Source organism: Liolophura sinensis, unplaced genomic scaffold, assembly GCF_032854445.1.
Source record: "Liolophura sinensis isolate JHLJ2023 unplaced genomic scaffold, CUHK_Ljap_v2 scaffold_32, whole genome shotgun sequence".
Taxonomy (NCBI): Eukaryota; Metazoa; Mollusca; class Polyplacophora; order Chitonida; family Chitonidae; genus Liolophura; species Liolophura sinensis.
In genome coordinates this window covers 210-72,298 of record NW_027017971.1, presented here as the reverse complement: position 1 = coordinate 72,298, position 72,089 = coordinate 210, and the positions used below count along the sequence as shown (strand labels likewise).

Genomic DNA, 72,089 nt, shown 5'->3' with positions numbered 1-72,089 from the left:
GCCGTACTCAAGAATATTTCACTTCTACGACTACAGCCAAGACAGCCACTCAGACAAACGGACATCTCTAATACCCTTTTATTTTTGGAATTCAGTCTCATACACCATGTGAGTGCCTTTGTGATTCACTGAATAGAACGATCTACGGTAAACCGCAACCCAGTCTGAGTATATGAAATGTTGTAATGCATAGTCCACATAAATCATGGTATTTAAGCTGTAGTATGCCACAGGCGTGTCCTAAGAGCTCTTCAGTTGAGAGTGCACCTTAGCCATACCTAAGCTACCCGGAGATCTAATCACCGTAGCGTGGACTTTGTTTCATTTACCTCGTTCTAGGTCAGGACAGGTTGTGGAAATACCTGTTCTTTGGTTTGAGGTAATATTAAAGCTTAGGCGCGAGCTTACGAAAGACGGCCTATTGATCGACCATACTAAACGGTTCTGTGCTAAAACCCACGTCGTCTGAAAAGACCTCTGGAGTCGAATTGACAGTTACCATGACTACACCTACTTTAAACGACAGCCTAGTTCTAGTCACGACGTACGGACAGGGTTAGTCACGGATTTGGACATACTTTACAGTATATGAAAACAAGCTTTTCTAGTATAAATAACAGAAAAATGCATGCACTGGCACGTTTCAGAAGAACGACACGTTTCAAAAGAGGCCGGAACAAAACAGGTCGGGCTGAGCTATATGCTAATGCAGGCATAGACAGAAATAGCTTGAATTCGCAGAACTCCTTTATTGCTTTCTATGATAAGTTTAAATAGAGATGTGCGATGTGACCCAGTTGACGCAGGTGTTCGTTCATGCATATTACCTGTATGTAGTCGCACGGTTTGAAACATATACTATCCCTGTGTCTCCCTGTTTCTATGGTAACCCTGGAGCTCACTAGGAACTAGTATCTGGCGAAACAAGAATATATGGGCACGAACAAAATGTTAAAAATTGATAAAATGAGCACTTCTTTTATATGATTTATTATATACAAATCCAAGGCAAACACAGAACTCTCACAAAATGGTTACTAAGGGCTAAATTGTTCATAATTTATACACCGAAAACTAATGATAACACATGACCAACGATAAGAGTTAAACTTGAACACATACATATAGTTGCTGCAATATGCGTGTCATATTATGTTCTACAGAAATGTTGGATATGTAAAACCGTGCCAAAGCGTTGAATATAAATACATGCATGAATGTCTGTTGCCATGATATATTTGAACTGCACAGAAAAATCACTCAGACAAAAGAGAAAATTTGTAATGTTAATAGTACTCTAAAAATCCAAACAAACACCAAAATATGTATCTCCTGTTTCATTTTATTATTTCAGTGAACTATAGATTTAAAGAAGAGAGCTATGTCAATAATAAGCTGAATGGATTTACTGATTATGGATGAATATATATTCCTCACAATTTTCACCAAAACTTCTGATACGAGCTTCCCAAAAATTTCTTATTTTCATGATCGTGGATAATATAAAGCCTACTGCAAATACCGAATATGGACAAGAAATAATGTGGACAATATCTATGCAGGCATGAGACTGTCTACTCTGTGTACGAGAATGACGTGTGTGATTACAGAGAGAATTTCACTTACTATTCAGTGGATATGACCAGGATCATTTTGTTTAAATTGCAGGCAAGCTCTGGAGAGCTCACATCATTGTGGGGTAAACATCACCGCTCTACGTATTACCTAACTTACACAGCACCTGGACATTCCTGAATGTCTTGTCTTGTGTTTTTTTCTCAAACCTAAAGATGTTAATCTTAAATGCATTACATCCCGCTCAGGTCTGCTCTATTATTATCTGTATTCTACAAAGCCAGTTGTAAAGATTATCACAGATAAAGATTGGGGCAGATGTATTCCCTGATGCCAAAGGCTGCGGCACAAAAAGGCACGGATCACATTGTGTAAGCCAGGACGCCAAAACACAACAAAAATACCTCACGGTGCATTCAAAATTCACTTCCTAGCAATAAATTGCTAAAATTCCTTCTTCATAGTTTTTCGCATAGGTTTTTAGCACTGCAGGTATACGGACTCAAGAATTGGCGGCAGAATGATATTATCTTAAAATTTGGTTAGAAACAAACGACCATTGGCCAAAACTCTCAATGGAACAGGCTTTTTTTATCTTACTATATTATTCGCTGTCAAAGACAACTCCTTAGGATATATCCAACATTCGCCGATCAAACGTTTTGGTTGACGTTTTTTTCTTCTTTTGATCATAGCTTTGTACAACATTTAAAGATCTGCGCTTTTACGTCCACTCAGCTCCCATGCCCTCTAATATTCCAGGTTTATTCTAGCTCGGTCCGGGTGCTCCGTTCGTTCGCTTCATGTGGACATCATTTCCTGGTTTTTCTGTGTTTTCACCCTCCTGGAAAAATAAATAATAAGGAAATCAATTTAGTGAATACATGTATAAATGATGGAAAAAACTGAAGTCGTCAGATGACGGGCAACATAAATAAAGACTGACCACTGGAAAATCCAAGTATAGCACATACATTTGTAAAATGAACGTCAATCAGTTGATGCCGGGTAATTCTTTTGGTTGACATCATTAAAATGTGACCAGTGTATATATCCTAGCTGTAAACAATTGTACATGTAAATACACTGACTACTCCTGCGTAACATCATCATCCTATTTAATGTATTCAAAAACTGATTTTCCAAAGATGTGTGACACAAAGCTAGGTGCGAAATCCCCAAGATTCATTTTATTGCGCATATGTTTATTTACCTACCTTGTAATAAATAACCAATGCAACAATAAACGCAACTCCCACTAGTGCAAACAAGACGCTGCCGGAAATCCCCAGTTCTGAAATGCCTGTAGCTGACTCTAACTCTGTAATAACATAGGAGAATACTTAGAGATCCCAACAAGCGATTCGCTGAAATGGTTCGTCTTACTGACTTCATATGTTATTCAGCTAAATTAAAATGTACATTGTATGCTTAATATTGCTTAATATAATAATATTACGTAGTAAAGCACTCAAACCTCTTGGTGTAATAAGAATTAGGTAAAAAGTTGTAACTGCAATTTGTCAGAAGTCACTGCTCTAGAATTGATTAAAATGTGGTTGTGTCATTGCATTCGATAAACTATAACATTATAACATTGCAAAGGGACAAGGCCTCCAAGATGAAAAATTTTGGTTAGAATTTGTATGTAACATATAACATAAAAATAACCATTGACCTGGACATTTATTTCTATCATTTTTTTCAAATCCTTTTATACCTTTAATGCATATTATTTGTGAATTTCTTTGAAGAAATAGGGTTTCAAAACAAATGCCTCGCAGGTCCAATACCACCAGGATGACAGCGACCACGGCGACGAGAAATGTAGCACCAAATACCGCTATTACTCCCTTCCTACATGAACCTTAAAGGAATATGGAAAATTTCAATCAGCAAAATGGACACAGTAATCTTATATTTCATATTTATTTGTCCAAACACTTGGAAACATTATGTTACCTGTAAGGCAGCCTGAAGGTAACAGTTCCTATCTGTGAATGGATACATCGAGCATGCACCACACTGCTAAATCAAGAGACCGTGTACAACAATGTACAGTTATATTTGGATTATACATTTAAACCTGTTCATGCAGTTTTACTAAATGACTAATATATTGATAATAAATTCACTAATGTCGCATATGGTGTCAAGGAGTGGGGCAGAACAGTTATAGTATATAACTAATATAGTAAGTTTGTAAAGAAAACTGAGACCATCATTTGCACCATGTATATGTACCTGTAATTGCTCGCTTTATCAGAATTCCCAGAAATGTTGCACAGCCCAACGACAGGAGGCCGGCTAGCACCAAGACAGCAATCAGTCCACAGCCTGGCTCATAAAACAATAAAGAAGGAGATTAAAATTGTGTTAGCGAGCGGTTTTTACATAAAATCAGTTGAGAGCAACGAATACGGTAACATTTCTCTCCAATGCATTCAAAAGTATTTGTGCCACTACATGTTCAGTTTGCTGAAATCACTTCATAAATTTGCCTTAGAAATGTTCTTTTATTTGCATAGAAGCCCAAAAAGTATATGAAAAAGCAGGCAAACCACAACCATCAATCTACGTTATAGAAAGTCTACTGCGTTAGGCAAGATAAATCAACCTGTATGCCTATATCCCGAGATGACCGTAGAGATAACAGCACAACTACATGTACTTGTAGTTTATATTTGTTATATCTCACGTCAGTTATATGCCTATTCTGAACCAAAGGGCACGTTTATTTAAGTTTATACGTATATTTTTTGAATAATCAATTTTTTTGTTAAAATAATTGGTGTAACATAATGGAAAAAAGAGCAATATTTGTACATGTATATATGTAACAAGTGTACGAATTGGATAAAATGGTAACAGACATACCTGGTGCTGGAGGGCCTGGAATTTAAAATGAAATCGCAATTAGAAGGGAAGTCACACATTTGATAAAATTACACTTTTCAGACAACGAAATACTGTCTACTCAGGCACGGACTAAGTAAATCATATTGGTGGTATGCAAGTTTTTTCCCTAAATATTACATTGGAATAAACTGTAATCGGTAAGAACAGCCGTATAAAGCACTGTGTCAATAAAATTACAAAAATGTATTGAACACAAAATGTTCTGCCAATGTACAGAGGCTTCTAGCTGACATGCAGGTTACCTTTAAATATAAGAAATGAACATGCATTCGTAAAGTAAAATACTTATTGGTAGATATATACAATAAGAAACACCTTTTCCTAGAAAATACAGCACTGAGATTAAATACATACTCTATAAACCGTAGAAGACATGTCAGTTTCCGGTGATGTTTCTTGAAAATACAATTATAATTATGTGAATGAATAACGAATAAGTAGAGATTGTTCACGCTGTGTCATTATAATTGTCAAAGACATCAATAGCATGCACGCCGGCGTGTTACATGAGATGTATGTTAATCTGGATTGGATGCATTCCTACATGTCGCATTTAACCTCGCCAGTCAGATGACTGATTAATGGAAAAGACAACTCAAAATTAAAGTAAGCAACGCTAGAGAGATAAAGACAACTACATATATCAGAGCACTTTGGTCCATATTTTTATACTTTTTAGAATAGACTTAAATGCCTGAATTCTAAGGTAAGCTCTTTGTATTATGTTGCCATTAGGAGGGTAGTCGGACGTAACGTCATATTTATTTATTTATTTGATTAATGTTTCACGCTGTACTCAAAAATATTTCACGTATTCGACGGCGGCCAGCATTATGGTGGGTGGAAACCGGGCAGAACCGGGGGAAAACCACGACCATCCGCACGTTGCTGACACACCTTCCCACTCACGGCCGGAGAGGAAGCCAGCATGAGCTGGACTTGAACTCACAGGGACTGCATTGGTGAGAGGCTTCTGGGTCATTACGCTGCACTAACGTCACATTTATGTGTGCGGTGTTTATGTGTAGTGTTTATGAATATAATTTTCACATTTATTATTTATGTGTTTTACGTTTGTACATGTATGCAAATAGACCAATTCAAAATGCGTAAATACTGACTTTACATGTATTTAAAGAAAACATAAATTAAAACATATTTAAGAATAGTTTTCAGTTGTTCGCCTGCTGAGATCTGACATCTTTTCAACTGTTTTAAATAATATTCCTTACCTTTGAAAAAACAGTGTATAATTCGCCAAAAAATTAAATAATTATCACAAGCGACTGTGTATAAATCTACACTTCCACAATGGCAAGTGTATCAATTGTATACCCCGATACACATAACAATGTGAACAAACCCTTGGAAAATAATTGCTATATCATACAGAACACAAAAGAGAATTATTTGTACGTGTATATATGTAACATGTGTATGAAATAGAGAAAATGGTAACACACATACCTGGAGTGCCTGGAATTTAAAATGAGATTCCAATTAATCAGGAAACCATACATTTAATGGAATTAGACTTTTCAAACAACCAAATATTATCTACTCAGATACGGACAAAGTACATCATATTATTGGCATTCAAGCTTTTCTTCCCAGAGAAGAAATTGTACTGTTCCTATTGTACTGGAATTAAATATAATCAGTAAGAACAGACGTACAAAGCACTATATCAGTAAAATTGCACCAATGTATAGGACACACATGCTCTCCCAAAGTACAGAGGCTATTACCTGACAGGCAGGGTACCGTTAAATATCAGAAATGACCAGGCATTTGTAAAGCAAAATACTTATAGCGATATACTCTTAGCTCTAAGTATAAAAGTGGTTGGGTACAAATGTGCACATCGACAATGACATGTGAATTAATCGTATACCCGATACACATATCATTGTGAATGTCTTACACAGTTTGGGTGCAACTGGTACACACAATTATGTAGACATATTATTACCACAATGCTGGTTACCAGTCATACACAGTGGGTTTTTATAGAGTAACGACAGACACTACCATAAGTTGACGCAACGTCATATGTAAAAATTGCATATATAGCATTTTTGGCCGCATCTATTTTCTACGCCTGAATCTATTATATCTAGAGTTAACTGTTATCACATCAAGAATATTGGCGTTTTGACTGACCCAAAAGCGTGATACACTTATATAATATGTCGTAGTTAAAGGTACATATGTTATTATCACGACACTGTCATACTTACAAGGCGTTGTCGGTTCTGAAAAGGAAATGTCATCGGTTAGGCAATGCTAGACACCATATAGTCAATTTCATAATATTTAGAGTAAAATACATGTGCATATACCTAGGGATAAAATTTGCATTGTGCATCGTTTTGTGTGACTTGTATTAGGAAGTAAAAAAAGGAAGACGATGAGAAATCAAAGGTGGCTAATGTAAAATGACATCAGAATAAAGAATAAAAACAGGGTTGAGAAATGTAATTTATGCAATTTGAAATTATAACTACTATTTATTTGATCATGGTTTAGCACCATTCTTAAGAAAATACTTAGTGGCGAACTTTTTACAACGAACTGAGAAGTATATAATGTATGTGCCGGGATGTTCCATATTAGTGGAGGAAAGCTTAGATTGCATAAACCGGCACACGAGCACAGTCGAACATTTATTGTCATCAAGGCCTCACGCACAGTGACAGAGAGGGGATCTACAAACCTAAATGTATCGTAGTTTGGCTAGTAATTTAGCACCACCATTCCATGCGACACGTATTATTTACTTATGGCATCCATATAGAAAAACCCATACAAGTTAACCGTCTGTTTTCTGAAAATTATGTTCCACTGTAGATCCAAACATACATATACCTATAAGTATACGCCTACATGTAATTGTAAATATAGGTTACAGAAAATATGTGAACTTTATTCTTGTGTATGTCAAAAAGAAGTGGTTAAGACTATACATGTACTCCATTCAGCACACGTATCCACTGGCAGCACATGACAGAACTCATGTCATTGTAATGAGGCCTTGTAAAAAAGCAATACCTCAAAATGAGATGCAGTGGCTGTGCCGGCTCACATATAACATGTATGTGATGATATCTGATGTACCACAATTGCCTTAAAGACTGTGTTCAGAGATAACAGTATCAATGGTAAGCAGGAGTCCGGGTAAGACATATAAGTAACCGGTCAAAATATCATGGTAACATAATTCCTCACGTGATTTACTCACGAATTAAAATTGATGACGTTTTGCCTATGAAGAACATAGAGCAGGTTTCATAAACTGGAAACAAGAATAAAAACGCCCCAGGTACATATATGCGACCGACAAACTTTTAGGACATGGATGTGGAAGTAATGCAACAGTCAAGAGGTTACTTCCTGTCTACTAGTTATTGTCCTCTGGCAAAATGACTTTAATTAATATAAATGAAGAGTTGTATATTATCGTTATTATCGTTAATGTTAATGGCAATGTTGCTAGTTTGATCATTGTTTTTCCATAGATATTTCCGTTCTATTAGGCGAGGGTCGATTGAAAGTTATATGTGCTCGACAGGACCAAGCGTTTTTTAGCAGGGCTATTGTAAACAAAAATGCACACAAAAACAGGTGTTTGTTATCGGGAAAAAAAACACAACGGTACACCAAAAGTACGAGAACTTCAAGCCACTTGTCGATGACACATTGCACATAACTCCACGTGTAAAGAGAAGTAAACATTCAAAATATTATACATGACTGAAATCTCTAAAATAGCAGTTGTATGCAACAACGGAGATATTTAATAGTATGTTACAATTTACCACGTCAAACCCATTCTTATTACTCTATTGTAGATTTTGTTAAGAAGTTGGAAAGCATTATTTTGGGGAGGGGATCTCTCCGTTTAGCACATACGGCTATGATATAGCCTGCAATGACACTTTAATATTGTACTCTGATGACATTATGAAGGTTAAACGGCATAACGTACACTGTAGTACGGCTGTGGACAAAATGACACCAGTCTGGGAAATAGGTGGGCCATGAAGCATTTGCAGGATAAGGCATAACATTTTCGGGAAATAACGAAGTGTGATCTCGCGCATATCTATAGGTGTGTTAGCGCCAGGCTCAGGGACGAAAGAATGACCTTACCGGATGGTTGAGAAGTCATATTACTTGTGTTTGGAGCTGTGGGTGAAAATAGGTCTGTAATAAGGTGTATAACATAAAAAGTACTTTTCACAGTTCTCCGTTTCTTCATTTGCGCTCTGAGAAATGCCATCTGTGATATTTCAGTAGTCTAAGTAGAAATAAGGAAACGATTTCCATTTACTGAAGCTTAAAACTTACGAAAATAATTCGTACATGAAGTTCCTCTACGTTACCTATCGGGAAATATGACTATGTAAAAATTCATCCATTTTATCATTTACCGTTTTTCTGCTATTTTTATTGAAAAATATCCAGTAAAGGAGACAAGGTGACACTGAAGAGAGATCATCTTTCTTGGCGAAACTGATTATAACGTCTTATATTTACCGTCTCTCATACTTATCTTGACTCTACAGTTACAAACATAGACTTTAAACATATATTTCACACTACGTCTATGTACTCTTCACAGTGCGACCAAGAGCCAACATCAAGGACACGTAGTTAATGAGAGACTGAAATTGTAACACAAAAGCCAGATTTTGTTTCAAATCAAGCAACATCAAACTTACCATGGCTTGTGGATGAAAGTTGGCTTGTAATAGCCGATGAGTAGGTAGGCGTTTCTGGAATTTGTTTTAGAACAGCCTTGTTCAGAATTCAAACATATTACATTGTTAGAGTATTGTAACTGATAGTCATTTGTACTGCCTGTATGTTAGCCGGACATCTAGATTAAAATGTAAAGATTTAACACCAGAATAGAAGGCTGTTATCATAATTGTAAGGAGCAATGGGATGAAAAACTTTGTGCAGAGATTCTGTTAAATAAATTCTAAGTATGCGTGCACAGTTCATAACAAAACATAGTTTATTTAGCTTCTCAGTGATATGCAACTAGATCGCCATTAGAACACTCGTAGCAAGCTTCCATAAACCCATTGCAACTCATCCTGGCGAATATTAAATTATTGTGCCTATGGATAAGGTGACCATGCATCTGGAACATTCTTTAACTGATCCATTATCAACCCTCAGGATGACGACAAACAAGTCACTGGCAGACCAGAGGATCGCTACTGGCCGGGTTACATGTACAGAACTTTACCCACCAGTGTGGTATAGTTAACGCTACACAAGAAAAGAACAAGAAGATCGCGTGAGTAAAAAGTTCAGTAAAAGTGTGAGTATATCCTTTATATCTGCAAACAACCTAAAACGACCTAACTTTACATATAACCAAGGGTGGGTTGGCGGGGCCATACTGCTTACTATCGTTTTACACAGAATAATGTGTATAAATTCCTCAATTCTTTTCGCTCAAACCAGCGCGATCGGCATCGGGACATTAAGCCAACTGTGACCAATTTTTCTTGTTTTATACACACTGAACCATCTCGGAAGGAACATGATGAAGACAGAAAATAAAAATAGCCCACCACCTTCATTGAACAAAATCTTGCCACAAGATATTGGTGCAAGAGAGCTAATGACAGCGTTTGGTATATTTCCTGGAAAAGAGCCCATGTATCGTTAAATAAACTAACGAAAGAAAACAAAAATATTAGGGACTGTTGACCCATAAAACGTACAACTTATATACGTTTGAGTAGTCCTAATCTTATATATTGGGAGGACATAAAACAATGGGCCGTGCTTTGATGCTGGATTGCTCCATTATCCTTAGTTCAAACCCTTTCAAACTTTAAACATTCAAATGGCATGATTTTGTTAATATACTGACCAGTTTTCAAGGTCATACCTCGAGTTGCTTGTACACAGGGTTAAAATGAAAACATAGCCTCCAAAACGCACGTTCTGGTGTCCCACATTGCATCACCTGTCAGGTGTCATGAGTAGAAGCGCGCGCTGCACCAGTGAGACACGCGTCAATCAAGTCTTGTCTGGAAAATTGTCTGGCTGTAGTGTCAGAGAAACCCTTGTGCCAGATAGGCACAAGTTTTGCTGAATCAAGATGGTTTTCTCTGCGGCGGACAAGGAATTGATCACCTTTTCAAGTAAAACAAGGTAGAACATCATTTTCAAATGTCAAGATCATGCGTTTTTGACTCTATTTTGATTTTGGTCCCATGAACAGAAATCTCAAAGAATGAAATTGAAATCTGGTCTGTATACTTAGGTCATAATGGCTTTTGAGTGTGTAAGTATGAAAGAAGTATGATGTACCGACTGTCAAAAGGTGGAGCCTTTTCTCTGTTGGGACACTTTGCATTATTCCCTTTTGTTATTCATGTCATTAACTTTTCATTATATGCAGAAGCTGTCTAAGCACAGTGAATTCGACGGATACTGTACTTGGATATATGAAGCGAGGATCTCAGCATCTAACACTGAAAAGTAAGGTGAATCATGCTCCTTTTCTGACTGGTTGTAAAAGATATGTTGAACTTCACGGGGTAGAAAGAAGAACAGATGTCAAATGCTAATTAGGACAACCTTTTATGAGTGCAAATTCAGATATATGGCAATACCCACAATTGTCACTACTTCACAAGCACAGATAAAGAACTCTGAAGTAATTCAGGGATAGGAAGATAAGACTTCTAGCCTTTTGAAGTGTGACAAGACTGAATAAATAACAATAGCAATGTTAAGATTCATCGTGTCATATCAATCATATCAATCTCTAAAATACTGAAGCAAACCTTAAACAATAATTCTCGTCGAAAGCTAACAGATGTTTGTACAAAGAAGTAAAGAAGTAATGGCAAACAAAAATGTTGAAAAGTAAAAAAGTAAATAGCATGAAACGAATGCGGCACCAAAAGCAGATTACCACTACTCAACAGCTGTCACATTAAAATCTCCACATGTTGCAGACGACACCATTCATGCTTACCACCACTAACGACATTTTCAGAAACAGGAGTGTCAGAGGTTAAACTAGCAGTGCTCTTGAATGAATCAGTAGTCAAGCTGGTTAGCGTTGTTAGCTGTAAACTCGGTGTGGATGCCGTGGGCGGCTCTGTAAGGTTTGTCAATCGTGTTATATAGAGCAGAATTTGAAGTAATGGCATAGGCAGGCGTCAGTAGACAGAGATATAACGTAGCTTTCATATGGGTTTTACTTTTGAAAAAAAAAAGACAAAAACCGAGAAGCTGTAACTTGCTTGTGATTCTGTCAAAAAGCACATTTTATTACATAAAAAATTCAGCCGCGCTACATCATATGTACTATTCAAAACGTAGGGGAGTGTATAAATCAGCCAAATCTGTTTATATTCAATATCTTTAATGAGAGAAGTAGGCTGAGCAAAACTTTCGAAATGAATCCAGATTCAAATGCATGATATATGCCAAATGAAAGGCACACTACTGATGTGTTTTGGCGATTATCATTACACGTTGTGAAAGCCTAGCAGTATTCCCTATTTCATTCACATTTATGCAGTCGTGCTGTTTAGAAATACATGCATCAACACGAAATGGACTATCGCCCAATTGTTTTTTCAGTATATATATTTTGTAGTATATATTTTAATGAGGGCATTTTAAGAAATAAATTAATGTAAGCAATTATATTTATTTACTTCCTCAAAACAACCATTTACTTACGAAAATTCACTGTTTTGCATTTGTCAATAGGCTGTGGTTCGGTACATTCTCCATCTATTAACACATAACACAGTGTGTAGTTTCCCGGCTGCTGCACTTGGTTGTAGTCTAAAGAGATGGTAGAGATGCGATTATTACCGCCACTGCCACAGAGGACCGACGTACTGCGGTTCTCGAAGTTGATATCCGTCCCATTCTCGTCCTTAAACAAAAATGTAGTTACTGAAACAAGTTGGTATCCGTTCCTCACAAACAGGTGAAATACTGATCACTTAACACATAGCTTTCTCTACCTAAAGCTCCAAGTGTGGTGTTCAGGACACCATTGCTATCATATGAAGCTGGATAGGCATACACAATACTGCCATGATATGTTGTTGTTATATACATGCACTAATTTTGATGTATGAAGTGCTTGCCCTGTAACACGCCACCAACTATATGTCTAGTTAGTACTATAGCTGCTTTGCAAAGTGAGCATATTTTTTTGTATTAAAATTTTGGATATTGGATTACTTCTTTTTACATAACAATGTTCGATAGAAATCGTCAAGTACATTTAGCCCCTAAGGGGTGATATCTCTGAATATTTGTGACGTCTTCCACTGTGTTGCATTCATGTCGTATACCATGATGATGATCGACTTCTTGTTTTTCTTTCTTCATTTTTACCATAATTGCATACCACATTGTTCGAGGGCATCAACGACAAATTACAGACGTCTCATCCTTTGACCCACCAGTATATTATACTGAGTTCTTGTTTTTTGTTGTTGTTTTTTTTTCCCCATAATTGCATCCCCTACTTTTCGAGGGCATTAACGACAAATTACAGATATCCCGTCCCATCCTTTCACCCACTTTTTCGCCGGGCTCTGCCCGGTTTCCTCCCACCATAACGCTGGCCGCCGTCGTATAAGTGAAATATTCTTGAGTACGGTGTAAAAACACCAATCAAATAAATAAATAAATCCTATCATCCTCCCGCATATATTTGTGCATCGATACATTTATAAAACGGATAGCTAGTCTTAATCCTGGCAACATCTTTCTGCATTACACGAGTATTTGTATATGACTTTTTGGCCTGGTTAACAACGGTGAACTTACCGTTAAACTGAAGGTTAGAGTCGAGGCCCCATCTATACATTTAGTTGCACAGGTCACATTTTGTATTAAGCTACTGTTCACGATGATTGTCTCACCAGGTGGCCAGTCACAAGACACATCAACAGTTGAAAGATTTACTAATAAACACAATGAATGTGTGAGATGTGATAAGAAGGGATATAAGATTAATTAAAGCTACTTCATATTTAGCAATTGTTAGTTGATGGTGGACTCAATATTTAATATTTTGTGCAGAATATATAAATGATCGGGTTGACAGTGAAGGCAACTCACAAAATATACAACAATATATACATCACGTTCTTAAGACTCAAATAAGCGTGACGTGTTGCCATGCATGGTATTGATGCAAATATGCATATTCGGATTTTCACTTGTATAAAGGAACTAAACTAGTCGCGATATCACGCTACATGTACTGAACGTGAATTATAGGATACTGCTCAGAATGGAGTTTTAAGCTGAACAGTACTATGAAGCAACTGCTTAATTTTTTTTTTCGTGCAATTTTATGTCAGTATGGTACTGTTAATGACCTAAGGCCGTAGTGCAGTTATAAATCTTGCGGCGCTGTACTGCAACTGCACGGTGAATTTTTGACAGTCATACAGTACTGTTCTCTGCGGCTATGGGACACATTCTGCACAGAATTGCGCGGTTACCAAGAGGTACCGCTCACAGCTGATGTGCAGTAAGACAAGGTAGCATATAATGTGTGGAGGCATTTCTGTTCAGCACCAGCCGGAGATGGTTGTTTCTCTGTATAATTTGCACAGTATGTACAGTGGCAATTTAACATCATAATCTGGTTTCTGAATAATTAAGACGTCACCCGATTCAGTGAATTCCTGGCGAAGGATTATGGAGTTCAACATTATAAATTAGAAGAAGTATTCAAACTTTATTTTCTTTGCAAGAATATGAACTTTCAACGTATCGATGTGCAGAGTTTGAGATGTTACGTGTCCCCAACTAAAGGCCGATTGATTTTACAGACAGCTGAATATAGGTGACTGTCTAAACGAAATACACTATAATTCTCAGTGTTCATGCACAGTCAATATAAAAACATTTTAGCTACACAGTTGCCTCTTTATTGTACGTTTGTTTTCATGGTAACTCCGAAAATGCACAAATGCTAGTCGTGACACATCGTCGTCTTTTTATCCACAAAAATAAAATCCGTACATATGAAGCAGGTACATATATAGGACATAATATGATGGCCGTGGAATGGAGAAATTCGAGTTACGACACGTCACATCTGACCTATGTATCCACAAATATGCCCGGACAATTGACACGGACTGACAGGCGGGTAGAATCGCTATACTACAACATGTCCCGCCTATTGACGGCGGATGTGTATAAAAACATCTGTGGCTCTTTCAGCTGCGACTTAGAATGTATGTAGGTCGGCCTGCCACATTTTGTCTGTTCATTTGCTATCTCCCATTTTATACATAGGTCATTCATTTAAAAGGGGCGCCTGAGTGCAAATCGACATAAAACCATACGAGGGAATAATTGTCGCTAACACGTACAGTCATGGATCCCAAATCCAGGACCCGTTTTTACCAAGCGATTTCGGGCTTTAGTCTAAAATTGTAAATTGAATTAAACCCTCAAGTCTATGCTTCAAATCGTTGTAATTTTAACCGCTGATTCTGTGCTGTTCATGATCTCGGACAACTTAGTGAGACAACTACATGTACAACTGCTACTGACCTGACATTAATTCCCTGTCCACCTGTAGCAACTACATATACAACTGCTACTGACCTGACCATCGCCACATATGACAAATGCAGTATTGGGTTCCGTGACTTCAAAGGAAGATACTAAAACTTGAAATTCTAAAACTGAAATCTGATCCTAGACTTTTTGATTCATGTTATGAGGAGTAGATATTAGTAGATGATCATGACAAGAGCATTGACTGATTGCTAATTGTAGCTTAATACAATACTGAAGAACTGTTTACTGATGCATTGGCCGTCAGTTTTATGGAGGAGGAAATCGGAAAGGGTTAGTAAACCACTAATCTTTGGCAATGCTATTATTTTTTTTTATTTCTCAATCAATGTGAGACAGGATTTACTAATACAACATCGATAATATACTATTACTTTTTGGATACTGCTGGCTCAGTTATTCATTTCCATGCAAAATATGATAAAAATAAATAATATATAGACATGTGGTAGATCAGAAAGCTTTACCCGTTATAAGTAAATGTTTGCTATACAAAAAAAGTCAAAAACGTACGTCAGGTTCAGCTTGATTCGCCTTTTTATAACATTACACACATGCATAGTAATAGTAAGCCTAGGCGGACATACATTATAAGTGAAATGTCTCGGAGCAGGATATAATCTAAAAGATCAAAGTAAATTACATAATGGCGTAATGGATGTAAATCAGGTATGACATGGCCATCCGGTATTGTGTACCACTTTATTGTTGGGTAATTCCTACACGACTATTAGTTACCATGCGATTTGGTTGACTAGGAGGTGATCATATTTCTTTGAAATTACAGCATACAGTACACAGTATACACCCCGTGAGGACGTACTTGTAAGTACATGTAAATGTACGATATGAGGGACGCATATATAATTTTGGCAAATAGATACAACTCAGCTCCGCCTTATCGCCAAATGTGTGTGCTGAAAGTCGTATGTTGTTGTTGTACTGCCTACATTCACCACATGTGTCATTTCCGTTTTAGGAACACTTTTTCAGATGCATAACTGTGTTGTCGGAATAATGGCTTCTGCTGTAACGATGACAGTGAGGTGAATATGGGGCCTGGTGTGCCTGGGATGTTGTGTGTGCGGGCGAGCTAAGAGCCAAGAGCCAAAGGTGACACCAGTTTTGGACCACAGCTATTGTTTATGAAGGACTTATCGGAGATGGCGTGAATTGGCGTGTGGTTTATGGCCCGGCCATAGTTTAGATCCCCACCATATGCCTGCTCATCCTCTGTCTTTGTGTGGCTCCCTCAGCCGCTTTGCAATATTTTGCAGAGCAGCAAACATGTACCCACAATTAAGCACGCCTGCTGTGGATTCATGCGAATCTATTTGAAATAATGAAAAACGATTTTTTTGTATATATAAATGAAATATTGCATTTATTTATTTATTTGCGGAACTAACACTATACCTACATGTATATACCATAATGTTCTTCTCTAGAACTGTGTTTATCAACTCTTATACAGGTATTATTATATCAATTTGTAATGTTACATCATCTATACTCTGTCTTCATGTTTGTATTTATGCTAGCCTTTTCAATAATAGTTTAGTGAACTGCTGTACCTCAGTGTTCAAAACGTCATTAATCGTCTTTTCCATCGTCAAATATGGTGTCATCAGAAATGGCCACAGTGTATATCCACTGTTCCCAAGTAACTGGCCATCACTCAGGTTGTGCCAGCCACTTGTAACATCAATATGTTATTTACAATTTACAGTGAACTTATCCGGCTTGATTGAGACTTACTTTTTGCACCACAAACAGCTATACATTGGTGGAATGGTACTGCTTCCCCGCTGACGAAGACGCTTAATGGGGCTTGTATCCGTATGTGTGTGCCGTCATGGCACCCTACAACGCATTGAAACCTGCGATGTCAAAATAAATTTTCGTCCTTTTCTCTTTGCCTCTTGTGTTGTCGGTTAGCCTAGAAAACTCTGCCTGTCGCCTAACAGGAGCCTTACTAACTGCCGTGACGACTCGCAACACAGCCGACTTATCCAAGCCAATAGAGTCTGCAATTAACTGTAGGAAAGGCTCCAGTGCATAAAATCGTAATGGAACAAGAACCAGCAACGTCCTTGACAGTGCACGGTTACTACGTGTATGTCGGTGAATATCCGCCTGATTCGCCATGCAGTCGAAATTCTCTAATTTTTCGGGCTCCTTGGGTGGTCAAAAACGGATAAATCGCGCGCTAAACGACTGCATACATGTATTCAATTTAATACCTGATTAGGCGCCATTTAATTGTCATAGGAGCAACAGATGATAACTTTTAATCGGGGCCATGGGAATTTAATCCTAGATTAGAACTAATAAAGGTTTAATCGACCACGAACATCCGGCCCCGTGCAGATACGCGACAATCCTCCTGGCTGAGATCGGCAGCCAAACCGTCAAGAGGTGGATTCGAGGGCGCACCTTCTTTGGTCTCGATTGGCTGGACTTTTTTTTAGACAGAAATAGGTCTCTCTGTCTCTAGCTCGGTTCTTGGGTTGGTAAAAATGTTTCATATTCTATACGTAAGTATATGAATTCAATTAACGAGTGGTGTCAGACGAAAGAAAAATCTTTTACTTAACTGTTGGCCGTTAACTTTTACCAAGATCCCCAGATAATTTTGCCAATTTGCTTTTGCTATACTTTCGATCAGAATTTGTGATTTTAACTGAATGTGGTATTTTTTCGATTCAACTTTTTGTCTGGAATAGACATATTTTGTACTCTCTGTACTCCTCTTTCAAACTTCACCCGTGTTATATGGACTATGCGTTTATGTGTACTTACTTGGATTCTGTGCTCTGGTCTTGTGCAGCACAAGCATACATATGCATACAAACTGCTGCAGCCAATATGTCTTTGTCATGATTTTAAGTCATCCACTCAGCAGCTGCAAAAACAAAACAAAAACGAATAATAAACATGTAGAAAACTAATGAAAATCAAACTATGTATTTGTGCAAAAATATATTAAATGTTAATACACTCAGTACTCTTTGATATTAGCAGGGTTTTATGTGGCTTACGGATTGCCAGTGGTTACTGCTACGAGAACTGGTGAATGATCACGCACTAAACAAAAGCAAAGTATACTTTTTATGCAGTGCGCGTTTTGGGTGTCCGCTGCACTATTGAATAAGGTATACCGTCTTCATAAGGTTACCGTCTTCCTTCTATATAATGGCTGATAGTATGCCACAGTATGCCTTCCAGTAATAACAAGGGCGATTAAGGAAAGGGGCGATTTTGCGATGTGAAAATGCGAACTCGCGATGCGAGGGGCGAAGTGTCGATGCCAGTGGGTGATGATGCGATGAAAGGATGAACGAAAGAGGTAAACTACTCTTGCGCATGTCTTCATTTGAGCGGGGGGTGGGGTGGGGGGCTTCATGCCTCAGTTGGTTAGTGCGCTAGCGCAGGGTAATGACCCAGGAGGCTCTCACCAATGCGGTCGCTGTGACTTAAAGTCCAGCTCATGCTGGCTTCCTCTCCGGCAGTACGTGGGAAGGTTTGTCAGCAACCGGCGGATGGTCGTGGGTTTCCCCCGGGCTCTACCCGGTTTCCCCCCCACCATGATGCTGGCCGCCGTCGTATAAGTGAAATATTCTTGAGTACGGCGTAAAACACCAATCAAACAAACAAATAAATAAATCATTTGAGAGGACGAATTGGATTAAGGTTAGCAGATGATACGTGAAATAACTTTATCAGCCATTGGCGGTTAGTTGGCAATTCAAAAGAGACCAGTCCTTGCTTGTAATACAAATTAAATATAGTTCTAGTATATCTCCATTGTTACTGGACCTGCAGATATCACATTTGGCACACAGGGCGGGTTATCATCTCATGCCCATAGGCCTCGGTTCTAACACAAGAGGACACCTCTGTAAATAGTATTCTAAGCAGCTCTCTGGCATGGGTCTCCATTAATACTGCACCTACATATTATTGGCACTTATGGCTATCACGTGACCGCCATAGATGTCGATTACAACAGCAGAGGGTGCTTCTTTGAATAGCGGAGTGAATATCTATCAGATCCACTACTCCACAAATACTGCCCTACACACTTGTTTTAACAAACAGATTTATTGATATTTTACACAAAGTCAAAAGCCTTAGGTGTAGTAAACAACTATGCGGACGTATGTATAAAAGGAAAAAAAAAAATGAAAAAGCACTGACTTATATTTACATGTATTGAAATAATTTTTTTTAATTGATGGAATAATCCTTAAATAAAGAATATATAATTATAGTTATGGTAATTATAATTATTTATTATTGTTGGCCGGGTTTTATAACATGTGGACAAGATAGGCGACAGATAATTAGACTTATGATACAATGTGTTCTACATTTGAATCTTTGTGTTCTTGAGGAACTTTCGCTTATATACACATCTAATGTGACAAGGCCGGGAGGAACTGATGCAAAATGCTTTTATTAAAATATCCCCAATATTATCCCCCAATATCCTTTTCTTAACCACTTTTTAAGTTCAGGTACATGTATATTTCCTTCGTCATGGAAATTAGTATCAGGAAAAGTCGAAACATCTCCGAAATAACAAACTATAGAAGGATTTCGAAAGCCTTTCACTGTGTTTGGCACAAAACCATTCTGGCTAAGCTATCACCTGTTGGAATAAATGGTGAACTGCATACTTCGTTTGCATGTTACCTTGACCAACGCAACGTACTGAACAGATCCCAGCCAGATTTAAAGCAACTTTTTGCTGGAGTTCCAAAGGGATCTGTCCAAGGTCTTATGTCATTTGTGATAACTATCGATGATCATTCTAAAGAATATAAATCTTTTTGCAGACGACACCTGTCTCTATGTCCTCGATAAAGACCTATCGCCCATAGTTATAAAGACGCCTGTCGGTAATGGCCCTAACACAATCGAATATTGAACAAAAACCTGACTTGTCGACATCAATTCAAGAAAAAAAGATCAATTTCATTTTTCAAGACGTGGACGTCTCAAGTCACGTTTTCTTTTAAAGGAGGAAAAATACAACCGACTAACACTTAGGTGAAATTTTCACCGTCCACATAGAAAATCTTATCGAAAAAGCTATAAAGAAATTTTCCATATTTAGGGCTCTTTAAATACCGGCTTAGCAGGAAATGCTTGAAAATAATGTATAAACGCCTCATGCAGTATCAATCTTTCTCGAGATGAGCGATAGGCATTATATGTACTGTCTGGTTACTTCAAAAAGAGTAGAATGGTTGGATATATTACAGCCCTCAGCACATCCAGCGGCATCTCTAAAAACTTACAAGTAGAACATTATCTAAATGTTTTGACAGCTAAACTCTCCGTGATTGGAACGCCCCAACAAACCCTATCAGAAGTAAAGATGATAATAATCAAAATTGTAGTATTTAAGATGCTTCTTTTTTAAGAAGGAAAAAAACAACTTTGGTTTAATTTGTTACGGTATTGAAAACGGCAACAGAAAACAGACTCAGTGACTCAATATTACAATGTAAACAATGCTTTATATATAAAATGAGACGTACAGTGTTACAGACAGTTCAACAACAACAACAACAACATACACATCAGTATTACCGGTCTTTACAAGTTTCCAGTTCACCTTTGCATCCCAAGGAATGTATTCCAGGAAATCCAACGTAAAGACCATGGGATAAACACACAATTCACAAAAGTCACAAATTGTCCTAGACAGGTACTTCGCCAGGTTAGCGAACACGAACACAGTACACAGGTTACACAGAACTGGAACAGTCAAGCCTTTGAATGACGTCACACCCGCAGAGCACAACACAGGGTAAATACAGGCATGGAGGTATAATCCACTTCAAATCAGTCACAGCTCCCGCAGAAGCTCACAAACGAGCCGTTCAGAGACGTAGAGTAATGTCACCTTGTGGCAGAACGAACGTCCTTTGCAAAACTGAAAACTTCAGTTTTAGAGTCCTTGACGACCTTGTCGGTCAGGTGAGGTCAGCGTGTTAACAAATTACACAGTCCACACTGTATAATCATAATCAAGATCCGAACACCAATAAACGTGACTTCCGCAGAAATTCACATAAACCAGACATCAGTACTACTGTGGTACACAAACGGTGCCGGCATAAAAATCTGTCCTCCCAAATGAAAACTGGCATCACCAGCTCATATCAAAATAATGGACTCGATACGAGAGCAGAGCGTCTCACACTCTCCTGGCTCCCAGTGGATGCAGCAAAAATACCTCCACTCTGCACAGAAAACACGGCTTATATACGGTCCAGGTGGATTCAACTATTCTTAGACACAGAATTAACAGCCAATGAACAGCCAGTTAAATAAACAGATCATTGAACAAGGTGCTTTCAGCCAGGTCCGCGCTGTACATATATAACAGGGCCTGTTATGCTTATAACATATAACACAAAGGTCCGCAGACTAACAGTACATGAAAACGTTAAATAGTCATACATAACACCCTCACCCTTCAGGGAAAGAAAGTTTTGCATAAAACTTTCTTTAACATATTCATAATTATGAATAACAATAACGTTTACCATAGTCTTTAAAAACAAAGCTGCAGAAAACCAACTAGACACGTGACAAACAATCAGCAATCACATTATCTTTCCCTTTTATGTGTCTAATTTCTAGATTAAATTCTTGCAAAAGCAAACTCCACCGTAACAATCTTCGGATTTTACCTTTTAGTTTGTGCAAGAAGGTTAAGGGATTGTGATCTGTATGGGGTAACTTGACGAAGTCACATATACTTCAAAATGCTGTAATGCTAGAATCAAGGACAGACACTCCTTTTCTATTGTCGAATAATTTCTCTGGCACTTGTCAAATTTGCGAGAGAAAAAACATACAGGGTGATCAACGTGATCTGTTTCATTTTCTTGTAACAAAACTGCCCCAGCAGATATATCACTAGCATCAACAGCTAGCTTAAATGGTAAATTAAAATCAGGTGCTACAAGTATGGGGCCGCTGCTTAGCATGGCCTTTAATCTATCAAAAGATCTCTGACACTCAATGGACCACAAGAATTTAGCACCTTTCTTTAACAGCTGAGTTAATGGCTCACTAACAAATGAAAAGTTCCTACAGAACTTACGATAATAACCTGCCATGCCCAAAAAACGCTTTAATTCTCTCTTACAACTTGGCACTGGAAAACAAGAGATAACAACTCCACTAGGATGTACAACATTGAGATCAGTGCTATCTCTGTCTACAAAAGTTGTCTAGACTTGCGCCGATCAGGAGTGAAAATAATATAATTAAGATCACTTAGCCTCTTGTCTACTACATAAGGTCCAAAATAACGAGCTTCAAGTGGCTTACCACTAACTGGAAGTAAGGCCAATACCTTCTGACCAACTTCAAATCTGCGTCTTACTGTCTCTTTGTCATACTTAGTTTTCATACTCTTCTGAGAAGCTGTAAGATTCTCTCTGGCTAACTCACATACTCTGTTGAGCTTAGTACGAAATCTTGACACATACTGTATAGGTTAACATTGTCACTATCACCAGACACAAACTTTCCTTGAACAACTGTAGTGGACCACGCACAGTATGGCCAAACACTAGCTCAAATGGACTAAATCTAAGTGACTCTTGTACAGACTCTCTTACAGCAAACATTAACAAAGGTACACCCTCGTCCCAATCTTTCCCTGTCTCAAAGCAGTAAGTTCTTATCATACTTTTTAGTGTCTGATGGAATCTCTCTAGTGCTCCTTGACTTTGTGGGTGATAAGCTGAGGATTTATACTGGCTAATACCTAGCTCATGCATAACTTGTTGGAACACACCAGACATGAAATTTGAACCCTGGTCTGACTGTACTGACTTAGGCAGACCAAACATGGTGAAGAACTTAACTAAAGCCTTAATTACAGTCTTGGCAGTAATATTCCTTAATGGAATTGCCTCAGGGAAACGAGTTGAAGTACACATTATGGTTAACATATACTTGATTTCCAGACTTTGTCTTAGGTAGCGGACCAACACAATCTATTAAGATTCTACTGAATGGCTCAGCAATTGCAGGAATAGGCCTCAAGGCTGCCTTGGGGATTGTCTGGTTAGGTTTCCCCACTAACTGACATGCATGACAAGACCTGCAAAATTCAGTAACATCTTTCCTTATTCCTGGCCAATAAAAATGACTGAGAATCTTATGATAGGTCTTATTAACACCTAAATGACCTGCTAACGGCGTTTCATGCGCTATGGTCAGTATGTCTTTACGATAAGACTTGGGCACAACTACCTGATGCTTAATTGCCCATTCATCCTCCAACGAAACATCGGAGGCCTCCACTGCCGCATCAATATGCCAGACTTGACATAGTAGTAGCATGGTCAGGTAAAGATTCACCATCTTTAGCTGCATCATTAAACAAGCAAGAAATACTTGGATCACTGTGTTGTTCAGCAATCAACTCAGTCCTACAAAATGACTGATCACCACTAACAGAATTAGTATCTACTTCCTGCTGGCTGTCTAATTTGGAAGAATCTCCATCCAGCATGTTCTTGAGAAAAGTCTCGCTCAAGTCAACAGTACTACCCTGGTCTGTACTGACTTTTCTAGACATAGCTCTTGTAACAACACAGGACGGATATAAACCCGCTATCTCGCTTTCAACTGGCTCTGTGACTGAATTCAGAGAAGGCTTATCAACCATTAAGGATCAACAGTACTTTATCATGTGCTAAGTCATTTCCCAACAACAAATGAATACCCTCAAAAGGTAAAGAAGGCTTAATGCCTACCCTGACAGGTCCAGATATCAAATCTGATGACAAATAAATATCATGAAGGGGAACACTGACAAAGTCACTAGACTCTACACCTCTAATAAGGGCACGAACCCCAGAGTATGACTCTTCAGAAAAGGGCAGAGTATTCATCAACAACAGAGACTGAGATGCCCCAGTATCCCTTAATATCTTTATAGGGGTAGCACAAGACATGTCGCTTGTAAGCGACACTGAACCAGAATTGATAAACGGAGCGAAGCTATCCATAGAGCATCTGGAATCTTATCCAATCCCGTATCAGCTAACTCAGATCTGCTTTTAACTGCTGATGTAACTTCCGGCAATGTTTGTGCATTGCAACACAAAGACCTGTGGCTTAGACTCATTCTGAGCTTCCCGTCTCCTTTTCAACGTGTAACATTCACTTCATCACGTGACCTACCCGCTTGCAAAAATTACAAGTGACCCTATTTCGAGGACTACCATTCCAATCTGAACTACGTGAACCATGAGCTGTAGAACCATTGGAGCCTGGTGTAGAACTCTTCTGTGTAGAGCTACCTCTACCTGTTGCATGTGACTGGGTATTTCTACGTGTAAATGAATCAAATGGCTTACCCGTGTATGTAACCTTATGTGTCAAGGAATAATCATCAGCTAAACTGGCTGCCTCTTCAAGTGTACTCGCCTTCTGCACATGAACGAACACCTTTACATCATTATGAATACAACGCTTGAACTCTTCTACCAGCACAAGCTGACGCAAACTTTCAAAATCCTTGCCTATTTTCTTGCTATACACCAGGCAATCAAACAACTGCTCCTTAGCTCGACCAAACTCAACGTAATGTCTGATCTCTACCTTTTTCACAGTTACGAAATTTCTGGCGGTAAGCTTCAGGCACCAATTCATAACCCTTCAAAATTACCTCTTTCACATAGTCATAATTGGAAGCATTCTCTACACTTAACTGAGTGTAAATTTCCCTGGCCTTTCCAATTAGCACACTCTGTAATAACATAGTCCAGAACTCTTTAGGCCACTTCAAACTATTTGCAATTTTCTCAAAATGCAGAAAATATTTATCCACCTCTTTTTCCTGAAAGGATGGAACTAACCGAATGTATTTGGTCACATCAAATCCTGAATCCTGTCTCTCATCTCTCTCAACCTCTAACTTTTTCATTTGGAACTCCAATTCTCTTTCCCTCTCTCTTTCTTGCATTTCTCTCTCCTCTCTCTCTCTTTGCATTTTCAACTTTTCTAACTGTATCTCATGTTCCCTCTCTTTCTCTTTTTCCTCCAATCTCAACTTTCTTAACTCTAACTGCTTAAACTTAAGCTCGGCATCAGACTGACCCTCGAACTCATAATCAGATAATGCAGAACTATCAAACTTTCCTATCTCCACTAAATGTTTCAACAAAGTATACTTGCATATCTCTTTTCCTCCATGAAGACTTTACGGACAAAACCTAAAAATGTCCCTAACTTAACCAAGTCTTCCTTCTTCAAACTCTCAAAAACATCCTGATCGGGCGCATTAACAAACTGTTTAGGATCAAAATCTCCATTGTAAATATTTAGCCACTGAATCATTCACCGTTAAAATTAAGCAATCGCTTCTCACATGTGTTTTAACTTCAAATATCCGGTGCAAAACAAAAGGGAAACAATCAGTTCCCGGACAAGCCCCCAATTTCTGTTACGGTATTGAAAACGGCAACAGAAAACAGACTCAGTGACTCAATATTACAATGTAAACAATGCTTTATATATAAAATGAGACGTACAGTTTTACAGACAGTTCAACAACAACAACAACAACATAACACATCAGTATTACCGGTCTTTACAAGTTTCCAGTTCACCTTTGCATCCCAAGGCATGTATTCCAGGAAATCCAACGTAAAGACCATGGATAAACACACAATTCACAAAAGTCACAAATTGTCCTAGACAGGTACTTCGCCAGGTTAGCGAACACGAACACAGTACACAGGTTACACAGAACTGGAACAGTCAAGCCTTTGAATGACGTCACACCCGCAGAGCACAACACAGGGTAAATACAGGCATGGAGGTACAATCCACTTCAAATCAGTCACAGCTCCCGCAGAAGCTCACAAACGAGCCGTTCAGAGACGTAGAGTAATGTCACCTTGTGGCAGAACGAACGTCCTTTGCAAAACTGAAAACTTCAGTTTAGAGTCCTTGACGACCTTGTCGGTCAGGTGAGGTCAGCGTGTTAAACAAATTACACAGTCCACACTGTATAATCATAATCAAGATCCGAACACCAATAAACGTGACTTCCGCAGAAATTCACATAAACCAGACATCAGTACTACTGTGGTACACAAACGGTGCCGGCATAAAAATCTGTCCTCCAAATGAAACTGGCATCACCAGCTCATATCAAAATAATGGACCCGATACGAGAGCGTCTCACACTCTCCTGGCTCCCAGTGGATGCAGCAAAAATACCTCCACTCTGCACAGAAAACACGGCTTATATACGGTCCAGGTGGATTCAACTATTCTTAGACACAGATATTAACAGCCAATGAACAGCCAGTTAAATAAACAGATCATTGAACAAGGTGCTTTCAGCCAGGTCCGCGCTGTACATATATAACAGGGCCTGTTATGCTTATAACATATAACACAAAGGTCCGCAGACTAACAGTACATGAAAACGTTAAATAGTCATACATACAAATTTAATTTAATATTTTATGCCGATTAAACAATGGTGTCAGCTTTCTAAGAGGGGACCTTTACAACAACTTTATCTCTGATTCTACAACATGCAAATGTGGCAATTATTATGAAAACAGCTGTTCGTTTTCTCTTAGAATGTTTTAGATACACCGTACCGAGACACGCCATGTTAATAGGTATCAGAACACTAACTTGGATGATATATCGACCAAACATACATGGCCTCACAGATTTAAGTACCACGGTTAGCAAGCTAGTTTCTCCAAAAGTTTGTAAGTACATTGTGAAACTAAAGAGATTTTACAAAAGCAATTGACTTAGTAGACCACTCTCTTCATATTTGAAATAATAATACATTGCTTACATTCATACGTGTCAGACAAGCAGCAAATGGTTGTTATGTACGGAATGTTTTCTGAATGATGTAACGGTCCATATGGCGTGCCCCAGGGCCGGATATTGTAACCACCACCCTTGCTATTGTTTATAATTGATTTTCCATCAGTTCTTTTAAGTTCAAAATGTTTACTTTTTGTTGGCTATAGTAACAGTTTCAAACCTCTTATCACTGTAAGCGGACACTTGTGTTTGTAGCTAAATGTCCAATACAAAAAAATAAACAAAACTCTTCAATGCCGTATCGTTGCAACCTCCAGTTCTCGTGAAGTGATCTTCGTGCTTTCGCCTTTCTACTACTTTTTTCCCACCGTACGAGACCATCCCACAATGTATAGAAGTATGACGGCGTATAAGTCTGACGGCTGATAAGTATGGATACAATAATAAAACTTGGTTCTGAAGTCCGTTTTCCATAATAGTCAAGGTCAAGTATACCCATCTTACGATTATGTAAATTGCTGTGCTATGTTGTCATATGTGCTTAGTCAATATGATTACTTGGTGTAATCATGTGGTTTACTAGGTAAGCTTCCGCGTTTCTCAAAGTGACGAAGCTTTGAACACGATTACACGAGGAATTGGTACCCCAAAGGAAGCTAGCACAACAAACACCTTATTGACTCTCAAAGGCTTTTCATGGTCTTGCAAAGAAATCGAATTTTGGGACAAGATACCATAGGTGACCAAATTCACATTTGATTTATTTGATTAGTGTTTTACACTGTACTCAAGAATATTTCACCAATATGACGGCGGCCAGCATTGTGGTGGGAGGAAACCCGACACAGCCCGAGGGAAACCCACAACCACCCGCAGGATACTGACACACCTTACCATGTACAAATTCACATTTGATCGAGGTTTTATTATAGATATCAGTAGTTATTTATCGATAAATCATTTATAGATGTGGCTAATTCATTCACCGATATCAATAAATGATCTACAGATATCGATAAATGAGCTAGCGATATCGACATCTGTGTACACAAGGTCCGACGTAGCGGGGTCAGCTATCCGTAAAGCAAGGCATTGGAATCAGAGGCGTCTCATTGAGGTCGCTGATGTATTGCATTACTAATGGCGGAGACACTGTCACGCCAAATGATACAGGTATTAGTATAATACATGTAAACACTTTGGCGATATCCACTTGTTTTACTCAGTTAAACACTTTCGATAAAAATTACTGCCATATGTTGGAAGGGAGCAGTATTTTTCAAAGTGTAAATAAAAGTCTGCATTATCGATGTCAAAAATTCGTTTATCAGTATCGATAATCCATTTATCGATACCAATCATTCTCTGTCAAATGTTAATTTGACACAGCACAAACTGTTATGCTTTATTGCCAAAAGAAATAACTATAAATAAGGGCGTAATTTGTTGCCATTGTTCATCACATCCTCAAGTCTGCCTTGAGACAACCAATTCATAGTATCGAGGAAATAGAAACGCACCAATCCTTAACAAAGCCATATCGACCATAGCCATGCATTGATGTCAATTGATGTACGTGTTCATTTATTAGGTCTCTTCGTTTCGCATTGATTATCTGTTCATGTTAGTACTACTGTAAATTTTTCTTTGCTTTCTTCACTTACGAACTGCTTGGTATTTTAACATTATGCACACACACTCCACTGCAGTTGTACCATGTCCGAACCTTGTGTCTGATTTAATTACATTAAAGATGTTTCTAGTGGTGTTCATGACAGCAATCTCCACTATCTATTTATTTCATCAGAATTTTACGCCATGCTTCAGAATATTTCACTTATACGACGGCCGCTAGCATGATTGTGGGTGGAAACAAGGCAGGCCCGGGTGAAAAACACAACCATCCCCAGGTAGGATCACTGAGGAACACAGCATGTGCTGGACTTAATGAGACAGCATTGCCCCATAAAGAAAACATAAAGGATAATAATAATTTGTGACGTCACTGTGCTGGAGCGTTAAATACGATCCAAAAAATTAACTGTAGGACATCAATTTTTATTTGCACATTACTGACTGTGTAAAATCATGAAAACTGGGGTTGGAAACCGTGTTTGAAAAAAGGGTTGTTCCCGTGATGTATATATATTTTAATTAGGTGACATGTTGCAATGTATTAGACGTCACTGACGCTTTTATCGCTGCCCAAAAACCCAACATATTGTGTTTCTAATGTAAGTCTATCGTGAACAGACATGATAAAAAACTTACACTGATTGCATCGTGGCTATGTCATGATGTGGTATGTATTGGTATGCACAACACGATAAATAGTTGACAGAGGCATTACTTATGGATAACAATTCCGGGATTTATTGTGTTGGTGACGTTTCGATGTAGGTTCTTACATCGTTATCAAACCATATGAACATACAGAGATACAAGACAACATATATACAGTAAAAGAGTGAGTGGTGTCAACAACAGGCAGCAATGTAGCATAGATAGTAACTTCAGGGTAATGGCTTCAGGGTTTAATGGCTTCAGGGTTTAAGGCGGTCACTGTCTAATCTGATGAGGTCATTGTAGGCGCTCGGTAGGTGGTACCCGCTGTCTCGGTTAAGCTGTGGATTGTGTCGTCGGATCATGATAGCTTCCAGCAGTTTCCTTCAGACTATAAAAGGAATTGTTATCCATAAGTAATGCCTCTGTCAATCTATACCATCCCAATTCCTAAATGCCTCTGAAAGAAGCCATACGTCACGATAAATAGTTCTTGCTGTAACGACGATGCTACGATACGCAATCGTGGCTCACGACAACGTACCATAGCTGTAGTGTAGCACCATGGCTTAAGCAGAATCAGGTAAAAAAATATACATATAAATATATGTGACCATTTCAGTCACAGTCACAGTCATTACTGCCAAAACTAGTGTGCCAAGGTTATCCTATTAAACACTTGAGTTTTACAATGGGTATAATTATCTTGTATGTAAATATGGATAGAGAATCCAAAATCTCGGCACTGCTTCAATCTAATTATTGATAATTCTGCTTAATAGGGGTTATATATTCATCGTGTTGAATTAGATCGCCACATTGGATATATCAACAAAGCGCAACTATATGTATATATGCTTGGGGTTTAACGTCGTACTTAACAATTTTTCAGTCACATGACGACGAAGAGTCATTAAGTGTGTACATATATACTGTGTGTTCTTGTAGCAGTATTTATAATAATGTGAAATCTAGTGTCAGTACTGAAGATATGTGCGAATATTTCCCTAGCCCAAAATGTGTCCGTAAAGAAGAAAATTTGTCACCATTTTGTTTTCCCTCTTTGTGAATCACCTAGGGATATTTTTGTCCTCACAAGGCAACACTGATGTAATACAAGAATGCGTCGGTTTTATTTTTACAGATACCTTGGCCCTACCTATTTTGGTATACAAATATGAGGCCTGGGGTCAAGTTAGGAACAAAGCCACTGAGAAGGTTTATGTATATTTATTAATATATATATATTAAGAAAGATTTCAAAGTACAACTACTGTTGCTTTACGGGAGTTATATGCACCTTCCACGTCATTCAAGTTATATTTCACCTAAACACTATCCCAGGTTGAGCCATAACACAAACTTAATTGTTTCAATTTTGAATATTATTGGTTTAATTTTGAATATATTTTGTTTTAAAAATAAGACATATATTATAATAATTTCGACATAACTTCAAACAGATCTCCCAAAACTTTCAGATATATTCCATTATTAATACAATTCACTTTTCCCAAATTCATGTTTTGAGTGATCACCAACCTATATAGCCCCTCTTCCGATTTTTTTGTCATTTCATAAACCATACATACATGATTTAAAATAAAATAGAAAAAGTTAGTACATGTATAGCTTGTTATAGATAATTAAAATATATTGTTACAGATAATTAAAATGTATTTATAGATAGATAAAATATGTATGTCTGTCTAAATATCAATAAAAGTCTAGAGGATTTATTCATAAACCCCACGATGAACAAGGTCAGGGGTTGCACTACTGTCATTATAAACACCCTTGTCAAATGCAGATATTTTACACATAAGAAAATTTATGTTGGTACGTATTCGTTCATTTTCTTTTATTTGTACTGATTTTAGCTACATGAAATGTTTCTGTGTGTATGCTCATTTGTTTAAGCAATTTGTCAAGACGGACTGTTTAATGGTTTACCTGCTTTCCAATGACCGAAATACGGTGCACTTGGCAAAGAGACGAATTATATCAATAGAGCTGGTAATTTAATTTTTGGTCATAAACTACCATTTCAGGCTGTTGTTATCATATACTGTTAATACGTGAAAAACATTATATATCGTATACCTATGTACGAATAATTGGTTCCCCATATGATTCCTTCGATTTGTTATGATTGTTGTTATCATATTGGTATATTTTCTTTAATAACCTAGCTTGTGATTGCATAAACTACCACATTTAACTGAGCATAGGAAGGCAACAGGGCAAAACGGAGTGGTGTGCCGTCTGATTCCGAGTAGTTGGTTTTGTATAACGTTGCCAGGTTTGAGGTTGCCACAAAATCTTCAAGGACTGGGTTTAAAATCATGTTTATTATAAGTGACTGAAACTTTGCCTGGCTTCCAGGATTGCTATTTGACGACATCCATCATCGACAGCAAAGTGTATGCTGTGCCAATAGCTATATCTAACACTAGAAATTACAAAACAGATGGCACCTTCAGTCAGAGAAATTTAGGTGCGAAAGTCGCACGAGGAATTGTTTAGGGGGTGGATTGTCGGAGTACCAGAATGGCAGTTGTCTATGGATGGTCCCATTATTCACCGTTCATTTTCTGACATGTTTGAGTAAGATGGGCGGTGGGGATATAAGGTCATTTATTGGCCTATTATGTGGAAAAAGCTGTGAAATGATAAACATCATCCTTTTCATTATTACAAATATAGCGTTAACCAATACCAGTAACACATAATATAAGTTCGCCTAGGTTGCTATTGCGCATGGGATACTGCATACGGTTATGGGTCACTGCTTACAATTACTTGTCGTATTCCTTACAGTGTATCTATGGCTCATGCCCTGACAACCGTGATTCTACTACACTGTTAATCCATCCTATCAAATAAATCCTCGTACGATGCGTTGAAAATGGGAATTTTGCCATCCGTCCTGCGTCAAAGTGTGGTCTAACAAATCCTACACTACACTTCTTTCCGTTGCTTTATTTCCCCAATCAGTCTTCGTAAGCTGCTGTAAATATAATTGTTTAATGGATAATTCTATTTATCTGTTGATTTGAATGCGTGTTAAACATCATAATCCAGGATTTTTGAAGAAGCGTATCCACAGCAACGGTTACTTATATCTGACATACAAAACTGTCAAATGAAGCTGAACTGATATAGAGTAGTTTTCCAAAATGAACGAATGGACGATTTTAGGACTTACAGAATTGCAGACCCAGCGCCTCGGTATCTACTTCCGTTCCATGCACATCGCTATAACTTCTGTTTTGAGTTCGCTGATCAGGTGTTGGTTCCTGTTTGAGACGATAAACGCGCATGACTGAAAAAATGTAAAATGTGCTCATGCTTAGATGTAGGCTACACGTATGCTATACGCATCAGGACACTCCAAAACGCGGAACTCTAAAATCACTAGTGAAGATGTCAAGCGTTTATGGATTTGTCATGGATATTTAATTCGTACCTCCTCTTACTCCATCTCGACGCTCCAGTAACAACAGTCAAATCACAACGTTTTATTAACGAACAAGAAAGTGAGGCCATTTGGGGACTTAAGTTAAAAGAGTTACCCCCCTTGAAATGCGTGTATCGCATTGTGGACGCTCGCAGGATAGTCCAAGTGATTTGTATGAAGTTGGTGACGGCAATGGGAGTGCATTTGCTGGAAATCATTTACTTGGTGACTGCAGGTTGGTACATTTTCACTTACAAGGCTTCGTGAATTTTTTTTCATCGAGACTTTTCCTACATTTAGCCACAAACCTTCATTGAATAATTGTCAAACAATTGCATTAATGTGAACTTTTGTTTTATTTAGGCCTATTCATATTATTGCTGTTTAACGTCGATCTCAAAATTTTTAACCAATACAGTGGTGGTCAGATTTAAAGGTGGAGGAATCCAGAGTGTCGCGGAGAATCCAATCAACCTTTGGCCAGTTATTTACAGACTTCCCCACGCGAAACACACAAGCCTCAGCGTGGTAATAGTGGAAGAACAGTAGTTCTCAACGAAAGTTAGACCGTCAGCGTTGTGCAATATGTTATTCGTACCGAATGATTGTTTTCCAGCTTGACCATTCTCACCTCTTTATGTCCGGTAGATATAATAATCATACGTTAACAACATTATACTTTGTCCATATCATGCCCACAGAAAATGACTCCTTTAGATATCTAACGAGAAAGTTTGTGATTGCCAACAATTTAGCAAATTGTTCCATGGTAATGCCTAACATTAATCACATTTACTTACTACCGGTACTGTTTATGTTGTATCAGTATTCAACGCTCACTTCATTCGAGCAAACATATAACGGCGGCCAGAATTATAGTAGAAGGAAATCGCGTTTAGCCCTGGGAAATCCCATGATCAACCGCAAGTTGTTGCCACACCTCTCCACGTACAGCCGGAGAGGAAGCCAGTATGAGCTGGACTTCACTCTTTGCGGCCGCATTGGTGAGAGGCTCCTGGGTCATTCCGCCGCGCTGAGAAACAGAATGCTAACCACTTCAGCCACGGAGGCTACCCAGGCACATATAAACCATTTGGAGACATAGATTTGATAGATTAGACATTTACTGGCATACCCTTAAGAATGACACTGAGAGGAAAATCTGAATATGATGTCTGAACATGTATCAATGGATTTGTTATGTAAGTTATGTTTATTTCAGCATTATCCGTGTCAAGTCAGTCAATCACAGTATCAGGTGATGTCGTGGCCGGTCGTCCCTTTACCCTGCAGTATAAGATAACCAGAGGGCCAGATGACTTCGGCATTTTCTCCTGGGAATACATATATAATCAGACATCTAACCTATCCCGTATATACTCCTCCCGTAACTGTACACCGTCAATACCAATACACCCGGAAGCACCAGCTGGGTTATCAGGGGGATGTCAGAAAATCAACGGTGAAGAGGTATACACAGTGAGGATAGAGAACGTCACAGAAGACACTGGCCGGGGAGCATGGAGATGGCAGTATTCAGGGAGGAGTGCCAATGTTACTCTTGATGTTCAAGGTAATTTATATTTCCAGCCAAAGAGGCAAATCAGTTCTAAGGGAATGCTTTTTTTTTTTTTTTTTTTTTTTTTCGTATTCTTGTATGGTTCATCTCTTCGAGGCTATTTCAATGTCATCGGGGGTATTCAAAGGAAACTTATCTCCACAAATGTGTGTTCATTGTTAAGACACATCATGCAATACAGGTATATACATATCGTCTATAATGTGCGAGAAGCTCGTATGTTCGGGGCTTATACTAACATGGCTAGCAGCATGACAAGTACGCTAAGGAATGATCAGCACTGAACTTGTATGGCTACTGGAAAGCGTCAGATCTGATGCATCACGTCCCAGTGGCGCAGCACTATGCTTGTATCGGCACTGGGCTCCACACTGAAGTCGGCATTGGTAACGGTATGTAACAAAAGATGATGGAAGCAAAATACATAGTCGACATTGTACAGTGAAGGTTGAACATCATAAGTATGGATCAAGTGAGAGTTGAAAATGATAACTCACTGGACGACTCGCCTCAAGTGAGTTTTCACATCTCACTCGAACAATATTTAGGGTATAAACTAGATAGATGCTTCTAGTACGCGTGGAAAGGCATTGTAACCGTGGGTAGTCACACCCAGTTCAGAAAATTTCGAGCATTTTATGTCAGTTGTTGACATTTGAGACATGGTGTAAGCAGATGTGGACTCATTCTATTCTTTGTGTGGCTGAAGCGTGCAAGCTCAAAGTGTAGATAAGAGGTGTAAGCAGATGTAGACTCGTTCTATTCTTTGTGTGGCTGGACCGTGAAAGCTCAAAGTGTAGATAACAGGTGTAAGCAGATGTCCACATTGAAATGTAGTCTAAGTAACCGTCCTGTACTGCTTAGTAGTATGATGTAGATGGAAGGAACGTCGTGTCGGGTGTCTTCGGTATGGCGTTCCAGTGAAGAAACATTGTACATATATCGACATTGGGTGTCTCCTTGCCACAAGGAGACGGCGTCGTGATATCACCGAAAGCGATGTTAAAAGCAGACTAACAATTTTGCTACACCTATCAGATGTTGTACCGAAAAAAGAAGAACCATCGTAAATTCACACCCCTACCAGAAGAAGCCACGCTGACAATCGGGAATCGATCGACAAAAATAACTTATTATTAATTAGGTTAACATAAGTTAGTGGTTTTGGATCTATAATTCGCTTGTCCCTGTGAAATGCCATGTGAACATTTGTCAAAGTCTTTGTTATTTGCGTTTTGTGATGGTGTACTAAACAGCGTTTGCTATACTCGGCGAGATGACAGATTTTCGTTATTTTTGGATTACACCATTGTCTCTACATCATCCGTGATTCTCGATTGTATCAGATCTGCAGGCCATGTCCACAAGAGTATATGAGATTTAAACCCATCACATCTGCATTACTGTGCAGGCTGACGTATTTTTTCTCAAATTTTCACAAATATGATGTACCGTTCACGGCAATAGCTTGGGTTATTGAGGTGAGTATTTCAACGAGAACTTCACTGTCTTGTGGTTCTAAGAGGTATTAAGAACATCGTGTATGTCAGTGACATGGTCTTGGCGGTCTCATAATGGCTTTGCAACAAAATGACTAATCAGATACAAAGAGCGCTTCGGTGGTCATTTGGTTAGAGTGTCGGCCTCGAATTAGTGAGACCTGGAATTCCCAGGCTGGGTCACACCAAAGAGACTATCGCTTTTTTTCTGAGAATGAGAAATGTATTTTTTTCCTTCAGTAATGGTAACTCGGGTGAACCTGACGAACCCTCCAAATACAGTGTTGGCCGGCAACAACACCACCTTTACCTGTGTGACGTCGGCCAGTAAACCACAGGCCTGTATAAGGGCGTTCATACAGAGTTCCGGTAATGTCCGGGAGCTAGACAAGCGTGCCTGTAACCAAGACTCCAGCACGATACAGACCACAACCCGGACACTGATGTTTAGAGCAAGTGACAAGGAGAACAGAGCTAAGCTGTACTGTAACGCCTCCAACAGTGTAACGGATCCTCCTGTACAGTCACAAGTCTACCCACTTACTGTACACTGTGAGTATTCACACAAATAGCACAAGTATTTTGTTATACTTGGGATTTTCCTACTACATGTAACGTCGGATGTCAACGGGTCTAAAGTCAGACGCACGCTTTGGAACATACTCGCGTCACTATGGAAGCTGATAAAGGACATCGCTTCAGTCCCTCATTACCTCGCTGCCTCGCCCTGTATTAGAAAGGTCGAGGTAGCGAGGTAATGAGGGACTGAAGCGAGTTAACGAGGTAACGAAGTAGCGAGGTAGCGAAGCGAGGCAGCGAGGTAGCGGGGTGGGAGCAGTTATTATGATCAATTTAGTGTCAGGCTGAGGCATGTATCAGATGTAAGTTGGGTTCTTGAGACACCTGGCCGGATGTGATGCCGGTTGAAATCAACACACTCTAATTATCAGGGTCTGGACCAGTTACATAATAATCCCAGCTAGGTCAGTACTTTTGGTTAGCATACTATGAAGTATGCCAGATAGACGATGGAGGGAATAGTATTTAAACTTGCCAAAATATAACAAAATTGATCACTTTATTTATGTTTTACATATGAAGACAAACTTTAACCAAAACAAAATTTTGACAGCACGTACGAATACACATATGAAGACAAACGTTAACCAAAGCGAAACTTTGACAGCACGTAGAAGTTCACACATGAAAGTTTCAGTTAAGACATGTCTCTGATTAACGTTAATCTTCATTCTGTAAATAAAAAACACAGTACCTCGTTTGAAAGAAAATTTGGTGTATTTGATCGAGAGTGCAATTTAGGGCGGTTGTTACTAAGCAGCCATCTCTTTTTTGGCTATATAATGTGTATGGGCTCTTCAACCAAGTTGTATACTTCATGTTTAGAAATTTACACAATTGTGCTGGGATTGTGAAATTTGCATTTTCTTATTGTACCTCGCTGGCGCCGGTCCTTTATTTATTTATTTATTTATTTTTTATGTGCTCAATTGTTGCTTTACGCCGTGCTCAAAAAATTTCACTTAAATGACAGTAGCCAACGTTATCATAAAAAGAAAACAGATAGAGCCAGCGGAAAACTACGACCTCACGTAAGTTGCTCTCAGACCTTCCTGTGTACAACCGAGGTGGAAGCCGCTCAGAGATGGTCTTGAACTCACAGGGACCGCAATGAAGAGAGGTTCTTGGGTCATCACGCCGCACTAGCGTGCTACAAACATTCTCGGCTGCTGCAATTTACATAAAGTAATAATGAATAAGGCCCCGGGGTGCAAGAACCCAACTTACATACGGCGTATGCCTCTGCCGGACACTAAGGTGATTATAATAACTGCTCCTCAACCCGCCACCTCGTCCTTTGCAAAAGTAGAGGTAACTAGGCAGCGTGATAGCACGATTATGGCAGTCTAGTTACTTCGCTTCGCTACTTCGTTACCTCGTTAACTCGCTTCGCTACCTCGTTACCTCGCTGCCTCGCCCTATACTAGAAAGGTAGAGGTAGTGAGGTGTCCTCTATCGGCTTCCATATGTCACAACACTTGGCCTTGGACGACATCATTTTAAAGTAAGTGGTTATCAAGGTGTTTTCCCCACCTGTGACATAAAGGCATTAACGAAGATTACAAAAAATATGCTATTATATAATTGTCATTGCACTCACTTACTCAAAAGACTTTGTAAATTATTGGTCATACATGATGCACATTGTACTTTGTCTTGACTACGTTCCTGTAACTCCTGTTGGAACCCAATCAGCACTTTGCGCGTAGCCATTATTTTTGTGTACATGGATAACGGTGTACCATAAGAAAGTGGAGCTAAGATCTCAATAACTCGTCTCGATCACAGTGTGTTTAGTTGTTGCTCAGCACTCGCATTATATGCACACTGAAGCGAGATGTATCGTAAAATGATACAGTACCGAGGTTAACCGTGCGGTTCCACTACAAACAAGCCTATATATGACAGTAGAGAACACAGGTATATGTATTATCCTTGACAAGATACTCTTTTCACAGCCACAGCACAACTGTAACGCGTACGAGCATATTCTATAGAGCGCTGTGCTTTACCGGGTAAGTCAGGCTATACATAAGCTCGCCTTGATACAATATTTAACTTGATAAGCCTGATAAATCCTGTACTACCCAACACAGGGCCATGCAACATATTTATCATCAATGTCCAAAATCTCCAAAGTTTGATGGAAAACTATCTTAAATTTGTCAGTTGGAATTCGTGTCAGCGTTTCCCAACGGCGGCGTTTACATACCAATGCTCCACTCATGAACTGTTGACCCTAAAACGTATTGAGATCAAGGTAAAACAGAAAGCGTAAAATTAAGACAAGGAGGTCAATTTTCACTGTGAAATGGCACACCGTTGTCCATGTACACAATGTATTTACTGGGACAGATCACATTGCATCAATGAGTGTATATAACTATATCAGATAAAAAAAATCTGTCTTTTTTCGGGTCAACTTTTGCTGAAATTGATGAATAATTTGCCAAAGCAACATGCACAAAGGTACAAAGTACAATTCCTTTTTTGCTGTACCAAAACAATGGTATTTCCAGATTTAAAATCAGCAGGTGATTTTGTTAACATCAATGTATGATTTAATATTCATTATCTTATTATCTTATTCATTTTATTCCTGATCATGAAATTCTTACTAAAGACGATATTTTGTATAATTTTTATATAATGTACAGCCGTAAACTTTTCCACACAGATCCTCCACAGGATGGCGTCAGTCTGTCAGGTTATGTTAACAACACAGCCGTGGAGTCTGGGGAGACCCTGAACTTGACCTGTCAAGTGAGAGAGGGGAATCCCCGACCAACACTCACCTGGTCATCGGAGTGTGGTCAGACAAACACAGTCTCTGGTAACGATGGACGTGAGCAGATCAATATCAGTATAACCGTCAGTCCGTCCCTGAACCAGAAGACGTGTGTGTGTCAGGGGAGTCAGGACGGGGCGTTGACAGGATGGAGGGAGCACAAAACCATAATATGCAATGTCACTTGTAAGTTTAAACATATATATATGAACTGATTATCTCGTCTAAGTATCCTCACCATACTCATTACAGCGCACGTGCCGTTCTTTACTCCCACTTGGCATCACTGCCACCACAAGGCAGGCTTGACTTTTGCAGGTTGTGTAACGCACGCGTAGGCTGGTTTACGCTTAACCTCACAACTCGGGTCCTCGTGTGGAAATACTTGATCAGTATTGATCAATAGAATCGTTTCAGATTAGAATCATATTGTTTATAGTTTAGAAAATTCCAGTGCGTGTGCGTAAAGTTCATTCGAATCAATAGTTGAGGCAGAGGTTTTGTGTTTTATGACATCACTTCCGGTCGCTTTACCCTGATCCCAATGATCCCGGCGTTGTTCCTGAATTTCCTTGGTGGCAAGGATGTATAGCGCTCTGAGGAGTATGGTTTTCTGACGTTGCCATGACAGTAATTATGGTGTATCGAAACATACAGTGGTTTAAATTATACAAAAGTCAGAAATACACGTACACTATAGATATCGATCCGCAATAACAAAATTGAAAAATTGGTTTGGCATTTCATGCGCATTTTGTATTTGTTTTATATAATGACACATATTTTGTGACTCTAAAGTCGATGGACACTGATTAATTTACAGTTGTTTTTAACGACACGGTGGTAAAGACATTAAAGTGAAAGACAGCGCCTGACTAATGTTTATGTCCATTAAAACGACTACAATTCAAAGCGTGATAAACCAGCATTAAATGTTTTATCTGACTTTTTTTCAACCCAGTAAACGTTTAGTGAAACTTTGTCTTGACATAGCTTTAACACGTCTCCATTATCGAGATCAAGGTGTCGTCACATTTACTCTAGCTCTTGGACGTCGACGGTATTTTATGATAGTATAAGCGGTAGTCTATGGCAGATGAAAGTTGTGGACTTGAGCGATGAAGCCCTAGTGATAAATATAGTTTTCTCCGAAATTGAACATACTGGAAGAATATTTCTTCTACTCCTTGAGCTGTTGTTACGGTAGGCTTACTATATCATTTACAAGGAACTCCAGCCACCATGTTTACATGGTCTAGCTGTAGATGCACGTCCTGGCTATTCCCGGTTAAGATCGTACCCTCCAGAGGGGCTGTGCTGGTTATTTTGGCCCCTATTAAATGTTCACAAAATTACAATAGGATACTTGTACAACTGGAATTATGCGGACGTCAGAGAAAGCATCTCGGCTTGAACACGGCGTTGTAATAATTTTACTGTATTGTATAAAACAAAACAAAAAAAAACACCCTTTGTAAGAGGAGGAGCGAAATTTAAATTCTTCAGCTGCAGTGAAACGGAGAAAAAAATTATATCTTAGGATTTAATTAATTTTAAGAATTGTTTGGTGAGACACTGTTCTAGTGAATATTGCACTGACACTGATATTTGTTATTTAAACTGATGAGCTAAACGCTAAAATGAACGACACAAATTTTATTTCGGGGAGATGAATGCGGTTTGGGCCGAGACGGTATGCTACTGTCTGATATTGTTTGTAATGCCGTCGTATTATTACACGGCTTGTCAATCAACTGAGTTTACGTCTGTGGTGGTCTGTAAATGACCTGATCCACAATCGGACAAAGCCTGGGGAAACCAACGACCATCCGCAGGTTAAGGGAGACCTTACCACGCACGGTCAGCGATGAAGCCAGTATGAGCTGAACTTGAACTCACAGCGATCGTATTGCTGGCAGGCTTCTGGGTAATTGAGCCGAAAATATGACATTTGAAGTGTAGTATATATACCTGTAATCTGAAATTATGGAGATAAAATGTTAGAGATACTGTCTGAAAAAAAAAGTTTTATTATTGATAAACATAATATAAAACAGTGCAAAAATGTAAAGTACTATGGATTGTGCACATTTCCTTCAAATTACTCTGTATATATTTGCCAGGCCTTGCGCCTCCTGTTACGACCCGCTAGAAATTATACATACTCCTATGATTCGGCTTTAGTTCAGGAGGTACCTGATAAAGGCCTGGGATTTACACCGATCACTCCAGTCTTCCCAACCTGTGAACATGGCCGCCGTCAACAGGGTGAACAATTCTTGAATACGGGGTAAAACAACATTGAATCCATAACTCAATCCATGAAATACTTGTTCCATTTTCATGGGTATTTGTAGGCAGTATGTGGTGATGTCAATATATTGTATTTGTGTGTAGGTACATTTAGTGTATGCAATATTTGGGGGCCTCCGTGGCTCAGTTGGTTAGCGCGCTTGCGCAGCGTAATGACCCTGTAGCCTCTCACCAGAACGGTTGCTGTGAGTTCAAGTCCAGCTCATGTGTGGCTTCCTCGTAAGTGGGAAGGTCTTGCAGCAACCTGCGAATGGTCGTGGGTTTCCCCAGGGTTCTGCCCGGTTTTCCTTTCTACCATAATGCTGGCCGCCGTCGTATAAGTGAAATATTCTTGAGTACGGCGTAAAACACCAATCAAATAAATAAATAAATAAATGTAATATTTGTTTATGTATGTAGTCGGACCTGACCGTGTACAGCTCCGGGTAGATTCCAGAACATCGGGAAATACAGTCAACGTCACAGAAAACAGCACAGTGACATTTACATGCAACACCAGTGAGTCCAATCCTGGTGCCGTTCTGACCTGGTACAACAACAGCAGTCCTATGACAGCGGCAGATATGTCAGACGTGAGCTCACATCAAGGGCACAATCAAGGGTACCTGACCACACAGCGGTATACAGTGAGAGTTAATCGATATCAGGATGGTGACGTCATCAGTTGTGAGGCTCAGAGACCTGGTAATAGAGGCAGGAAACGTGCATCACCCAATCTTACACTGGATGTCAAGTGTAAGTTTCTCGCCTTTGTACATATTAGTTTTCAGGTATATACACATATGCCGCCAGAATAGACGTGCCCATTGTATGAGGACGTGTTGTTTTGTTTTTTTCTTTAAGTTTCGTGTCTCGGGTAGTTTACGACAAAAATGCCAACTTATAACATTTTTTATTCTTCTAACACATTTTAACTTTTACTATTTTTACTCAAACACATCTGAGTTTCATCAAAATGTTGTTATTGTATTACGTTCTAAATTACAAATCGTTGAAGTTTTCATCTCATGTATAAACATACTCGGAACAGCGCTACGTGTGAAAAAAGTAATGCTGATGTAATGACGAGAGCGGACGTAAGCTTTTGACTCATGACTTTATTTGAATATCCAAACAGTACTTTTTCATTTAATTGTATATCATTTACAATTATTACGGAATCCATTTTGTCAAGAGCTTTAAAGCTGTTAACATTTTGACTGTAACAAACGACGATCACAAACGCATATATATATTTCTATTTATGCTTCCTTCTTCCATTCTTTGTGAAGGCGGATATATATACATGTATGTCTACAGTCCTCCACGTTCTCACGTGCCGTACAACCCGAAAGCTGCTTCCGGCTGCAAAAAAAAAAATCCGACCATATTCTTTTTGACCAGTCCTATAACAGAAGAAACGAAATTGCAGTAAATGCCTGATATATATAACAGATGAGTTGCCGCTGAAAAACTTCCTTTTTCTCTCAGTTATACACTCGAACTGAATGACTGTTATTTCACCTTCTTATTTATAAATATTCAGATACATAGACAAACGGCATGTCCTTTCACTAACCAATGCAACAGAAGAAAACAAACCGAGACGTTAACATTTTGGCGGGTTTGTCAAATCTTGATGAAGTTTCGCTCAAGCGAATAAAATAATAACATTGTTTGGGACGGAGGAACACACTGTAGATGCCTTCATGCTCGTTATTCAGACCCCTTTCTGCACGGGCAAGCAACAAATTACCGTCCAGTTCAAAAAGAAATTTCGTTGCACTATATCGTAATCCTTTTTGATTTCAGACGGACCCATGTTTACCAGCTGTAAATCATCGTACATTTTCGTGGAGAATGTCACAGCTGAGCTGTCCTGTACTACCTGGGCTAAGCCTGAGCCCACGATAAGCTGGAGTCGCGGAGGTCAGTCGAATGACCTGAGCATGACAAATCACAGATATACGTCTGTTGTCAGGTTCGGCAAGATCAACAGGACTGTCTCTGGAGCCTACATTGTGACAGCTAGTAATAATGTGAAGAGAGTAGAGAGGACAGTCAGTGTCTCTGTGTACTGTAAGTTTGCTTCTGTAGTTTACGAATTCGCGGTAATTATCGTAAATTCGTATGTTACGTATTACATGGACCTGACTATTTCTCAACATTAATGTTAATTTAACAAAGTTTTTAAAATATGCTCCACCAAAGTTATTTCAGTGTGTACATGTATAAAACTGGCCACTTAGATAATGTACGATTAAGATATTAACATATTTTAATGATTGCGAAATGCCTGAATTGCATTTTTGAACGAGTTGTGGATTAAAGAACGTCACAGAAACTTTTATTGTGTACCAGGAACATGGTAACTTGTGGTGGTTTTCTCCACCCAGAAATCTGAAGGAAATCGTGTAGGGGAAACTATCTTGAGTTGACCTACACATTAAAACATTAATCTCTTAATTTCAATAGAACATATGCTGTCTGAGTGATGCTAGAATGTATTCTGTTAATGCAGTAGAGTGTTCTGTTAAATATAGCACACATATTCTATTAATTCATCATAGACATTCTATTAGACTTATGAGGTATTATGTTGAATATTAGCAGAATATTGTAATAACAGAATAAATTCTAACATAACTCTGACAATAGACCTTATGTTAAAATAAACAGACTACTTCTTTGAGTGTATGCCTACAAATACTAAGAGATAAACACTGTATTTGATCTAACCGCATGCGGCATTTTACATACAAGTAAAGATCATAAAATATTACATATGATGCTAAAACATTCAAGTTTTCACTGAGAGATTATCCCACCTTCTGAATAATGCTGCAAACACCTTTTTAACAATAACAGAGAAAACCATTATCTTACTCATGGACAAACTTTTAGGTCAAACAGTTACTTAAACCAGGTCATTTTTTTTTTTCGTATAGTTTTACTATGGTGCTCATACTGCGATGATCACTACAAATGAGACAGTTCCGACTACGGATTTTGAAATGTTTTTGTATTTTCCTAGATCCCCCGAATGTATCGGTGGTTCTGGTATCAGGAGAAAATGTCACAGAAGGAAACCCTCTACAGCTGGAATGTCGTGCTGAAGCTGTTCCTCAAAACTACACCTACTCTGCCTGGAGTCGTACCATTGGTGACCGTCCTGTACCACTGATAAACAGCAGCCCTGGGAAATCCCTGTCCATCAGTGAGGTGACGTTTAGAGATCAGGGTATATACCGGTGTGGAGCCACTAACGGGTTTGGAGGCATTAAGAGGGGACAACTGGGGCTTAGGGTTCGAGGTAAGGCCTTGGTGATATCACTGAGTACTAGGCTAATTGCTCCTCTGATGACCAGTTAAATATCTTTTGTTAACAAAGGACCTGGTATTGTAAGGCGGGGAATCGGCCCCAGTGCAAGAAACTGTGCACCTAAAGAAGCGAAACTAACTATAGCTGTGAGTGACAGCTGCTGATACACTCATAAGGTCATTTCTTTTCTCAGTTCTGTGTTGCTCTTATTTTCCTGTTATTTGAGAAGCATTCGTCTTACAAAGCTCTAAACATGCACTGAAGTCATAAATCCAGTCACACTGTCACAATGAAATATCTGTTTTTGCATTAGCCACTGTATAATATATGACAAATGTAACTTTCACCCTTATAATTCGTCTATAACATGTTAGTGTTAAGGATAGCTACAATACTACATGTGCTTTTAACCGGTATTCACGTATGATTTCGCTACAGTTGCTCCACGTTACGTAATACCATACCTTAAAAAGTTATCTACTCTAATTCATGATAACACCTATTTAATGCAATGGGGCCTATATCTTTACTCACACTAAAGTATGTTTCCAAAGACAAAAAAATGGACTACAAAGATTCAAACTCTTCCCTAAGGTGCAATCTTTTCTCCACAGTGACTACGATTGCTCACTATACTATGAGGGATATCCTATGGTAGAAATACGGGTTTTAAACTTGATAAAATATGATAAAACTGATAACATTATAAAGTTAATGTTTTACATATGAAGACAAACGTTAACCAACACGAAACTTTGACAGCATGTAGAAATACACACGTGAAAGTTTCGGTAAAGATATCTTTCTGATTAACGTTGATCATCATACTGTAAATTCAAAACACTGCCCCTTGTTTGAACGAAAAGTTGGCGTTATCGACCAAGAGTGCATTCTTAGAGGGTTACTACTAAACCATCTCTTTTATCGCCATATAACTTTTATGGGTAATTCGACTACGTTTTATACTTCTGATGTGGAAATTTATGAAATTGTAATGGGATTTTGAAATTTGCACTTATTCATCGTATCTCTTCGGGGCCGATTCTCCACCTTACTGTGCCAGGTCCTTTCATATCCATCATTTTTTTTTATTTCTTTATTCAGGGCGCTATGTAGTACGTCCGGCAAGGTCATTTATTAACAGTTTTCTAACCACTGAGTCATTTATTTTCATATTTACACACATTTTAATTCACTACACAGGGCAGAAAAATCATATCCTTTGATCAACCCATCCGTGAGAAATAACTAATTAAAGCCATTGGGCAATAAACTCATTAAAGCCTTATATATACTCGGGTGAAACTTGGACACCCCCTAGACCAATTTGGGAGAAACTGCAAAGGGCTCATCCCCACAAATTGTCACCACTTTCCTTGTCAACAATTCACATGGTAACATTAACTCATCGTTCATAAAATTCAACATCCACTGTTGTGGAATCAAATATTATCCCTTATATTCCTGGATAACTTCTCCATGTTTCCAAAAAACTGCAGAAGGGACATAAACGATTTTTTTATTTGAATGGCTCAAACCAAAAATATATTGAAAAATAGCACTGAAGAGAATACCATGTGGTATGTAAGGGTAAAATGGATAGAACTATTACTGTGGTGGAACAGACATTACTTATTGGCTAAAAAGTTTTATATCTCTCAGTCTCGCTATGCAAACCGAGCCAAATGGACTGCTAATAAAAGATGTGCTATCAAAAAAGAAAAAGAAACAATTACGTTAATATGAAATAGGCAAGGTCTGGTTGCGAACGCAGTGGAAAGCAGTATTCTTGATTACCTGTGTAAGGTACATGTATTGTAGAATAACGTCCACCGCTTGGTGGCAAAAAAAAAAACAAGAAGAGGGCGTTGTAGAAAAATTCACCTGAATTTCTGTACAACGTACCTTCTAATTAACGCCTGTAAATGAGCAATGAAAAGAAATCTTTCTATGATATTGCCCTTGCACATAATTAGGTACATCTCCATTAAATCCTTATTCTTGATCTGTAGTGTATCTTTACTGAAGGTATTATTTTAAGCCTTTTGTTGTCATACAATGTTCAGTATAAACAAGATACATCTCAGTATAAATTTGCAGAATATCGAATTAGGAAACCCTTTAGAGAAACAGGAGTCTCCGTGGTAAACCACCCAACTGTGGCAAGTTTTGCAATTCATTCTCTCTTACAGAGTGTGGCTTACAGATATGTACACCTTATTGGCAGAAGACAAGTGTAATTAAAGACACATTAAAGTGGGCAAGTACTCTGATAACGGAGATCAACAACTCTATCTATTTATATAGATATATAAATATCTTAACATATCATTGGGAGATTTTCCATCTCCAGGGGGCCTCTGTGGCCGAGGGGGTGATCATGCCAGCGTCGCGTAATGACCTAGGAGCCTCTCACCTGTGCGGTTTCTGTGCATTCAAGTCCTCATGCTGGCTTCCTCCCCAGCCTTACGTAACAAGGTCTATCCATCTTCAGAATTAGTTGTAAAACAAATACTTTTCAGGAATTTTCTACACTGACTTTCTGTAATAAATTCTAATTTTTACTTATGTGTTGGCCATGTATATTTTAAGAATATAAAATTTATATTTGGGAGATCACAAAAAAAAAAAATAAAGTAAATAAATATAACATGCCTCCGGATTCTATAAAACTGTATATAGGCCTAATGTTTGCAAAATTTAGTTTTTTTATTTATTTATTTGTTTTATGTCGTACTCAAGCATTATGGCGGGAGGAAACCGGGCAGAGCCCGGGGGAATTCTCGTAAGGTGAGAACAACAAAAGTACTTGCTGTGTGGTTAAGGTAGATGTGTACCTTATACTTCTCCATTTCCTTCCCCAGCCCGACCACAGTTTCCGAGTCAAATCAAAAAACAAACAGCAGCCCTCGGTGAAAATATCAAACTGATGTTTAAGTTTGTGTCGTATCCAGCCTATGTGAACCTCACGTGGTACAAACTGTCCAGCAACACGACCAACACGACATCAGAAAGGCTAGTCGTATCTAACACAACCGGGAGTAAATTCCACAGTCACGTGATGGAGGCTGAGCACGAGTTTCAGTTTAACGACACCAAAGTCCTGCTTTCCGGTCACGTGGCGGAACTAGAAGTCTCTGACGTTAAACGTGATGACTTCGGGGAATACAAATTTGTTGCTGAAAATGATGTGGGATCTTCTGAGACCATCATGTCTTTTAACTTAATAGGTAATGTATTGATCTTGTTGTCCATGTCATATATGAAATTTTCTGAGCCTGTGCTGTTCAGAGTTCCCTTCACTCACAAACCTTGGTATACTTAAAACTGTAATAAACAACGGTCAAATTAATAGACATTTCTAATCACCGCGTTTAAATAAAATTTGCATGCTCGTGTCATAAGTTTTGATGAGAATAGAGTAATTTAGATATGTATTGTGACAGAAAAACTGAAGCAGAAGTATTACCAGACCAATTTAAAAACACTTTTATCAAGAGAAATATACACCCTTTGCTAAATGGTTAGGTGATAAAGAGCATTATGTTAATTAATGGAGACACTGTATATGTGCACATAATAATGAAAGATACGTGTCTTTTGAACACAGACAACGAGAGACATCTTTACAACATTTTCTTCCCCAGGAGCTATAGGCCTACATGTACATTATAATTTTCTGTATTTTTCATTTGTCATTTTTTAATCTGTTGCTGAACCTGTTAAATTCCTATTAACTTCCCTTGTACGAGTACTAAACATGCATATGTGGATGATCGTTTTAACAGACCTTCTCTGATCTCCCTTCCTCGATACACGACACTAACTATGACCTAACGCGAGATTAGTTCTGAGGTGTGAAACTATGGGAAATGGGACCTTGCCTATTAAAGTATACTGTATTTAGGTTATGCCACGACAGTGAGAAGTATTCTCTAGGCAACAGATCGTAATAAAATGTGATATCAGCTTTTGAGAGTTGCAGAAATGTTGAGAGATCTTAAAAGTCGATGTTTTTCAGCTTAAGAGTTAGGAATCCATAGTCTTACTAATTGTGATATATTCCAGATCGTCCGTGTCCACCTAATTTAACAACCATCTTATGTGAAAACCGTGTGGCCAATGTCACGTGGATTTCCTGTTTCAATGGCGGTTCCTCTCAGATATTCAAACTCCAGTACAAAAAGAAGGGAGGTAATTGGGTAATACATGATGATATAACAGACCCAGGAGAGAATATGACGGTGAGCGAAGTGGTGGAGAGTCTAGACGATGGGGCTCAATACAGCTTCAGGGTGTACGGTCAGAACAGGTGGAACAAAAGTGACACTGTAGAGACGAGTTGTACAGTTACAGGTAAATGTGAGGGCCTTGTGGCATGTAAACAATAAAACAGAAAAACAAATGTACGCACTTCATATAGACGTGGTGCAATCGGTACCCTTCCAGGTAAAAACACGGATGACATTCTTCAGAGAACGTGAACGATTAAAAGTACGTGTACATGTATATGTGAAAATGGTGAACATTTTAGTATTAAACATTCTACAAACCGGTTCTAAAAGTAAAAGAATGTTTTGAAAGACAAATATTACGGTATAACAAGAGAGGAGCATTAGTGCTAGAAGTATAAAAAGGAGAATAAAGAATAGCTCAATACTAACGGGAATACATGGAATACAAACGACGAAAAGATTTGATAACTACCACATTTGTTGAAATGCGACTTCATTCAAGCGATCACAACCTCATGTGTTTCTTGCCAGCTGGTATCCTTGTGCGGAACTTCTTGACCAGCATTCATCAATAAAATAGTTTCAGATGTTGGCTGAAATCATATTGTGCATACTTCAAATAAAGAGAATTCGTATCTATAAGGTATTATATTCAGGTTTAGACAGATTTTGTGTTTTCTTAAATCACTTCTTGCCTCATTGATGAGTCCCCGATGACGCTGTTTAATATGTCTGTACAAAATTCTCTCTTGGGGACGGTGATGGAAAGAGAAGTTACTGTGTGATACATGCGCGGTACTGAACATGAGTAGTAGTCAGAGACAAATGAGTAACGCCCCTTGTTTTGATTTCGGCTTACTCCGTGGAACGATTTTCCCCGATCACTGCCTAATATACTGAACCGTTATGCCGTGCAACAAGTATTATACACTCAACAATAAATCAAATCTAATATGTAAAAAGCCCAAAAAATTATTGTAAATATGTATAAATTTGCTTTGCCTTAAAATTTATTTTGAACATTTACCATTTCTTATATTAACTTGTCCATAAAAGCGTATATGCATATTAAATGTAGAGTTCCTTCAATATATATATATATATATATATATATATATATATATATACAAACTCCCTGGGTTTTTATGACTGTAAACTCGTGTTTTACAGTTTCTACTGTACCACCCGGTGCCTTAACCGGCCCCCTGGCAGGCGGCATCTCTGGAGCTATCATTTTGATGGGAGTTGTGCTTCTAGTTGTGGTCATCATCCGTAGGCGAAAGCAAGGTAATGACGTAAGTTGAAAAGAAACCTTAGGGTCTTAGATGGACAAACGGTAGTACAAAGAGAACAAAAAATGCCTTACAGCTGTGTTATCTATATTCTTGCTATCGTTGCCTTATTGTTGTTTTGTGTAGTACTAACTGATGTCAGTTGAACTGTTAAATCATTGGATTATATTTCTTCCCAGCAGTAAGCTGTGCGATTTATTTGAACCCGTTTTTTTTTAATTTTTTTTTTGCCTTTTTTTGAAACTGATCTATTTTTGGCCATATTCTTCTTACCATGTGTATTTCCTAACTTCCAATTAATTGTATTCCTAATGAATGACTTTTTTTCAAAATAATTCTGTCAGCGTGTGACTTAAAACTTATCATAGGAACAATGGCGGGATTGCGATATGAACATTGATGATTTGAAAGCCAGCGTTAAATCTTCTTGATAAGGTTTTGAAAACACAGATGTAAATGTCTTTTGTTACATGATGTATTCTTATGTAATGTACCGTTTGTGTTTCTAAGAAACAATAATACCAAAAAAAAGATGGAAGTTATTTCAGTAAACATGCACATTGTCCACACACAAGGCTGTTAATAAATGTAACTTTGACTCTTCTGTGTATATTCTTTCAGAAAGCCATTCCTCAGGAGAAACTGAGTAAGTTTGATCAGATGAATTATTTGTGTGAGATTTAAACCCTTGATCCATTGAAGTATATCTGAGCTCACAGTTCTAGTGTCAACATGTCATAAGACGTTTCACTTACTCTTGCATTTAAATAAGCAAGTGTTCTAGAGTTGTACAGTTTGATGTTTTAGTTCTCACGTAGTCGACAAAGAGGTTTTTTTCTTCCCTCAGGAAGATGAGACCGGATGCTGTATCAAGTGGTGTGCAATCAGCCAGACATTATGAAAACGTTACAGGTGAGATGTGACCATTCTGTGGAACAATCGGTGGTTTGGGATGTAATTTATTTATTTATGTACTTATTTCTTTGTTTGGTGTTTAACGTTATTATCAGGCATTTTCACTTATACAATGGCATTCAAGTTTATAAGTTGAGGAAACCGGAGTGGACAGCGTTCACCAAGAACATTTGGTAAGATACTGACAAACTTTCCCATGTGTTTGAGTGCGTAAACGACCAAACGAGCAGTGAGAGCAAGGAAATCTGCATACAAGTTTCGTGTACAAAGTTGGCTTCGAATCTGCACCTCGTGTGTCCCAGTGATTAAGTGTAACGTTTAAATGCCATGTTGTCTGACTGTAGGGCATATCTAATTAGTGACAGGGAGAAACAACATCTGTCTTCATTCACTTTGGTCACAGAAAGAGAAAACTTTTACTCACGAGCGTTTACATCTCTTACCTATACTTACATGCATCAACTGTAAACGGAAGGTACATGTAGTGTATGACATACGTTTCTGCGATCTCTGTCAATACTACAGACATACAGTTTTATAAGTAACTTAATTTAATTAAAAATAAAATATAGATTGAAAACAACTTATTTTCCCTGATTTTCCAGGCGATGAGTCTCCGGCAAACGAACAGTAAGTAAGGCGCATAAACACCCATGTAGGCCGAAGCACACACTCCAGATCTGTATCCCTAATTTAACAGCGAACACTGGCATTTTGCTTTTAGTGTTGATGCTGTATTTAGGTCGAAAATAATCAACATTTAAGATCAATTTCACGTTCGATTGGACACTAAAGAGAGGTTATTTCAAATACTGAAGTGGTGGAAAGAACACAAATAAGAACGATAATGAAAATTTTGTGATTCTAAGTTTGCTTGCAAAACCAATTTGTTTTTATGAAATTGAGATACTGTTTGTGTGTTTGCTGTGCTTAAAGATTCCTTTCACATTTACAGGTAATATTTTCCACCTTGAGACAGATTAAAACAAGATACTTGTTTAACTGAGCCATTAACTGTTTAATATCACGAATACATTCCGTTTTGCAATTTCTTCCAGTGAAACCACAGCTTCTGTTGGCCATGCGGGAGCCTATGAAGATGTTGATCTGATACCCAGCTCCTCACCCTCAGGTAAATATGTCCCATTAAAAGAAGTCAGTGTTAATCGACTGAGTTAATGTTATAAACAAAAGACGTTTGTCCGCAATTAAGGCGGTCTCTGATATCTCATTAACACATCAGCTCAGTGGCATATACATACCATGTTTCCAGTAGAAGACCATGTTTCCAGTAAGAATCCATAATGCTCTCAGGGGTATTGTTCCAGGCGGGTCATTTCCTAACTGAGTGGAATTGTGGTTATATTCTTAAGTACGGCGTAGAATTAAAACTTCAATAAATAAATCAATAAAAAAATGTTTCCCAACTTGAGTAAATGTTTATATGTATCAGATGAATATAAAATGAAGTCAAAGCACCACGAAATTATCCTTTATACTCTTCCCGGTGTTGTGTCCGTTAAATTAAAGGAAAACCATCAGATCGTTTATTTATTGATTGATTTGATAGGTGTTGTACGCTGTACTCAAGAATATCAGATTAATTAGATAAACAAATAAAATAGGTAGCTCTCGTGGCGAACCCATATAGAGAACCTATAAATAAGTAATGGCTGGTTAATAAGAAGCCAGAATTTCTGGGAAATCCAGTCCTAACTTGGTTGTGCACACAAGTTACACAGCTCCCACCTTGACTCTAACATGTTCCAATAAACTACCACAATCGACATTTGCTTTTCCACTCACACACATGTTAATGGTTGGTCTCATAGCAGTGTACGTATGTTTCTGGTATGGATCGACGGATGAAATTATCCGTAAAATTCACAAAATGTGAACCCTACTTTTTCACATACAGTTATGACTAGAACGAAAGTTTGAAGTCTCTCCTCTGAAATCATATCCCCCAACATCAATCGACAGTTGCTTTTCCACTCACATACATGCTAATGGTTAACCTCACAGCAATGTACCTGGCACATGTTATGGGTCGACGGATGAAATTATCCGTAAAATTCACAAAAAGTGATCCCTGACTTACCACTACTTTTTCACATGCAGTTATGAAAAATGAAATTTTGAAGCCTCTACGAAAAAATCATATCAACCAACAAGCTGGACAAAACAAGAAGGGGCAGTTCCAAAACCAGAAGAAATTTTCTTTCAACTGTTCTGCTTACTAAAAAAATACCAGGGAATTACATTCGACCTAGAACCGTTTCGAGTTCGACCGCTTAAGGTTAAAAGTACTAATGTATTATGTGTCAGCAACGTTAGGCAACATTTGTTGGTATTAAATTACCGTTAACCCGTGTCACCATGTTGCTGAGGTACAAATGGCTCCTCTGTGCTTCAGGGAACTTCTTAAGTTCACCGACATTCAGCTCCTAAATGTTATCTATCATTCGCCTACTTCAAATAACTATTTTTTTCACAGCTTTCTTTTCAGACACCCATGTTCTGATAAATATACTCAAAAATAGCTGTCTAGCATTTTTGAGGGCCACAGGGTATAGTATTTACCATTAGCAGTAAAAGAGTTTATATTTGAAATTCCCCTGATGTGAACTGTAGCAATACATGGTCAGCGAGGTGAAAGCGCAAATTTCCCACGCCAAACATCACCGCCCCCAAATACTTGAATTTAAACAGCGACCACTGTACCATTGCCAGGCTGCAAAACATCGTGCAAAAATCCTGAATACAATTAATACAACCTTTAAACATTCAGATTTTGCTGAGAGTCATCATCGTTTGAGACCCTCTTTTTTCTTTTAAATATTCTTCACTCACGACACATGAAGCTGTCCTCTAACTAATCTTTTGGTATATACAGGCTCTGATGTACCAGCTGGGTTGTATGCTGTTGTTGACAAAAAGAAAGGTGAGCAGTTAGGCTAGGTATAGACCATATTGCTACATAGTTGACATCTGTATGTATGTATGTGTGGATGAATGTCTCTGTGTATGTATGTTTGGGTACGGCAACATTTCAGTCATAAGGAGTCATTAGGTGTGTGCATTCTGTGTCTTTTCGTGCACAGTTGACATCTGTCAACAAGACACATTACATCTGGTAATAAAGAAATAACAGAATGAAATTATGTTCTGTCATGGATCATTCTGTGTTTGTCCACATAAACTGCTTTACCTTATGCGTAGGATTTGAATGACCTTTACAAAAATAAATCCAAACCCAAAACAGATAATTTCTAGCTTGAAGTTACTGAGTCTTATACTCCCGTTTTTTTATTATATAAGCCGACATTAACTAATAAATGTCACCCAAGCGAATTTATACTTCCGAAAAAAAACAACGTGTTTAACATCATCATAAATTTGAGACATTCTTGCTATGGTTGACTAGGAATTAAAGTAAGCAGACAAAATTATCTAAAGGGGCTCCTCAGCCATATGCAAGGGGAAGTAAGTCTAGTACCTCACGGTACAGTAGGGCCTTCATTTGCTTTGTAAAAATACCCATGATGTCAATAACAATAAAAGTGACCATAAATAGGCAATAACAAGATTTATTGCCCTTTGTAATGGGCTTAAGCGCTCCATTGTTAGGGTTTACTCCTGAATTCCTGGCACATTTTCGATTTTTATAGATTTGTCCTTGTTACTAAGATAACATTTTGCGGAAATATCCTCCTTTATGCCTAAAATGAGTTTTCCATGAGCTGATAACCCCAAAAATGTAATCCTTGAACCATGGTGGAGGGTATTTTTAGCTTAAGTTGTAACCACATGTACATGTATCTCTAATATGAAGTCACCCAGTTATGCCTACTTTCGTGATTGATTCCAGGCCCACCGGTCTACGCAGAGGTAAACAAGCCAGAGACGGCCCCCAAACCGACAAAAGGTCTGTTAGCTGCTATGAAAACTTTTAAGCGTTTTCTTTCTTTTAACCGGCTTCTCCTACAACGTTACTCAGAATCAGAAAAGAATTCATACATGCTTGTACATTATCCTGTTATAACATCAGTGATAAAGATGTCCATCGAAGTTGCTCTGAACATTATATACATATGCAAATTTGAAGTTTTAGCAATTGTCGTTGCCTGATAGGAAAATCGAGGATTAACAAGTACTAGTATACGCCATTCTTTTGAATTAGTGAGCGCTTGAAGGGGGTAAATATGGCGCATGTGTTCTTTCTAATTACATGCATCATTGATATTAGTGTTCAGTAGGGTTGAATAGACTTTACTGTGGTTTACTATCAGATGACGATAATTGTAGTGCAGACAAAAAGCAGACCTAAAGACGGAGCTATGTGGACAAAAGCTTTAGTACAATTTATAACCATGTTCATGGGTTGTATAAGTCATCACCTTTAGTTTCAGGCCAAGCAGCATCTGTCTATGCAGATATAAACAAAGTGCACAAGACCAACCAAATTGCCAAAGGTCTCTTAACATCTAGAAAACCATTTCTACAGTTTAGCTCTCGTTCAGCAAAAGTAACACTAGTTTTTCAGCAGATATCTATATGAACATAGTACTATACTACATCAGGCACAACACAAATCCTTCCCCCGTCTTTCCGGACATACCAACAGAAAAAATGTCGCTTACACATGTGTGCCTTTATGCCTGTTTATTATCATGATATGGGTCTCTGTGGCTCAGTCGGTTAGCGCTCTAGCGCAGTGTAATAACCCAAAAGCCTTTCACCAATGCGGTTGCTGTGAGTTCAAGTCCAGCTCATGCTGGATTCCTCACCGGCCGTACGTGGGAAGGTCTGCCAGCAACCTGCGGATGGCTGTGGGTTTCCCCCGGGCTCTGGCCGGCTTCCTCCCACCATAATGCTGGCCGCCGTCTTATTAGTGAAATATTCTTGAGTACGGCGTAAAACATCAATCAAATAAATAAATAAAATATTATCATGATATAACAAATGATACGTATTGCAATACTTTGTAAATCGATGCATGGTTTCATCAGCTAATGTTCTTGTTTGTTGCACACGAGCTCGATCATAAAAATATATACAACGTATACACGAAATACAACAAACTGTTTTTTATTTTTCGTTGTATGAGGTAATCTTGGGTTAATCACGTCTGTGGTGAAGTTCCATATATTTACTCATGTACATCACACTGTAACACCTTTAATTTCAGAACAAGCAGCACCGGTTTATGCTGAAGTAAACAAACCAAGGAAGACCGGCGAAGCTGCAAAAGGTCAGGTTGATAGCTGCTAACAACCCATTAATGTTTTTTTTATGTAATTTGTATTTTTTTCATGTCACAAAAACAGTTTCCAAGGCTTCAGCAGCAAAAGCGTTGTTTTCCGCGGATATATAAACATCAAATATGTCATTTTTGTATATCAGCAGGTTATTTAAAATTTGGCATGCTTTGTTATACGTTGTGTGTGTAAAGCCCTTCACCTGTCCTGAAAAAAGGGAAATACGGAAAGGGTAACGACAGTAAAACGACCTAATAATTATATATCACAATTCATTTTCAGCTCCAGAGGGCCCGGTGTATGCCGAAGTGAACAAAACTCAGAAGAAAGCCAATGAGGAAAAAGGTTTGTTTTCTTTAAATGATAGCTAACACTGGATTCATGCCAAGCACTAACAAACCTTACAAACCTTTTACATGCAACCTGATCCATAACAAGCCAAAGCTTCACCCGAGTCTGCGACATAATGCCTTACATTGTAATATCCGTTCAGTTGGAGAGAGCTCAGTTCTTTAAGCTCCTTACTTGTCATAACACTGCATTTTTATTCCATTTCCACGATAGTGTGAATGTATAAATTCCTACTCTTTAATCATTTACATGAAGAGGTAAATCTTGAAAATCCCGAGGTAAATTGACAAGAGTCGGGATTTCCGCCGTCTGTTATGTATGACCATTTCCCCCTCTGTCATACTGTTGTCCCTGTTTTGCTGTATTCTCTTACACCGTGCTATATTTCTGCTCAAATCAGCATTCTGCTGGACTAAACATCACCCAGATCTGCTATCTTTGTATTGTTTTCACGTAAATGTTTACTACATGTGATGACAAAACAGCATTATTAGAAATTCTTGACCGATGATGTCTAATAAACTGCCAATATCATGAGTGAATCTTTAAAACTAATTCTGCTTAAACTTTGGTGCTAAGGAATGTATGCCTCCACTATTTAAGCCTTTACATGAACAGTTCGAATATCCTAACTGACCTTAACGGACATGATTTCCGATTTCATCGGTTACTTGTGACAATGTACTGACAATATATCACATGCACTGTCGTCCCTGCTGGGGACTTGCTCTGAAAATTGTAGTCATTTACGTTATTTTCCCATTTGTTTTGTTTACAATGAATGGATAAATGTCAAATCAGGTTAAGGCCCACTTTTCGGTTTACTTTGCATGAAGGTGCCTTACGTACAGCTAAGGGGATCTTCAAGCTAAAGCCAGGGAAACCAAAAGGCAAGTTGACACTTCGGACGAATTATCACCTAAGCTATATGTTGTGCGTATTGGAAGTGTAACATTGTGGTTATGTATTTATGTATGTATGTGTAGTTAATATGCATGTATGTGTGTATGTTTAGTTAAAATGCATGTGTTTGTGTTTATGTGTGTGTGTGTGCGTGTGCGTGTGTGTGTGGTTAGTATGCACGTACATGGAATAAACCCCTAAACTGTTCTACCGAATGTTTTGAGCTTGGCCCTCAAAGATTGATCAAATGTACTCTCATTTAAATCATAATTAAAACTATACGTGCATTGTTTTCTTAAGCGAAAGAGTCATGCATTGTGTATATAGCCTAGTGCCTCTTTGTCCTAAAGTTGCTATATTTATCATTATCAAATCTAATTGTAATTTGGGATTATTTAACAGGAAAAAAACCTACGCCTGCTGACAAGACTGGTCTAATCAATGGCAAAAAGAAGGATGGAAATGGTGAGTATTACTATGTAAATAGGTTGCATTTATTACACGAAACACTTGGAATCGAACCTGAAAACTATTCACAGGAGCACGCTCAATTTAGCAGTGTATAGATTTAAGGCAGTTACAGACGTTACTGAGCTTCAAAAACATTGTAGAGTATGCTGTCTTTATTATCTAATGATAGTTGAGTCATTAGTGGCATATTGTTTACAGAGTAAGAAGTTAAATGAGACTGTTCACTTCCTATATTGATTCACTATTCGATGTATTTCTTCATTGTCGGGTATAATTTATCAGGAATACAAATATGGAAACAATCAAAACAAAACGAAGAAAAGAGAAATGAGAAACAAGTCACCAGCTATCGTCCGTTTTATTGGGAACTCAACATCTTCTGTTTCTATTCTGCAAGCCATTAAAATCTTATAAACACATAACACTTGCTATACTATGTGTCCATGTTAACGGATCTAGTGTTATCATCACTTGATTCAATTAATCTGGGATAATGTAGAAGAGATACAACAAATTACATGCATATTATGAAAACCGACATATGTAAAAGAAAATAAACAAGGCTACCGCTTGAACTGCTGTCTTGGAAATAAGGTGTTAGCTGGTAGAGGACAAAATATTTCAGTACGTAAGTAATGTGTAGATATGTTTTAGTTACGTATACTGTTTTAGTTACGTATACAGTTTTATGCTCTATGACAGCCGGCTATGGACCAGCAGAGGTATGTACAGAGTTCAGTGATCACGTGATGTCTTTTTCATTTATTACACTTCGAGAAAATTAGCAGTTTTCTTATTATTTTCAATACATGTGTACACCAGGTAGTTTGGATCTACATTACAAGACAGAATAACAAACTTCTGTTTTATCACACCAATGTGTTCACTAATTTACATGCCATTCTTTAAAAACTTACTATACCATTGGCAAGTGATTATTATGTTCATTTTACAATTGTTAGAGATGTTACGGATTTTATTTAGCAAGTTTCACATTAATGTTGATCCGATTATCACATTTGAGTTCGATCTTCCTTTCTTAACTTTGAACAGAATAAGAAAATTGGTGACATTAGTGTGAACATATTATGGTCACATTTGGCGAACAAAACTTCTCCAGTATAATGTCAGTAATATAAATGAATCATTAGAGGTCATGAAAAGATAAAGATATGTGATATTCTTTTTCCTACAGCGCTGGCCAAAGTATCACAAAAAGAGGCAGAAACTTAACGAATTAATATGTAATTGACGTTAAGACTATTTGATTAATTGATGGGAATATATTTAAGTAATTATTCATTTCCTGTTGTTTATCGTCAGTTTTGCATCTAGATATCTCGCCTTTTAAGAACTTGTTACATTCTGTTTAAAGTCTTCACTCTAACTTTGTTAAATACTGCAGAGCCTTAGGTTTCCTATTTATTTTCGCTTTAATCCAAGGGCTAGGTGCATTTATGAACAGTTGAAATCCAAGAGCGACTGAAGTATCTAAATATGTGTTCGACTTACATTATCAACGGAAAACGAGTTTGAAACTCGCTTTATGTCTTTTGGTGAGCGCTAAGAGAGTCAGATACAGGTGCCATTTTCAAACTTTTTGGTGTGACCCTCTATGAATCTCGGGTTTCCTGACCTCGAGATGAACGCTCTAAACATCAGGCCACCGTAGCGGTCCACTTTACACGTGTGTGATCAACCACGCACCACAAGCAGTGAGGCACATTTACTGGGATATACTGTATAATGTACAATATAATACCGTACTTAAAACAACGTTTGAGGCGAATGTAGTCTTGTGGATAAGCAAGCAATGTAGCCTTAGTATGCTGTTAAAATGAGATTTGAGTGTAAGTGAACATTTGGGCGTGCCCAGCTATTCTCAGGGTCTGCCTGGATAAGAAGTTGCTGGAATTGAATATTCCACACTTGATCTTTACCTCAGTCTAGATAAACTGTTTTCTGAGGTTTACATGTTCGTGCTTGTCTTTACACAGGCCAAAGCTCTGCTAACACCTTTGATAATGCGGCTTTTACTGGGGATGAAGTGATGTATTCTAACTCCGGAGAAGTTGAACGAACGGAACCATCTGCCAGACCTGGCCAGGTACATGTAACTGGCAATGTCACTTGTTATTTGTTTCTCGCATTTAATTCAGACATCTGATTAGGCCAATATTGCTCTGTTATATACAAGGTAATAATACAAGGTCTCTTAGAGGCTTTGTTATGTACGACTCACGTTTCTTCAGAATCAGAGAAACGAGGGAATTTAACACTAACATGTTTTGCATTGACTAAGAAGACGAAGGGGAGTAACTCTGGCGCACACGAGATAATGCGTTATATGACATAAGGTTACATGTTTTAGGTAATGGCAGACTATACATGAATATAAAACATGATTAATACACAGGTGATACATATAACATACATATAAACTAACGTTCCAGAATAGAATGTAAATTTCGATAGGATAGAATTCGAACAGAGGGGGTTAATTGGTTAAGGATCCGTGATACATGTTTGAGATTGATCTGCGGATATTTTAATTGTTGTTCTTTGCTAAATATCAACTCTTCCAGATGGAAGGTCCACACGACCTGATATACGCAGACATGGACTTCGTGGGCACCCAACCCATCGTGCACCCTGCTGAGAACACAACCACCTACGCCAGCATTGCCTTTGGGCAGGTGGGACCGCCAGTTGTTTATGACAATGATGAAGAGGACGGCCATCCGAACAGTTCCTAAAGCTAAATAGCTTAACAATCTGCAAGATAGTCCCTGTGCTGCTCAGGAAGTCAGCGGAAAACCTGTGGCTTGGAACTCAACATATTCAAATACTTAAGCCGCTTGTGGAATGAAATGATGAATCGCGCTTTTTCATGTGATTGTAACATTCAACAGATCGCACAGTTTGAACCTGATTGATGACTTCATCAATTTGTCGAATTCAGCCAGTTCAGCGAGACGTGTAAACGTGGCTTTATGCAGGTATATGTATCTTTGGGTTATTTTTTCTTCTTCCTTACCATCGAATGAAGTATTAATTGGAAGGATGAATTTGTTAACTGCACGGTTTAGGGCCATATTAATTGGCCTGAACAAAAAAAAGTACTACTAACAGCGATATAATTACAGCCAGACTATAGAGACCTGTCCCTATACTGACCTTTGCCTGTAAATTGCACTGAAGTAAACCTTGTTGGTGTAGAGAGTGGCTGCTAGATATGACTTTTCTAAGGTTAAACAGAGTGTTGTCCGAAAATTTATTTTTGTTCAAAATAGTATGTTTCTTTTTTGTCCTCACACAACAAGGTGAAAACCAAAGCAAAGATTTCACTGACGATGTCACTCCAGACTTTGTTAATATCACTCATACATCAAAATAACAGCGGTTGAATGCATAGGGCATCACATAATATGAGGGCCGTCGTCGTATAAGTGGAATATTCAGTACGGCCTAAAACATCAATAAAATTAATGAATACATAAAATACGAGGCATTACTTTTCGGAGCCGTAAGCTTCAACACAAATACCCAATATTTATTTTTATCCACAATACTAGAATTCCCTTATATTGTACATAACTTTTGCTCCCTTAATTTTGAAATTATATACGTATGCTTCTTAATACATACAATTTTTGGTTGTTCTTTGATAATTTGTAAATGTAGTTCGGAGGTCCTATACTTGAGCGGATAGGTTGATCCGACGTCGTTGCTGAGCGTGAGAGTCTAGCGCATATCGATATTGGCCTCTCCTAGATGCATCTGTGCGTCTATTACTCCCACAAATTTCACTGTAAACTGCAGTGCGTTGTGTATTGTTCTTTGAGTTGATAAATGTGTTTATTTTGCGTGTATTCTCAGCATGAGATGTTTGAGATGATTTGTTAGCACATGTATATATGTATATGATATTGAACAGATTACTTTTAAGGTATTTTAATTTAGCCGAATGCAGTTTTAATAAAAGCAAGCCTTAAGGAGCATATACTTACTACACATGTCACACCATGTTTAAACAGGATTTATAAGTGATAATTTTAAACACATTAGTTTAAACATTTACCTAGAATTTGATATATGCTTCATATATAATGGATAATGTATTTGGACACAAGCTGTGATGTGCTGATATGTGCACACATTTATATTACAGATGTAGTTTTATATTTTAAGATACTTTCTATTTTCCACAATAAACACCTTTTTTATCTTTTGATATAAAATATAACTTTTCTATTGAAGTTTTGTATGTTTGTTAATTATGGTGTTTTGATATTTGGAATAACACTTAGCTTTCAAATATAATGACATTTTATTCACTGGAATATTTCAGAAAAGGATCTAGCTGAATTGTGCATTTTGAGGAGGTGCTAGCTAGATAATTAAAAAAAAAGATGTTACAAAAAATTTACAATTCGGTAAATATGAACATCTCTGTCAACTGTCCCAGTAGCTGAAGACAAGAAGGGAAAGCAAAATCATCAATTCATTCTCTCTGCACACACTTTCATCAACACTTTAAGTCGTCAATCCATTATTTTTTCACATCGAAAAGAGGAATAAAACAAAAAACCGAGGAATCGTGGTCTTTAATAACCACCCAGTCCCGCTGGTCTTATTTGCGCTATGCAGTTTTGTAACTGTGATTTCACATTAGCTGATTTAAAGTAATTTACAGCACAACCACTATGCCAGAAAATGTTTCAGTATTAAAACGTACATATTTATTATGACACATGTAATCAGGAAAAAAAGGCTTGTGGCAATTGAATTTTTCTGCGTACTCCAGTGAGTAGGCTTATGCCTCTGTTTTCATCAAGATTTAATCGTGTGATACTTTAACATTTTTGAAGAACGCAAGAAATAATAAAGCTTTTATTTCCATTACAATCATGTGTCCTTTTTTAATTTCCATAAACTATTTTAGTATATATAGTTTCCACTTCTTGGTGTTTCCTCGACGTCTTTGAATCGGGTGGCTTGTCAGGTACTTGTCACCCCAGCGTTCTCCATCTATAAGCATAAAACCTGCACCAATAGTACAATTGATTATTGAGAAAGATAAATGTATGCCGTGAACTCCTCACAGAAATATGCACACGCCTAGCTGGGACACTGCAGTATTAAGGTATGTAACCGAAATAATGGCTTTTGTTCAGCACCTTGCACTACTGCGAAAACGCATCTGAATTAAAAAGGATACAAAGGTATGGCACACAGAACAAGCTGTAGCACCAGTTTAGTTTTGTCTAAGGGAAGATAACTGAGAGATCCACAAATAATATTGAGTTATGGCCCATGGGGCTAAGCGATATGCTCGAAGTTTTCACGGATGTACTAATGCCAGCGGTTAATAACCATCAACCCCATTTCACATGGCATGTACTTGTCTGTTTAAAAAGTGACGTGAACACATCAAATGCTTAATCGGGTAACTATTCATGGCACTCATTTTATGAATGAACAAAATATCACAATAACTACAGGTACTTTGCTGGACACATAGCTTGCCAAGACGACATACTGTGTCGGACTTCTAGTATTCCTGCATAAATTAGGATTGTGTTGGTGGACATCATAGAGACCCCGTCCCTTTGCACTGTTTATTGTGATTGTACGTTAAATGTGACGATACAATGCATTTTGAGTAATACTAGACTTAGGACGTCTAATAATTTGCAACTCTCATCACTCATTTTTTAAAATATTTCTACTTGTTTCTAGTTTCTAGTGGATATGTACGCTGCTACTGTTTAGGCATATACACGAAAAGTTGGAACAAAACTCTAACTTAAGTAAACTGACAAGACGCCGTATTTTACCTTTTGGGTCTGACAATTTGCCAACTTAGACACTGTCGTTCCTTATCTGGTTTTTGCTTTATATGTTGTAAGGCTATCTTTTATATTCCCTCTATTAGACTCAGCTTTAATGCCAAGAGAGCACAAGCGTCTTTTCCCTTGAGGATGAGTTCAAGCTACAATTCAAACAATCCCAGTTCAATCCGTCTACAAAACTACGGAAATTAACATCTCCGTATTATGTCTGTGAGTCTTGCTGTTAATACTTGAAAGGTAATCAGTCCCTCTGACAATGTAATGGCGTCATCAGCGATACAGAGATCAAAACACCGTTTTCCGTTACAATTTCAGCGTCGGGTGGTAGGTAATTGTCATCAAAGACCTTCTATATGAAAACTTGCGTGTGCTGTCCTTTTACCTCTCCACGTGCTGACAAAAAAATTCAATTTGCTGTAAGAATCATGACTTTCATATCCCGGCGTCAACTCATCCAGAATATCGGTTACCCGCGCATTAACAACATTTGTTGTTCGCTTTTTAATATTCCAGTGGCAAAAAATGGCTACTCGCCTCGCCTGAAACATAGTTACATGACATAGTCATGCAGGATAAATCCCTGGCGTATATATACGACAGTGTGCAAAGATTAAAGAAGTTAAATCTTTGGATCCATTTTTCTAGGGTCAGGATGAATCTTTGTTGCGGAGACAAGAAATTTTGTCTGTGTACACTGGGCTTGACGCAGGGAAGTGGTTCTCAATCGTGCTGGTGAACTATGATCTTTGTGGGACAATTTCAGTCACAAACATCTGAGCCCTACCGATAATAATACAGTGGTCCCAACTCCTGTTCACCACAGGCTAAACTTCCTACAGAACTTACTTCTCTACATGCTGAAGTCCCTCTGCGGATTCGGAGATCCATTTGTACGATTGACTGCTGATTTACATGTAGTGACCTATGTTGTATGAGTAACTGAAATTACCGCAGAAGTTTATAACACAGGGGAGATCACAGTGTAGTACATTTCAAGCGAGCGATGTAGATAAGCCACTTTTGAGCAATTAATTAGAAAGTATGCCGTGGTTTAGATAATGGGCGAATAACGATCGCTCTGATGAGGAACTAATGGCGTTTCTGAGCATTTGCCGGAACGATTTTATCTTTCTGTCCCATTAACACTAAATAGTCAACTGGTGTGTTGCAAGTTGAAGCAACTGTTAAGGCAAAGCAGTTTGACGACTTTTTTCATGTTCTCAACTTTGAAGCACAAGAGACGTGTACGACAAGTTTCATATATGGTCAGTTTCCATCTACTGTGTTGCATTGTTTTAATGTCAATATATGTTAAATGTGATAGGCAACACAGCATTTTGAGTAATTCTAGTCCAGTGATATTTTCTCCCAATTCTGCTTGAGCCGTGGCGCTAGCGGGTGTGTATGTAATCTTGTTTGCATATTGTATAATACAAGATATGAATCTTGGTACGGCGCCTGTATCTATCATGTCTATACTGGTACGGTTCCCGTATCTATCATGTCTATACTGGTACGGTACCTTTATCTGTTATGTCTATACTGGTACGGTACCTGTATCTATCATGTCTATACTGTGTTACGGTATTGAAAGCAGCAACAGGAAACAGACTCAGTGACTCAATATTACAATGTAAACAATGCTTTATATATAAAATGAGACGTACAGTTTTACAGAGAGTTCAACAACAACAACAACAACATACATATCAGTATTACCGGTCTTTAAAAGTTTCCAGTTCACCTTTGCATCCCAAGCTCACAAACGAGCTGTTCAGAGACGTAGAGTAATGTTACCTTGTGGCAGAACGAACGTCCTTTGCAAAACTGAAAACTTCAGTTTAGAGTCCTTGACGACCTTGTCGGTCAGGTGAGGTCAGCGTGTTAAACAAATTACACAGTGCATAAGCCCACAAGAGCATTCTCCCTTGATAATGAAAATAACGGAATTTGCATTTATTGACGGGTGTACCATTCACCAACCGCTTGAGGACGGATGTACGTATTGTATATAAACTCATCGCGGCTGCTAAATTATGTATTTTGTTAGATTCCGCTATAATACACGTTCATTGTCACACTACAGCAATTCTGGAGAGTATTTCGTGGAGTTTGCCTTCAAGGAACATCAGTTCGTATACTAGCTATAGATACTTTCGCCTTATTTTGATAATTAACAGTTTTGTAATGACTTTTTATCAAATAATTACAGAGGTACAGCATACTGAGTACAACCAGAGCAGCCACGACAGTGCGATGACTGGCAACTAGTCACACGTAGCCAGTAATATACATGTACGGACACTTGTCAATTTACCTCAGTCAGGGTTTTATTTTGACTGTTCATGTTGATGTTTAAACAGCAACAAATTTCACGCCCCTTAGCACAGATAGACGCATCAGTAATTATTTAATATTCATAGATTTCTCTACAAATCAGTGTAGATCTCATATAACCCTATACAAACTGTTGTCCAACAAGTACGTTCGGATTCTAAGAGGCTACAATGCGTGCATTACGGACGCCGTGTTCCGTATGCCCTAGTGAACTGTTTCACACTGTATCTAATTCTTCTTAGCCCGGGGCTCGGATGTATAAGCATCGTATTGAGAAAAATCGCCATATTGACTATTTGAACAATATCAATCAAATTGCAACGTGCATCCATTATTTGAAAAAAATTAATAGGACGATTTTGGATGTTAACTAAATTCACATAACAATCCTAGTGCGTTCAAAGCATCACCGGCGATTGTTGACAGTTTTTCTTTACGAGACCATGTCCTAATTTCTTTGTATACATTCTTAGTGCCTTATGGCATTGTGTTAGTCGTTGGTTTGGAAACTGGTCAGTTAATTACTGACCTCGAATATATATAATCTTTGACGAGTAATAGGCCTATATAACTTGCATGTCGCCAGCAATATTTAATGTAATAGTTTGACTCGGCAATGACCCTTTGTGGTCGAGAAGTAGAGCATACATATTCAATTTGACACCTATCATAACTACATGTGACCATTTGCCGGCTATCACACTGTCGCCGCTGCTCTAGTTTTATTCTCTATGCTGTACGTCTTTAATTATATTGGTGATGATTGAAACAGACTGAAAAACATACCCAGCCAAGGTACACATGTACTACGGACACACGCAGAGGTCTTTGGGCAATTATTTACACAAAGTCAACCTAGCTTGTCAGTGAATGTCTAAACGAACCATCAATTTTCTCTTCAAAGCGGTGTTGTGCGTCAGAATTCGAAGTCAATAGCAAAGAAAAAAAAAAAAAAAAAACATGCAGCCGAAGACACATCTTCACGAGACAGCGTTCCATAGTTTTAATGTTGTTGCAGATTAAATGTGATGACATCAGAGCATTTCTTCCCTATTTCTGCTTGAACCATCATTCTAGGAGACATGCAATTTGCCACGATCTATGAACAATTTTCATGAACAGTTAGAATAACTTGACAAGAGGACACATTTAACCGGTTACGTGTGCCCATATGCCAAATCACACACCGTCGTCGCTGATCCGAGTTTGCTCATCTCTTGCCAGAAAACTTTACCATTTGACAGAGAAGAACAAACAATGGGAATAATTTCCCCGCTACAGTGAGATAATTTAACGTACAAGTATATGCTTGATTAAGTTGGAGAGGGAAATAGGAGTGTGTTTGCAGGGAGCGGGGGGTGGGGGTGGGGGGCTGGATTCACCAGGTCTAGGTACCTGGCTAACCTTCTGAACCTAGGCCCATATTGTACATCAACCTGTATGAAAAAAATGTAAAAAAACTGACTAAAACACAGTGCAGATAACATGTGCTCATACTAGACAATCATGAGTACATTTAAACTGATTATTCATTACATAATTTACCATTAATAGACAACAATACCTAATTACAGTTTTGTCTCTACATTTTAATCAAACAAGTTTATACGGCTAGTACATGTAATACTGTTGTGAACTACTCAGATCAATTTCAACAGCAAAATCATAAATGCACATGTTCACTAGGGTTGTCTCCCCTGAAACAACTCTTTCTTTTTGTCATTGTATCTTTGCGGGGTTGCAGAATGTTTGTCGCTGATTTTACAACAATTTCGGCGGTAACTTGGCAAACAGTTTTTGTAACAGGTTGGTATCATTCGTGATACTGCGTTAGTAGATATCCCGCCTTTTCCCGGGAACAACATTCAAATGTACTTTCCTCTGTCTACCTCGATTTTGCGCTTCCAAATGCCATGGCAAATGAGACATACTCTTTGAACCGTGTTATTGAGTTTGATTTTAAAATGTATGCTCGTAAATACCTTTTTAAAAAATGCCGTTAAATAGAGCAAAAGTCTTTAATAAATCAATTAACTATCTTTCAGTGGGATTTATTTGTTTTCACTGATAATCTACTAGGTCCCCCCCCCCCCCCCCCCCACCACAAACTAATCTTAAGTACCATAAATTGAGGTAATCTTTTTTATAAAATCAACTCTAAAACATGTATCCTGGAAACGGATATTTTCACAAAATTTTGATCTTTCTGTTTGTCCGCTTGTGTTTTAATTCAACGCAAATTATTTATTTATTTACTTGATTGGTGTATTACGCCGTACTCAAGAATATTTCACTTATACGACGGCGGCCAGCATTATGGTGGAAGGTAACCGGGTAGAGCCCGGGGGAAACCCACGACCATCCGCAGGTTGTTGACAGACCTTCCCACTTGCGGCCGGAGAGGAAGCCAGCATGATCTGGACTTAAACTCACAGCGACCGCATTGGTGAGAGACTCCTAGGTCATTACGCTGTGCTTGCGCGCTAACCAACTGAGCCACTGAGGCCCCAATTCAAACGCAAATCTTCATAGTTTTGTGCTCAATCATGGCACAATAGATGGTATGGTAACCATTCGAAAGACTTTTTACTTGCTTTCCATGGGTTACTTAGCGTTAATTGCTTTTTGATAATGGTAACTACCTGGACTTTCGCAACTCATTCTATGGCATTCGTCAGAATTCGCTGAGATTGTGAAGTTGTATTAGATGGGGTGGTATGCAAATGCGTAAGGGTTTTAAGAATTCAGTCTGCAGAGGTCTAAGAAATTACAAACTTACCTTATTCGATTAATTTTAACAGACTTTCCCACAACTTTGCGAAGATCTACATTTTGTCATAGCATTTTCTAAAAAAAATTTAAAGTTATCGAACTTTAACAATGGAATATGTAGTTCACCAAAATGAGAACTTGCTAGCAGCTTTGGAACAAGTTACACAAGCTTTCTAAGTGTTAAAGCTGAAGATAGACTTTTTGTCTTGGACTGTTTCAAACGGTTCAACAGTATAAGTCATTTACAGTAGCGTTCCTCCTGCTTGATATACAATGTTCTCAACTCCGGCAACAGATTGTTTTAAAGCGTACCTATAGTTTAGTCTAAAAAATCAAAGGATGTTACACCGAAACAGAATACGTTGCTAGCTTAGTTTTGTTTACTTATTTCTATATGTCATGCCCCAAAACATCCGAAGCCATATGTCTACATGTACTTGTTCAAACTGATAACGCTGCACTTATCCAGCCGATACTTTTTATTTGTTAGTGACAAACAGGAACATGTGGAATATAGATCCCAGATTCGCTGTGCGAAACTCCAAATCCATCAGCTATTCCGAATGGTCTATGAATGGACTAGGAATGGTAAATGAATGTCGGACATGGCGCTTATATTCCAACGAATACACATGTAGTCTCTACACACAAGATAAACATGGTCTTTAAACTAGTCTCACACACATGTCGATATCATATACAACACACATAATTTCTCGTGAAGCGTGAAACCATATTGCAGTGAAGGAGAAGGGCATATTTCTCAAAACGAAGTATACAAGTAATGCTTGCCTTTTTTAATTCAAGAACACCTCCGCCTGCATTTATACTAGATTTTTTGATTTCTTTTTCAGGTGGAATGGATGTAGGAGGTGAGTACTGTAGATTTAGTGTAATTCTATGCCCTCTTTCCAGTCATCCTCCAACAGCCATGGCAGGTGTCGAACACGTGAAATATTCCTCAACACAGCGCTCATCACAATACAAAATAAATTTGCATTGCCTTCCCATGAGGCTGCCACTGTGTCGATCGCTCTGAGTTGAAGCTCATGCCGACTTCCTCTATATGCAGGTTGAAATGTCCTCCAGCAGCCTGTGAATGGTCGTATTTACAAACCAGTTCGTCCCAACATAAAGCAGACTATCGTCCTATAAGTGAGGTATTCTTGAGTGCGGCGTAAAACACCAAATCACCGTGTGCAATAGTCGTTTTTTTCCTACAGCTTTGATCGGTTTTCTCCCCATTTTTGCCGCCGTCGTATAAATGCAATATTCTTGACAACGGTGAAAAACTCCAAACAAATATATAAAATAAATATATGAATGATATCTGACACTTCCAGGACCCAGTACGGGAGACGATCAGAGACAGCTGATCACAGGCGTGACAGTAGGGGTCTATGTTCAAGCAGATGCACGATCACGCCTACCATGAATTGTCCCTTAGATTAACCTACTTATAGCTGTTTTATCAGCATAATGTTTTAACCTTCTTCTTAGTAAAGGTACATTTGTACATCTACGGCTTGAAGGCGTGGTCTTTTCTGTAGCAATTCTGTTTTGTGTGCCATATTTCCAAAAAAAGAAAAAAAGACATACTTAGTGTCTTTTTTATTACGTACGTTATGTAAAGCCTTGATTCATTCCGTGGTGAAAATATTTCTTGAATTCATTCTTCAATTCACTAATAATTTGGTGATAATTCGTTCCTTATTACATTAGATGTAAAACATTACAATGTATGTATGCTAAAAGTCTCTATTTTTATTCACATCTTCATATGAGTAAAATATATTTACAGTGGGTGGATTTAGGAACTTTCATTATCAAAATATATGCATCAAAACAATATAATACACATATTGCGCTTGCTATGCGAATTTCAATCTGTTTTCCTGGCTTATTCCACGTATTTACATGTGTCAAGGCAGCGTTTTGTGGATTTCTACAGGAAAGCGTATGACACGGGGAATTTTGTAAACAAGGCTGATTGATATGATGAAAGGCTGAAGTAAAACGGATTTATGTGCCATTACATCTAATGAAAAACCTTACTAACAAAGTGTAATTTTAAACTGAGGGTGATTCGTATTTTAAACAGTATGAAAGGGACGAATTTAAGAGTATCTACTACCTGTATGCGCGTAGTCATCCTTTATCTTTGTCTAATGCTGTATTATTTGCACACCAGTAATGTATTAAGCAACTGGCATGACATAGTCCTCATCTATTATCATAAATACTAAGGATCAGGCGATTAATGCTTGTTACATACATTGCGCGAATTTTAACCTGCACACAGTATGACTGTTTGTTTGACCGATTGAGTGATTGGTTACTTCATTGGAGTTCAAGGCTGTGCTCAAGAATTTCTTACTTAAATGACAGCATTTCTCACAGCTTATAAACACCAGGTTTATAAACGGCGGAAATCGGAGTGCCGGGAGTAATCCTTCGCCAGTGACGAACAAATCCCCTGACTGCACATAACCTGAAAGGCATATCATGTCTGCCAGTTAAATTATTACTGACAAGAGGTCTGACACCACTACATAGCTCTCTCGACATGAGTCGTAGGTACAGTATCAAACTTCTTATAAAACCATGCGTAATGACAAAGCAAATATAAAATTGACATGGAATGTTCTCCCGGAGACCATCGATTTATTGTCGTGTTTATATTTGTGGAACTGGATACCCTTGTGTATGTCTATAGATCATGTCTAAATCATCAAGAAGTGGAGCCTTGACGCGCGTGTGACCCAGTTACTGGTGTTTTGTGGCGTTACCCGTACTACCTAATCACGCCGTAGTTGTTTATTATACATGTACCACGAAGTGAAAATAAAACTGTTTTAAGGGCGGGTATATTAATGAATGTGCATTTTATATGTCGGTGTATTTTGTGGAAATGTATTTTGATCTTTTGTCATTGTTTGG

General features: G+C 38.2%; 1 protein-coding gene across 1 annotated transcript; it reads left to right on the top strand.

Annotated features, from left to right (window-relative positions):
* Window positions 1–36,018: 36,018 nt before the first annotated feature.
* LOC135481379 (hemicentin-2-like) lies at window positions 36,019–60,941 on the top strand. The gene is made up of 18 exons (XM_064761209.1): window positions 36,019–36,328; window positions 39,033–39,329; window positions 41,856–42,191; window positions 43,248–43,514; window positions 44,470–44,748; window positions 47,712–47,987; window positions 48,826–49,113; window positions 50,163–50,287; window positions 50,906–50,930; window positions 51,805–51,829; window positions 52,258–52,331; window positions 54,096–54,143; window positions 55,071–55,127; window positions 56,391–56,453; window positions 56,743–56,805; window positions 58,117–58,179; window positions 60,183–60,292; window positions 60,771–60,941. Exons 1-18 carry the CDS (start codon window positions 36,019–36,021, stop codon window positions 60,939–60,941), a joined length of 2,877 nt encoding a protein of 958 aa, XP_064617279.1.
* Window positions 60,942–72,089: the final 11,148 nt, after the last annotated feature.

Bases quoted from the DNA above. Each gene is read 5' to 3' on its own strand.
- LOC135481379 (XM_064761209.1), top strand. From the start codon at position 36,019: ATGGTAACTCGGGTGAACCTGACGAACCCTCCAAATACAGTGTTGGCC. The intron at 47,988-48,825 runs GTAATGTATTGA...GATATATTCCAG, and splicing joins CATGTCTTTTAACTTAATAG to ATCGTCCGTGTCCACCTAAT. The intron at 58,180-60,182 runs GTGAGTATTACT...GTCTTTACACAG, and splicing joins CAAAAAGAAGGATGGAAATG to GCCAAAGCTCTGCTAACACC.